This window comes from Carex rostrata, chromosome 19 (genome assembly GCF_964058835.1).
Source record: "Carex rostrata chromosome 19, lpCarRost1.2, whole genome shotgun sequence".
Classification (NCBI taxonomy): domain Eukaryota; kingdom Viridiplantae; phylum Streptophyta; class Magnoliopsida; order Poales; family Cyperaceae; genus Carex; species Carex rostrata.
In genome coordinates this window covers 7,459,958-7,530,943 of record NC_135936.1, presented here as the reverse complement: position 1 = coordinate 7,530,943, position 70,986 = coordinate 7,459,958, and the positions used below count along the sequence as shown (strand labels likewise).

The following is a 70,986-nucleotide window of genomic DNA, read 5'->3' as shown; positions in this document are numbered from 1 at the left end:
TGTTTGACTAATTTGTACTTTGTCAGTATAGATGAATGGAAATGTATAGTGCAAACCTTTTTTCATGCACTTGGTACTCACTGAAATTTGTAAATATTTTGGTTAATAGTTAATTAGGTGTAAAATCAAAAGTCGAAATTTAAGGAATTATTGGTAATTCTTTGACATTGCAGTGAGATGACACAAATTTGTGTTGTGGTGATATTTTATTTTTTTGAACTGACATGCGCGGGTACATACAGAATTTTAAAACCCAGCAGCACTCAGCTTAAAAAAGTTGGAAATTTTTCCTTGCAGGGCTACCAGCAGACAAATTTGGGCCTTATACCTGTATTGTTCCAAGGTAGGTAGTTCTTATTTTAAAATCACAATTGACACTGAGTATTGCAATACCAGAATATCATAATTCAACAGAAATAACAAGGTCCAGACTGGTACGGGTTGGACAAGATCTCTGTCTGTTGAGCAAAAGTTGGCGCCAAATTTTATAATTTTCTTTTGGTTCTGTTCTTTTATCCAACTTATTCTGTTAACCTTCCTTTCTAATCATGAAAAGATAAAAAAAAAAACTCTATTTTTTATCAATTTTATTATAATAAAATATTTATTTTATACACAACCATTTTTATGTACTATTTTTGTTTTTCCATTTCTACTTTTTAAAACTTTAAATTAAGAATAAACCTATATCTCTAACTACTACACATTTTTATTAGCACAAAAATCAAGCAAATAATGGAGCGATTTTTTTATCTATGAATTTCAAATTCTATAACTAGGAATCTATAAAAAATAATTATATGATTAATTATTTTAAAAATTGGAGGAATATATTTAATTTGCATGTGATTCAATTCTTGTGCCACGTATATATTAGAATATGGCAGAAAAAAAAAATGCACACCAATTGCCATGCAATTTTTGTTGCTTTCCAATAGACACACAATTTCTTTTTCACTTAAAATGGTAAAAGAGTCGGGTAACAGGCGAAAAATTATATTTGTTTTTTTTTTCCCCTCTTTTTGTTACTTCTATGAAATAAAGAAATAAAACTGAAGCAAGAAAGCTTGAAGGAAGGTCCTATCATGAGTTGAAAGCTTGAAGTAAAACGATGTTATTGATAACATTTCACTCCTAGAGAAACGGTGTCAATGATATATAACAATATTTGCTTTCTTAGAAATTGTTTCTCTCACACATGTATCGATGATAAAGCGTTTGTGCTAGTATGCTATAATACGAGATTTCATCCAAACTGTGACAGTTTTTAATTTTCCTTTTTAAATGCTAACAATAAAAAAACTCGGCTGCTTATTTGCCAGTTGTGGTAGCCATATGGGATAAAATGTGAACAGTTTTGAGGCTCATTTAAATTCAAAGGTTCAAGAGAAGCACCATGCTTGCCTTTATCCAACTGTTATTCTGGTATAGTCTTGTTACATTAGAGCAGTCAAGTAAGTGGTTTCTTTTAGAGTGTTCTAATTGGATGGCTAACGAACAAAATCAAATTGCTACATACAGAATTCGATTACTCAGCAGCTCTCTACTTGGTGAACTGTAGCGATAATTTACTTACGTTAAAAAAAATGTTGCAAAATTTTTTTGTAATGCGACAAGCTGACCACATATGGGCAATAGTACATGTATAGAAATGTTCCAAGGTAGGTGATTCTTATTCTAAAATCAGAATACACATTCAGTAATGAAATACCAGAATACCAGAATTCAATAACACTAAGGTTCAGACTTGTACAGTTGTACTGGTTGGACAAGATCTATATCCGTTAAATAAAATTTGTTGGTCCCAAATTTTTATAACTTGCTTTTGGTTCTCTGTTTTTTTTTTTAAGTTTCAACACATTTTGTTGGTTCCAGAACTTTATGGTTTTCCTGTTATGTATATTGTAGATCAAAATTACGTGCTACATTTGTAGGACTGATGAAGAACATATATTATTGGAATATCTCGGACTTGACAAGTTTGGCGAGCTCGTTTGTTATGTTTCTCATGAATTTTGTTAACTTTAGAGAATTGTCCTTTCTATTATTCTCCATCTCCATCATGTACTTTCAGAAGTTTGATATTGCAAGAATAAAGAAAGTGAGCAGAATTTTAAGCTGCACTTGTATGATCCCTACATACTTTTATTTTTTTCGCACATCAGCAGCAAATTTGTATGACTTTAGAAGACATTTTGATCAAAATTTTGGCAGAACAGATCACCATTGTAAAATGCAACAGAATGGGGGTTATGATCTCACATTCTGTCGTCTTCAGCTGATCAGGATGCTTGATTTTTAAAATGAATGGCACCCCACTTCATAGCAGTCGACTTTAAAAGTCGAAATAGATATGGCTAATGTAAGCTAATGTAATCAGTTTCATTCCCCTAGTAAGTATGCATCTCAAGCTTTCCTCTTATATTTTTACCATGTTACATTTTAGTGCCTATATACAAACTCTACACTTCTAGCAATGGTACTGGAGGAAGTAACAAAAAGACGCTCAGTACCAACATGCATCAGAAAACAGACTTTGTACGTCTAAGACGTAACAAAGAAACAGAGATCGTGAACTGAACACAAACAAAAAAGAGATCAGACAATTTTATTGAAATTCAAGAAATGGGATACAACATCACTAACGACAATTCTAGCTAGAACACAGAAATTGATTGATAATAGTCCAAATGAATTCCACTGCACTATTCTATATTTATAGATGAAACTAACGCAACAGAAATCACTCGAAATGGTTAACTATATATATCTCTCTAATTACTCGCAGTGTGCAACTCAGCTAACAGATAAGCGTCTATCTTAAACAACTATCTAAACGCACACTTCCGATCATCTCCACATCACTCCTGCAAGTGTCTCTCTGGTTCTGAATCAACCCGTTCAACCCGTTCGTGCCAGGAACTTGACAACCTTTCAGCGCCAATAAGAACACAGTGAAAACTACATAAAAAATAGTGTTTGTTTTTCTAAATCGTTAAGATAGACACCTGGAACTCAGAGGCTAACTGTGCACATAATATCAGGATATCAGTAATGAGGATAATGAATCAAATGAGATGCTGACCTAAATCCTACAAATGTATCCCAAGACATTTAGAAAAACACAAACAATGTAAAAACTACAGAAGATAAAATCTCCTTTTAAGATACAGACAGTACTTAATGATGTCGAAACAAAATGCAAACAATACATATACTACGAACACAGAAAGATAAACAACACAACATGAAAATAAAAGAAATAATCCCATACAATGACAACATAAAAAGATAAAAACAGAAAAACGAAATAAACACCGTTGAGCGATCACTGGTCTCAGTTCTCACCATCACTTCGATACAACATCAGCACCTGGAACATGAAGCTGGTCTTGAACCGCCTTGCTAGTTATGGATTCTCAATCAAAATATTCTTCATCTTGATTTTCACCATCATTTGAAAAAATATCATCGTCGTCGTCATTGTAAGCATCACCATCCTGTTCTGGTGCATCTATTTCCTTCTCCATTGGTCGTTCCTCCTATATTAAAATTTACATGATTTCAGGTAGGACAAGCGTAAATTAATTTATTTGTTGTTACCTTTTTTTTCAGAAATCTTGTTTCCTTTTGTTGACTCACACAAGAGGGGGAAAGGGTGGCTAACAAACCTACTATTATAATTTTCAAAATTAGATTTCATGCATTAATTTCAATAGATATCTTCAATTTAGTATGCATTTGTATTCCAGTCAATCTTTCTTGATATGTTAGTTATAATTATTGCCAAGCTAAATGATATGTTAGTTTTAATATTTTTTAGGGTTAGTGACCATATGTTAGTTATAATTATTGCAGCTAGATCTTAATTAGTCAAATAATAAAGATTTTTCTATAGGAAAATTTTTCATAATGATTTCAAGGATTATGTTTAGCCTTCATCATATAATTCAAATCATATTTCCGCCCATGGTCATCACCCAAATATCAGTCAATTATTATTCATGCATTTGAACCAACTATTGTCAAAACTAATATAGAATTAGAATTGGACTATCAAATATTAGAAAAACATTATAAGAACCTCGATGTCTCTGAAACAGGACTTGTCCAAGTTTGGCGAGCACCGACGGAAGCAACCCATGATATCAAAGTTTCGGAACTTGAGACATTCATCAAGTACTAGCTCCCTCAAGTTCTTGAATGTGGAGCAATTGGCCAACTCTTCTTTCAATATGGTCTAAACAAGTCACAAAACAAACATTGGAAACGAAATATGAGTGCATTTGAAATAAATTTGAATACAATATTGTGAATTTGTGATCAGGACTTTTGTAACCCTTGTATTGAAAATCCAATGACATGAATTAATGAAAGTTCATACCTGAAATTGCTTGCCAAATAGCTTGATTATTGTAGCATTTGAGAGGCTACTTAGAATCTCATAACAATCCATACCACTGACAGGGAAATGAATAAAAGCATTCTCAAGTGAGGTTAAGTTTGCGAAACAAATCTCAGTTGAGTACAACTCTAAGTCCAGATTTAGCAGGCCAGGGCATGATATAAACATAGAAAAACCATCACAGTCTACAATAGTTAAACGCTTGAGCATGGGAGAATAAATTCCCATTTCAAACAGAAAGCAACACTCCAGTTTTAGATCTTCAAGCAATGGACACCCATGTAGAAGCTTCTGCATGAATTCAGGTCTTATTCTCATATTGGAACCAAGAGTTAGCTTTCTAAGAAATGGGAGATCTATGGTTCTTGGTATTATAGCTTTGGAAATCATATCATCGTGTATAACGAGTTGTAATTCCTCTAGTGTTGTACAATAGAATATCGAGTGTGGCAAATCTATCTGATCATACGAAGAGCAACAGATAGATAGCACACGAGGCTTCTTGCACTTAATAAAATGGAGGATCCATGATGTAATAGGTTTACTCTCTCCATTGCGCCATTTTAGTTTAAAGGTGTCTAACCCTGAGTTTTTTCTATTGAGTAGCAGAGCATTCACGAATCGCTCAAAAGCCACATCATCAGTTCCGAACTCTTCAGCATCGAGGTTCAGAAACGGTGAATAGGCCCATAAATCGGTCCACCTCTTGGATAGTTGGCCAGTCCAAACCGCTTCTCTTGCCCTCAAGAAGGATAAGATGTGGATTATAATTAAATCCGGCATGCTGCTGATAATGTCTTTTTTGCCGGAGAGAACGCATTTTTTAGCCTCCATCGATCCTTCAATTTTACAGTTATGTCCTGTCACAATATGCCAATAAAGCAATGTAGGAAATATGAGATGCAATTATAATTTCTAAGGTATGTCTAGAAAGAAAAAATTAGATATATGATAATTAAAGATTGTAATCCAGTATGCATGCAAGTAGAAAATCAGATACCTCATTAAGTAGCAACAATTGTATTTCATATTTGGACTTTGGAAGTTATTGTGTTTATATATATACATATTCCTAGGTGCAGTAATTAAGGTAGTTTTAACTTTTAACAGCTTTTTTATTTTCTTTAGTAATATACTAATATGAACACAGAAAGAAAGTGGAACAGAACCTAAAACTCTTCTTTTAAACTAACAAGGCCGCAAATATTGTGTGCGATCCTGTATTTAGTTATCAGACAATGCATGTGATCGAAAAATGCACCATACCAGTGTTCATAAATCATCACAAACATCTTTTAAGAAGGTTGGCAAGCAATTACCTGCCAAAAATATATTGACAGGATCGAAAACATCTTTTGCGATCTTCTTAGTTTTTAAATTTTATACTTTCCCGCGTCAATGTTCATTTTTAACAATTGCTTCCTGTTTCCATCTTACTAAAAAAATGGCTTAGAAATAAGTCACTATTCTTTCTGCAAATTACACCAGGGTTTCGTTAATATTGTATTATTGTTCTATATTTCTCCAGTTAAATCAAGAACGAACTAATTAATTATTGAGGATTCATGTTCTACAGTATAAATCATATTTTAAAAGTTCAGACTTGATAGTTGATACTGTTGGACAATTGTGCCTCTGTTTAAGCAAATCAACACAGATCTCTCAGTTACACAAATCCAAACTGTTCTGTAAATATTTCCTACTCAATATTACAGTAAAAATTGGTCTATCTTGCTTTTGGCAAGTTCAGATAGAATCAGCACTGATCTGACCAAAATTGTATCATACTGTATTTGTAACCATGATAATCTAAACAAAACCAAAAACCAAAAAAAATGCATGTTAGGTGCAATCAGATTTTTACCGTTACACCATCCACATTAAGTCCAGGTCATGTTAGGTCCAATCAGTAATTAAAATTGTTGGAGCTCTTGAGAAAACGGAATTTCTAACAATAGTATAAGTAGCAAAAGAACCAATCGAGGAAATACCTATTTATATGATTATATCTACGATAGCTAAATATGAAAAAAGAAATCGTACTTATTTGAGAAAAGTGAGCAGGATAGAGAGGTATCAGCATAATCTCACTGCATGCATATATGGAATGGAGAGATGGAGAGGTAGAGAGGACCAACCTAGGTATCGGTGTATATATAGGCCTGATATGTCATTAAGAAAAAAAATAAGAGAAATAGACTGGGCCTGTTTAGGAGCCCGTTAATACAAAGAGGTGTTTATATTGAGCTGGCTAGTCAGTGTCATTTCAGCTTATATAATATTAACTTTAAAACCAATCGAATTGATTTTAAATGATGAATTCAAACCGTTCAAACTCATCTATTTTACTAGTTGTGCATTTGCATGCAAAATTTATAACTTTTCGAATTTATTTAGTATCAAGTCAAGCGGTCAAATGTGTGAGTTTTTAAGTTAATTTTAATATATTTATTTTTTAGCATTTTTTATCGTCTAATTTGATACTGAAATAACTAGATAATATAAAAAAAAATTACATGTAAATGCATCACTCATAAAGTAAATCGGTTTGAACGATTTGGATTAATTATTTGAAGTCTTATCCAATCAATTTTATAGTTGGTGTCATATGACACCGATATCATACTAGCCGAACTCGTTTATATTATATTACAACTTGACTTTATCTAATCTAGTGTCGGAGTTTCTTTCTATTTTGCAGAAAGGCATAATTTTATCCTTCGAAATTTTCGAAATTACGTATTTCTCTCTCTAAAATTTATAATATCATATTCACCCTTCTAAATTTTAAAAACACATAAGTTTATTCAATTAATTGTCTTTCTATTAAAATTTATTTTAAATTTATAAAGTGCCCAATTTACTCTTTTAGAAAAAAAAAACAAAACATATATCATGTTTAAGAGAAATATTTGATCTTTTAAATGAACGGATGTGAGGTAAATGGTTCTAAGTCATCTGCCCTCGAAAACCGACAAATTAAAAGATTTGATATTTTTTTTTGCATACAGACTATGTACTTTTTAATTTAAATAAAGAGTAAAATGGTAATGTTATAAATTTAAAATGAGTTTTAATAAAAAAAAGCACTAAATTGAGTAAATTTGTGGCTTCAGTAATTTTTTTTCACCTAGATTATTAAGAGAAATAAGAAGGATAAGATTTGGAATAGAGATTTGTATTTTAGTTTATAGTAGAATAAAGAGGGTTAAGAAACTTAATTTTTAGAATATTTTTTTTATTTAAGTGTTGTAAATATTTTTTCGATTATCAATACAATCAACAGTAGAGGAAGCTGAATATTTATTGAAAAATAGCTCATTGGATTCAATTGTATCAAGTAATCTTTTAAATTAATAAAAGACCTAATTACTTGAATAGAAAAAAAAAATACTATTCAAGTAATTTTGATGTTTTATGACGATTCACTAGATTTATGGAATTACTATAAAATATGTGACAATCATGATACAATAAGAATTGAAATAGTTTACGATTTTGAATTAACCTAAAAAAAAATGAAGAACTTACCCCTTCTGTTAAATAAAAATTTAGGCTTATTTAGAGCATCTCCAACGGTGATTGCTTATGCTGATGTGTCAATTGTTTTTGTAATTGCTAGGTTGTATGGCTATTGCTTATTTAGCAATTGTTGGAAATAATTGCTTAATAAGAAATCATTTTTTAAAGATGAGTTGGCCAAATGTTTAATTCTTATTGGCCAAGTATTTAATTCTCAATTGTTTTGTTGATTGTACCAATGTAGGAGTATATTGCTTAATTTCTAAATTTTTTATAATTGTTATTTAGTAATTAATTTCAATTGCTGGATTGGAGATGCTTAGGTCAGAGACTCAGAGTCGGATCGGTAACACAAAAATCAATTAGCCACCGTCAGATCCTCCGAGTCAACTCAAATTTTCAGTTTAGATATTGACCGTCAGATCAAAATTCAGATCAATCCGACGCACGCATGTACGCACGGGCCCTTTAGTAGTACGTGCGAAATTTAAATTAGATGGTCCGGATATAAACTCAAAATTTGGGTTAACTCATAGGATACGAATTCCAGATGCGGCTCCACCTGAATCTGTATAGAGAAGTATTGCAGAGGATCACCCTCACTTTACGGTTTGAGATTAAATCTAACCTGTTTGGAATTCGAATCACCAGTATTTTAGCTTTGAGATTCGTGCCAACTTAAAAAGAACGGTCTAGATCTAATAATCGTAAAAGATTCCCTTATCCGGTATTGGAGAGGATGTGAATCGTTCCGCCTCCCCTTCCGCATTCACATCCCCTCAGGTTACAGTACAATTAAATCGAACGGTCCAAGAATGGAATTTTTATCTTAGCACGAATCTTAAAGATCAAATAATACTGCCCCTCCATCATTCGGAACAGGCACCGGCTGATATTAAATCTCGGCCGTCCATTTCAATTTTGTTGAGTCAGGTACCTGGGAGGATACGGATCCTCCCCTTCCTACCTGAACCGAGCTCAAAGCGCCATTGTTTTCGAACTATCCCACCCCCTACCCCCCACGCCACAACCCAAAAATAAAATAAAAAGATCCCGTAAGTAATCTCTCTTGCGGTAAATACAACCTCCTCCCCACGTGTCTAGCTGTCTCCACGTGTCGTTCTGAATTGAAGTCGCTTCCTCTTTCCACTTTGCGCACAAACTGTTTGATGAAATTCCAAAGCCAACCTCCCCTGTTAACTGTTCAAATTTTGCATTAACAGGCAACTTAAGAGGTCTCTACTGGTAGATTTGATGACATTGGTGATTGGATTGGAGAGTTCAGCATCCATGTGTCTCTTTCTACAATGCCGGGATCTGGTGAATACACAATGATCCTACACTATGGAATTAGAGGTGATGTCAGTAACAAGGCAATGTTACCTATGATATACTCATACAAAAAAAATGGAAGTTAAGAATATTGTACTTCTCATTAAGAAAAAAAAAATGATATGTGAACTTATTGAAGTTACAGACTATAATTTATTGGGGTAGGAAATCTGTTGTTCTTAGGTTTATATGATAACAAAATATTAAGGTGATGCTTGAGAGAAATTAAGTGGCCTGCCTATATGCCAGTTGTGGTACTTCAGTATGGGATAAAGATGTGAACAGTTTTGAGGTTTTCCTAAATTTAAATGTTCAAGAGAAGCAAATGCTTCCCTTTCTCCATCTAGTATAAAAGAAGTCAGGGTGTTGCACCTCGGAATCAATTTTCAGAATCTAACACTTGTGACTTCTCTAGTGTCAGATTTAGAAGCTTGTGCTATTGCAATTGATTCCATATCCTAAGTTGCATCAATAATCCGTATATGAAATGGCATCAAAAAGTTTGGCAACCCAAGGCCAAATTTCAAACCAAGCTATTGGTCAGTTGGCCCATAGTCTGAAGATCTAGAACCACATTGGTACCAGTTATTGGAATATCTGTATATAGGTTCCAGTTGCAATGGCTGTGCAACCAATGTTGCAAAACTCAATAACAAGGTACAGAATGCAGGTAAATATTTACATTAATTGGGCTTTTATGTTATTATGTTTCATTAATTACAGGTTACATGGAGCCAATAAATTTGCTTTTGTATTTTATTGCTTTATTTTAACTTTTCAGTTAAAGGAAGCAAAGGGAGGTTACGAAGTATGGACATCCTTATCATGTTAATTGTTTCAGATAAGAGCAAGGTTGGTAGGGAAAGAAGCAATCTTCGATACATCCAAACCATTATGAAATTAAGTCAAGGTATTAACAAAAGAAAAACTTGCAAAACCTAACTCTTTAATCCAGTCACAGAGAGAGATAGAGAGAGAGAGACAGAGAGAGCAAGCAAGAGAGATTCCTAATGACATTTTATTTTGCATTTTGTGTTGTGTAGTATTAGTGGTTAAACAGAAAGAAGGGAGGTTAGCAAACTTTTACATACTATCTTGTTAGATTAATATTTTCAAATAAGAGCAATGTTGGTAAAAGGAAAGAAGTGGTCTCTGATATTTCCAAAACAATTATGACTCCCTACCTGAAGCATGAAGTAAAAAAGCAATTAGCAAAGAGAAGAGAATTCATGGGGGGTGAATAACCAAAATTTTGAAAAGCCCAAAAAATCTTTTAATGCAGGCAGAAAGAGAGAGAGGAAAATTGTTGTTAATTGCTCTTAATCCTTGTTTTGTTAATTCATCCTCATCCTCAGCAATTTCAATCTAAATGGCTTAGGGAGATATTACCTTTTTACACTAACATTAGGCAAGTTGAATGATGTCTGCATTTATTTTAGAATGATTTATATTGTTTATATTTAATTCGTTGGATTTATTTCATTGGTGCCGGTGGTGCTTCTGTTTCCAAAAATCTCGTAGGACATCTTCATTTCTTTGTTTTCCTTTCATTTGATCTTGCTGATGTTGTCCTTATGATTTGTGTATGTATATTAGAGCCCAGACCTTTTTATGTTGATTCAATATTTTTGACCTGAAGTTGTTTGTATTGGTTGCAACAAAAAAGGTCAAAAGATAACCACCGGCACAAAATCAGGCGCATCCAATGTTTGCGGCAAATGTAGATATGTTTATAGATAGTTGAAATATATTAGATTCCATAAAGCACCTTCCTTTTCTACAGAACTGGAATGCGGCTCAAACTGAAATCCAAATGTTTTTTTTTTTCCAGTTCTTTGACATAAACCCTAATGTACCTTCTCTATATATATAGACAGGTGTAACAGCCTTCGGCCTTTACAAACCCTATTACGGCGGGCAAACACATTTTATCCCCAAAATTGTGGCAATTCTAAAAATCATATCAAAGTTTCTGTGGATGGTAAGACCCTCATCTTTGCATCAGATGCCTTTGATTTTTTAAGCTCAGTTTCAGCTTTTCCCCAAAAACCTTCTAATACAGGTGGAGAAAAGAGGCAGGGAGGAAAAATTGTTATTATAATTGCTCTTAACTACCGTTTTGTAAATCCAACCTTGCTCATCCTCATCAATTCAATCTAAATGACTGACAGATATATTACTGGAGGAAAGGAATCTCTTGAGTGTACTTGAGACAAAGAGGATCTCATGGAGAATGTACAAAGAGATGAGCTATTGGGATTAAAATTTTGTAAGTAACCTTTTGATCAGCTAAATTGCTTCTGCATTAATCCTTTGCATATTTTAAGAAAAATCATATGTTATCACCTAATTTCTTTGTCGGCCACTTTTAGTCTCGGCAATGTTTTATTTGCATGAAAAACCAAGTACAATATATGAATCTGACTACAATTGCTTAATATCAAGTAATCAGGGATTCAATTTTTGAATTCTTGTTTCAGATATCTTCACTTTTCAGTCACTGTACTATAGTAATCTGATAAGTACTGAGTAGATGATGTGTACTTATCACCAGCCCTTTCAATAATGAGGAAGAAAGGCTTGATTCAACCCTGGTGTGCATTGGAAATGAGTTCCTGTAGAACACATTTTATTTTCCTTACAATTTTTGAGGGATTATTTCTTTAGCATTAAGATTTATATTTATCAGATTTGGATGAAAACTGGTGGGTGGTATATCTCCCAGAAGCAGCACCGTCATTAAGTAGTTCAAGGAATCAAGCCGAGCACCATCCAACAAACTCTTCGATAACTATGACATCACAACATCACCTTCAGCCCACTCTGAGACAAACACAAGAGGTGCATTATATGTGGAGATCACCGGTTGAGCCAGAGCAACCTGGCCAATCTGCCATGCACTTCCTGCACAACGCGCCACCAGAACAGCCAATAGAGGTGCATGCTCCGTCGATGCCACAAGGTACCATACTTCCTTCTTGGACTTGTTAACAGGAACATCGAGCAAATTGAGACATGTTTAAATTTCTTTTAGAATAATTTATCTGGCTTAGATCTAATTCCTTGGATTATATTTTTGTTATAACCCCTCTGTTTCCAAAGAAATTTCTAGGACATCTTCACTTATTTATTTTCCTTCTTTAATGTGATGGAGGTAATTTTGTCGTAATGACTTTGTATGTACATTTTAGAGACCAAAACTTCTTTACGTTGGCCTAAATTTTTCATCTCAAGTGGTTTGTAAAGGGTTGAAAGATAACCAACTGCATGAAATCGGATGCATCTAATGTTTGCGTCAACTGTGCAGATGTAGATATGTTTTGAGATATTTGGAATATATAACAATCCAAAAAAACACCTCCTTTTTAGGGAACTGGAATGCAGTTGAAACTGAAATCCAGTTGCTCGTTTTTTATTACTCATAAACTTTAATTTTCCTTCTCTCTACATATAGACAGGTATACCAGAATGCAGCCTTAAAAAAACACCTATTACGGCGGCCAGACCCATTTAACTCCGAAATTGTGACCCATTTAACCTCAAAATAACATCAAAGTTTCTGCAGATAGTAATATCTGCTTTCTGGTAGATGCCTTTGATGCTTCAAGTTCAGTTTTCCCCTTTCATACATCTTCTTCCTTTCCTGATACCAGCCTTTGCATGTGTTTTCTCAACTGGCTTGTAGATCCTTAGATTGATTTGGAATTTCTTGATTTTGTGTCTCTGATTTTTTTTTCAATTTGTGTTTTGTAATTGCTCGATTTTCTATCTTCTGATTTTGCTTCTGTTCGAGTTAGTGTGAGGTATATCTTACCACTTACCAGTTATTAATGATGCTGTTGCAAACCAATTTTGTTCATTCCCATAAGAACCATGTAAACCTTTGTATCAGTATGGTCTCAGATGTTTATTCCCAGTGAAAAATGCTAAAGAAGATTGACAAACCATGAAACCAATGTAAATAATTAATTATAGCCATTGATATGCTCAAGATTCAATCGCAAAACAACTTTAATATGACTTGATGTTAGAGGTTAATTCTTGGTTCATCTTCGTGATAAAAGACAATCTTGTTGGTTAAATTAGTAAGGGCCTCAATTTTATATCTAAACAGCCAAATATTCCAAAAGCTTCTCAATGCAAATTTGATGAAACGAGATAAAAAAATTTAATGATCTGTCTTGATTGTATGACCTAAACCAGTAAATATTGATCATGTAAGAGTTGTTCATGAGCAACCTAATTGCATATTTGCATGGTCTAACCAAATGTATGTACATCGTTGTCTGAATTCTCACTTGGAACTCTCAATTTGTATGCTGTAGGTTCTGATCAGGTGACTTTCCGGCCAAGAGATATAAGTTGGAAATATGCTCAGCGTGTTCCAGATGGGAAGTTGTGTCGTGTGCAGTGCAACTTGTGTGGCAAGGTTGTTTGTAATATTTCGAGGATGAAGGAGCACCTGGCATGTACTGGGAAAACTCTTTCATGCCCTAGAGCCACTGATCAGATCAGACAGGAGATTGCAAGTTACATCACAGCAAAGAAAAATTCAAGGGTTTATCGCGCTTCCTTGTTGGCTGGTCGTGGTGCTGCTTAGCATCAGAGTGCCTGTTTGACTTGAATTTTGTGGAACTGAAGAGTTCCAGGTTTTCACTGGCTTGTTGTAATTCAAACGTCGAAGTTGACTAGATGATGATTAAGTTGTGTGGTATTTTTTTAGTTATATACTAGTGGTTTAATTTCTTTTTGTTAGAATTTTAAGTTGCCAAAATTGTTGCTTTGAATTGGTGAGAGTGTGGACCAGTTCAGTGAGAAAATGAGAAAGCTGAATTAGCTCGTGGTCCATTAATTACTATTCTTCTTTATATGTTTTTCTATCTTTAAAATCTAGTCATTCTTTTTTTTTAGATTACAAGTAGAAAAGTCAAATTAATATCTTTTAATTTAATATCCAACCAAACAAAAATTATTAGCAAAAAATTTCTCCGTTCCCTTCCCACATTGTTTATCCTCCATACAAGGTGGAGGCTAGCTTGTACCAACTGTAATCTATCATGTCACGAACTACTTTGTATTATATATGATAAATGAACTCCAAAGTTAGTTTAGTTCAGTGTTCATGTCGTATTGTTTCGATCTCTTTCATGAGACATGTTGATTTGTGAATATTTAACAAGGCTTCAGCTAATTAAAATCCAGTACAGAAAGTTGTTTTTGAAATATCATATTCATATCTTTCAAGAAATTTATCTAACAGTTCTGAAATTATTTTTATATGACATCTAACGGAAATGAAATTGACGTGAAATGCTAACCTCTGGAAACATGATGAAAATCTCACAAACTTCCACGTTACTAAAAGAATCATCAGTTCAACATAGGATGAAAATCATACGATTTATTTAATCAAGTCGTTCTAAAATTACCTTTTCACCATAGAAGATGCTATATCTCTACTATGGAAATCTCTCAAAAAGAAGTTCCGCAATCATAAAAGTTAAAATGCTACAGATTATACACTATGTTCCAGTTACATGTCAACAATTCTAAATGAAAATCTTGCAGCTTCATATTTGCAAAGGTATCAACATAACACAAGAAACCAAGATCAAGCAATTAGGAATGACACAAATACACAATAAAGACACTAGTGGCAGCAAAAAAACCACAATAGCCTAACCTTGAAGCACAAAAGAACTCGTTGAAAATGCAAAGTGCACTCTGAAAAACCTATAAGCCACAATTTACACCTGGAAGGTAAAACAATAAACGAAGAAAAATTATGCTACTTCGGGAGCACATGCTTCTCATAAAGATCAAGTAAATCCTCTTTATTGGGATTCTTCAGCTCTAACAACTGAGTACCAAACCCGTGGTTTGTGAGCTCCTGCCTCAGCCTCAAATTAGTAAATTTCCTATAATCATTCGAGTCAGCCTCCTCAATTTCAATGTTTCTACCTCCTCCATAAACTGAGCCTCCATCCTCTGTATGTGAAAATTTCATGCCAGCATTAGCCAACTTGGATTTTCTCCTGCCCTTCACTCCGTCCCCTGCTATATCTTGCACTGATTCAGTACCAATATCAGCATCCCCTCTAGATCTCTTGCCATGTGTAGTAGTACAAAATTTGCTATCTAGAGCAGTCTCAGCTACACGAATTGTAGTCATTTCCTGGTGAAGTGCGTCCATTTTTCCCTGAGTAATTTGTAGCTGTAATGACAGTGCCTCAGCCCGTCTGTTGGCTTCTGCTCGAGCAGCCCGTTCTGAAGCCAAGAGATTATTAAAAACCTGAACGCTACTTGATCTCTGTTCATTGCTTCCATTCATCAATTCCTCGATCTCCTTTTCTCTCTCATCGAACTTTCTCTCAAGTAACTGTACCCTAGACAGTGCATGCTCTTCAGATTGCCTCAAGTTTTGCAACTCCTCATATAGCTTTAATTTCTCTTGCTCCAAGCTATCAACTTGTCTCTGCACTTGTTCGAGCATTGTCAACCTCTCAAGTGACAAGTGCTGCACCTCACTCTTCTCCTTTTGGGCAGTGATTACATCATCACGTACTAAATTGGCCAATTCAATGGCTCTTTTGGCATCTCTCTCAGCAGCCTTGTACTTCTCCTCTGCCTCTTCAGCTTTCTTGCATTCATGTAGGTACTTCTCTTCAAGGTACTTCTTTTCTTGCTCGAGTAATCTAGCCTCCTTTTCATATGACAGAGAACTAGACTTTATACTGTCTAGTTTTTGTATCAAGTCCTTGATTTCTTTCTTCAATGTATTTGTTTCATCATCATGACTCCGCAATTGAGACTCAGCATCCTACAACCAGTCATATTAGCCGGTAAGAATATTGAGAAATGATAGGAAAATGTATATAATTTTAACTAATTTTATAAATTTTACCTGCATTTGGGACAGTAATGCACTGGCATGGCTTTCAGCTTGCTCCAATTTAATGGTCAAGTTCTTAATTTCTTCTTCCTGATATATAAATATGGCGCCATCAGAGATTTGTACATGCAATTAGGTAAGATAAAACATAATTCATACAAATCGTAAACATGCAGAAAACTACATTACCCAAATACTTTGTGCAGGCAATCATTTTTTTTTTTTTAAGGCTGACGCCCGTTTCATTTCACTGAAACAAGTTGCAATTTTCAGTTCATTCATATTGTGTAGGCAATTATATCCGTATAAGATACATATTAATACTCGTACATGTACAATACTCATACATATCAGATGAGTATCTCACTTCTGTAAATAGTTCAACTTACAGAGACCATCAGCAATGGACGGATCATTGTGTATCAATGCACAAAACACTTTGGAACTTTGTTAAATTACATATACATTTAATAGACTCCTTTACTTTTGAATTTCTATACTAATATTTTACAAGATAAAATTCAGATATGAATATATATTTTTGAACTTTTTCTTATCTGTTAATAGGAGAAAAACACATTTCGTTAGATTTATCAACATATATATTTTATGCATAAAATAATAAATAATAAAATAAGCATATACAACAGAAGTGTTATTTCGTAGATTTTTTGAAAATTATGTATCACTGTATCAATGTCGTCACAGATACTATACTCGTTTCCATATCCATGCAACATATCCAAAAATTAAAAGCACAAACTAAGCATTAATATTCCAAAAAGACCAACCTTTTGTGCTAGGAAATCGGCAAACTCTGCTCTGACGGTATCCACTCTTTCTTGAGCCATATTATTAACCTTGTCTTGAATCAAAGCAACTCTCTCTAGTGCACTTTTGGCCTGAGCAGCCGCCACTTCATATTTGCGTCTCCATTCCAGTGCCTCCTCTTGGGCAGAGGTAGCTTGTTCATGGGCTGCCTCATATTTTCCTTCAGCACCACTATATCTTGATTCAAGAGAAGTAATGTGACTAAGAAGCTTGTCATCCTTAGTTCTTTGGTTCTGCACTGATTTTTCATACTTGACTCTCCAGTCAGCTGACTCCCGCCGTGCCAGGTCAAGGTCTTTTGAAATTGCAGTGCATCTTTCTTCAAGTGTTGCGTACTTGCTTCTGAGGTTTGATAGGCGGATGGCGAGGTCGTCAGAAATCTTTTGTTTATCATTTATTGCATCTTCGTACCGTTTCAGATACTCAGTTTTATGCTTCTCTTGTGCCTCCAGTTGGTTGCTCAGAAGCTTTAGTTTACCTTCTTCTGATCGGCACTTCAGTGCAAGAGCAGTTCTTTCTGATTGGGCTTGGTTTATTTGCTTTGCACAAAGGTCAAAGATAGGCCCTTCCAAACTTAAAAAAGGAAAGATGAACTGTTACAGAAGTTAAAGAATGTAGAGAATGAAGCCGAAGTTTTCTCTAATTATAAACCTAAAGATAAAGATCTAAGAACAAACCACTGTCGTAAAAATATCGCCAACATTCGCCATTTTCCTGGACCATGACAAAATGACTCGTACTCGAAAAGCAAACTCTCAAGCACCTATATTAAATTTTATAGACCAGATACTCAAGTTAAAGCCCAAAAAAATTAATTAAGAAGCCTCCATTCTAATTACGCAAGTTCTTAATGACAAAAATTACCTCAATGACACTAGCAGCTCTGACACCAGGAGCAAGACAAGCTGCTCTGAGTTTCTTTTCCATGCTCTGGATCTTATCTGAGCACTGTTTGTCAGCCTCTAGGAAAACGCTTCTTTTATAGTCCTGCACAAGTAATTAATGTCTTAATACAAATCAATGGTGATAAAGTTAGAATTAAAGATCAACATACTCAAACTAATTTGAGTAAAAGAAACACAAATATAAACAATTAAAAGTAACCTCAAATGCTTTTCTGCAAAAGTTTTGTAGTTGTTTTTCATAATTAATACGTGCAGAACCAGCACCAACAGCAGTGGCATTAAATGAGGCAAGAGATTTCTGCAAAGCATCTTGATGTGCTTCTCTTAGAGCATCCTGAGAATAATATACATGCATGATATCAATTAGAATCAGGTGTTTGAGAATAATCAAGAGGTACCAGTACGAAAAACAGTGTTAACCTCTTCAGCCGGTTTATTGCGGTCAAAAGATGACATGTAGAGCTCAGTAGCTGTATCGTAAGCTCTCCTACATTCGGATTCTTCAACACTCTGAAACAATGCAGATTAAAATAAAAAATACTAGCAGAGACTAGAGTACCCATCCATCAAAATGGGCTTCGATTTTGAAAAAAGGAGGAAAACAGTAGTACTTCCAAAAAAGACAATTAGTTAATAAAAAATGTATAGAAGAAAACAAACCTGCCAGGATGAAGATATTGTAGGTACAGCTCCATTGTTGATGGCATCCACAAATGATTGTGTAAGGCCGGCAAGCACAGGCCCAGTCATGATGGTGGATCCCACTTGCTTAGGCCTCGTACGCTCAAATACAAACTTTGTTAGTTCATCCAACCCCGAGCGAAACTCTGGCCTCAATCTTTCAAGCTGTCCATGAGGTTAACATAGAAATCAATTATATAGTGAGAATTTCCAATCTAGAATTATTATCTGAAATATTAACTCACAGGAATTTGATCAAGGCGCTGCAGATCATTTTCATCGTGTAGTGGCCGAACTAGTGTAAAGCACTCTCTATCAGGAAACAAAGCACGGATTGACTCACGAATCTGATTAGTTATTCAAGCAAATAGATATTAGGGAACATATCATGTCCCTTTCAGATAACATTGTTGATAAGAACAGAAAACTAATTACCTCATTCTTAGAAGATAAATCTCTGCTTTCACCTTGAATTGGTCTCAAGGCCAACTCCAAATAATCACGTGGGGTGATTTTCCGGTTTTCTTCAGCTAAATCGAGATAGAAGTCCTGATAACCAAATCATAAGACATTAGAATAAAGAATTCATCTCAGAAGCATGGACTGGCAATTTTATAATTCCTGGGGCATACTCTTAATAACCAAATGAAAAGAGGAGCAAATTGTCCAAGCTCAGATGCAAAAGTTTTTCCACCAGTTGCTCTAACACGAATATGTTTTGTCATTTCAGTGACAAGTGATAATCGATCCAAAGCAGCTTCATCTATGCCACCCATCTGGAAAAATAAATAAAAAACCAAAAAAAAATAGTGAAATTTCATGAATATGGTCACAAGGTTAAGGGAACAGAGGTGTATGTCTGTACCTGGTTGTAGATAAACAAGCTTGATAGCAAGACTGCCAATGAAAATAGCTGGATGCTATATGTTCCCTATCAAAAAATATGTAAAAATATGAATATCAAGAAAGGACATAAACAAGATTAGAAATAGACGAAAGAGGAAAGTCTACTTATGGCCTTGAACTATTGGACTTGATTCAATTGAGGCCCGGAACATTCCTTTTTTTTTTTCTTTTTTCTATTTTTTTTTTGCTCGATTGACCCCTACTATTCGGCATGTTTTAATGGCACCTCTACTTCCACTAGTAGTGCCGATGTACCACCTGCAGATGATGATGTGGCACATATATGAACTCAGGTGATAGTAAGCTGATGTGGCATTCTAAATAATTGACGTGGTGCCACTTCATCTCCTTCAATAAAAGGAGAGATTCTGAACCGAGTAACATTAGTTCACAGGCTTGATTGAATAAAGCCCCAATAGTTCGAGGGCCAAAAACAGACTTTCTTCTAAATATAAATCATAAGTGATGAGTAGGTTTACAGTCTGATCATATGCATCAATTCCTTCAGTGTCTAATAATAGAAGGCTATACTCTGTTCCATCAAGAGCTGTTCGCTTTATAGGTGCACTCCACATCCAAATTCCTTTTGTGCAAGGTTTGTGGGTAGATGCCACTTGGAACCCACTACTTCTTCCCAGAAGCTGACAAGTGTAACCAAATATTAAAAGTATTACCATCAAGAAAACTGTAGTAATGTATACACACGGAGAATTTAATAAAAAAAAAAAAGACTCAATTCAGAGATGTGTTGAAATTGAAAAGGGAAGGTAAGGTCAAGTTGAGCTAACAAACTCTGGATCTGATACAATCCAAGTTTTCTACATTTTTGAAAGATCCATTCTGTACATTACTAGACAACTCCAGTTCCACAGTGCACCTTCAACCGGTACTTCCCTGTTTTCTCGAAGTATTTTTCTTTTTTTCCTTGAGGCTTAGCACGTTTCCATTTTTTTTCTTGCTAAATAAAGCATTACTAGAATTAACTTCAGTACCCAAAAGGCCAAAACCCTTCCCAAAATTAAGCCTTTGTTTGGTTTTTAATTTATTTTTTCTAAAATCCAATCAAAATTGGAAAGGGGTGCCAAACTGCCAATAATATAGTGGGCCAATCACTGACTGTACCAACCCATCATATTGGTACTTTTCATTTATATACTAATACCAAACAAAGTTCACAACTTGGAAAGGAAAGAAAACTGACTCAAAAGAACAGGAAAATAACTTTGCTTTCACAACACAAATATTAAAAGATAATTACAAATTCTGTCCAAGGACGACAATTAATCAACAATTTCGGTTAATAACGGAGAAGCTTCAATTTGATTGCGTTATTAAAAGAAAGCTTGAGCATGCAAGCTGTAGAAAGCTTGAGCATACATGCTGGGTCAGAACTGAACAAAGTACATTATAGGGAAGAATTGAAAGAGAAACCTGGTTTAGGATAAAGCTCTTCCCTTGTCTAGCGCGGCCACAGACCGAGACCACTCCAACTGGGCCTTTAACCAGCTGGAGCGCCCCCACCGCCTCCGGGTCGAGGTGAAATTTCCCTCTCCCATCACAGTACACCAGCCGGAGAGGCCTCCCAAGCGCAGGTGAACCGCCGTTCGAACTTCGCCCAAATGAAGAAGGGGGAGTAGAAGAAGAGAACAGCAACGCTGAGCTAGCGCTGGGGCTTGATTGATCGGCTCTTGGAGAGGAATTTCTCTCCTTGGAGGCGGAGCCTCTAAACCTAAGCATGTGCATCGCCGCGAGACGCCCGTTGATTCGCTGGAGGTGCTTTTGATTCCAATTCGTCGGTCCAAAGAGACAAAAGGTAAAGTAGGAAAGGTGGGAAAGAGAAGAAAGAGAGTGAGACCTTAATGGCGAAAATCAGATTATTTCGGAAAGAGTCGCGCCAATTGGGTTATTAACACTTTACAATTTTTGTCTGGATCTGGAGTACGGAAATAGTTCCATTTGCTTCACTGAAATCATGGCCCACAGGAGAAATATGTCGGATTATTGTCTCAAATCGGGAACACTACGCAGTCTATGGTACCCGTGGGGGCCAGCTGGAAGGGTCTATATGGATTCCCCCAATCGGTGAAGTTTTTTATCCAAAGGGCTTTGGACAAAATCTCATCCAAAGTCAGTTTTAAACCGTCCGATCTATGTTAAAATTTATACGTACGGTTGAGATTTACAGATCCATTAAAGTTAAAGTTTTAAATATGTTTGATACGAATCTTAAAGCAAATTAAACGGTAAATTTCGGCTTTGGATGAGCTTCTGTCCAAATCCCTTTGAACAAAATCCAATGACTCGTGTAATAGCTGCTAGGAAGGATAAACTGCGCTGTTGCTGTCGCCTAAGCTGGATTTCATGATTGCGCGGCACATTCTCCTAATTTGTAAATGAACTTCTTAATTGGATTTCTTCCGATTTTATATTCGATTATTCAAATGGATCCAGCTTAGAACGCCAAATGGATTTGATTTGAATATTTGATATATGGTAGATGGATTATTTCTAAAGAACTGACAAACAGGTTTCAATATAAGTAGGAGAAATCAAAACTGAGATATTATACTGATTTTTATACGTTTTATTAGAATATTGATGACATTTAAGAAATTAATTGTGATTTTTAAGTCCGCATTATAATATAAATGTACAGTCAGTGTCTTATATTTATAAATTATAACTGTTAGTTGGTATAAGTTAATCATAAAAGACCCGAAAATGTTAGCAATACTATTCCAAGAAATTCCAAAATATACAACTAAAATATGAAAATCTATTAATCAAACTTTAGATATTCTTCCTTAGTCCAGAGCAGGAGCGGACCTACATTGTTCCTCGGGACAAACATCTCTTTTTGAATTTTGAGTTTTAGTGATGATCTATTGGTTTCGATCGACTTTGTCCCTTCTTGAAAAGTTTTTTACCCCTCTCTCGATATTTGATTTGTAATTCGGGTTAAATTTAATGTTAAAATCAAAATAAATTTCTTGAATTATGATTAGTAATTAAAATTATAAATTAGAGCATCAGAAATTATAAATCAAAGTATTGAAAAGTATAAGTCAAATTATTGTTTTTTTTTTATTATGAAGTATTCAATTAGTTATTGGTTTTAAATCTGATTCGATATTTTTTTGTCCCCTTGATGAAAATTTTGAATCCGCCCCCTCCAAAAAAAACCCAGATCTATTAATCTATTCATAGCTAAATCAAAGAATAAGTCGAACTCAAATTTACCTCAAAACTCTACCAAAATCAAATAATATATAGATTAGAGTTTGGTGTGAGTCTAACCGAATTGATTCCGAACTGAGTTGAGACTAACTTGGATTCGACTCATAAATCAACCGAGTCAGGTTTGACTCAAGTCAATTTCAATTCGAGTTATTAGCGAGTTGAATCGAATTGAGTTTCGAGTCGTGAGCTTTTTGTGCACCCCTAGAATCGGAAAGATATCGGGACCGACCGCTTTAACCGGCTTGATCATGTACTCCTGGTCATTGGTCTCTATGCTATTTCTCTGTCGAATTGGTGAGCTAGAGCTAGCCGGTGGTTGCCTTGCGATTGGCTTCGCTAACATAACCGGCTCCTTTGTCCTCTCGGGCTTAGCTCTCTGTATGGAGCCTATATGTGGCCAGGCTTATGGTGCCCGGCACCGTTGCCTTCTTGGCCTGGCCCTACAACGCACCGTACTCCTGTTGCTCTGTGTTGTGGGACCCATCTCTCTCCTCTGATTTAACATGGGGCACTTGCTCCTCTGGCTTGGTCTAGCCAGATAATAAAGAATGAATGTGCTCGTTGCAGCTGAGATGGACTTGTCCTAGCCAAGCCAGAGGAGAGAGATGGGTCCCACAACACAGAGCAACAGGAGTACGGTGCGTTGTAGGGCCAGGCCAAGAAGGCAACGGTGCCAGGCACCATAAGCCTGGCCACATATAGGCTCCATACAGAGAGCTAGGCCCAAGAGGACAGAGGAGCCGGTTATGTTAGCGAAGCCAATCGCAAGGCAACCACCGGCTAGCTCTAGCTCACCGATTCGACCGAGAAATAGCATAGAGACCAATGACCGGGAGTACATGACCAGGCCGGTTAAAGCGGTCGGTCCCGATATCTTTCCGATTGGCAATTGCCGCCATTTCCTCCACCACCTGAAATCAAATTAATTTTATATATAATTAGTGAGTGGAAGAGTGGACGTGTCAAAATTACATTTGTACAATAAAACAATAGAGCTGACTTTAAATTAAAAAGAAAGTTATCAACAGCCGAAAAGTAATTAAGCCATTGGAAAATAAATGGACTCATATAGTGAGGTCAAAGGTGATAGCTAGAGAAGATCCAAAATAATAATATATTAAACAGAACAGAAAAGTAATATGGTAACAACAGAATGTTTGTATATGCTGGTATACCTCTGAGAGAGAAGGCCATCTATGGAGGTCATGGAGAGGATTGAGAGACGGGTCAGGCGGGTCGATGGGTTTTTCAGGGTCAATTAATTGGGACTTGTGTTGAAAATAAATAGAATAAGTGTTGAAAATAATAAATAGGATTAGATAGGATTAGGGACTCGATTAGCCTCAGCGGACCCTTTTTTAGGGTATAATCATCATAGGCTAAATTAAGGCAATAAAGGGAGCAACTAATTATAAAGTTACTCAACCTTTTTTCCTTTACAAAAAAGTTACCGTTACTTTTCTTTCCAACAGTCATTTTTTACTTTTTGACCATATAAATACCCATTGTAACAACTCAACCAAATATAATAATACACATAATTTTTCTCTCAATTCTACTATCTCAGAATTCCTGAAAATCAACATGGTATCAGAGCCAGGTTTAAAATCCCGACTCAAGAATCAGCAACAGCACAAGCAGCTGTAAATCAAAATTTCCGAAATCAAAATTCTCGCAACAGCACAAGCAGCTGTAAAACAATACCAGTAACAGCACCAGTAGCTGTAAACCAAAAATCACAATGTCACAAAGTCACGAGAAACTTACAGGGGTAATGCTAGATGGCAGAAATTACCATGTGTGGGCAAGGCAAGTAATTTTCTCCTTAAGTGGTCGAGAAAAGAGTGAGCATATAGATCCTGAGAACAAGGCTCCTAAACAATCAAATCCCCCAACTGAACCCAAAAAGAGAGCACTAGCAAGATGGAAAGTGAGCGATCATACTGTCATCACTTGGTTACTGGCAACAATGGAACCGAAGGTATCTGAGTTGCTCTCATTTAAAGATACAGCATTAGAGATATGGCAAAGAGCCGAACAGTTGTATGGCCATAGGAAAAATTACTCACACATTTATCAAATCCAACGTGATTACCAACAAGCAAAACAGCAACAAGGACAACCAACAATGGAATTATACGGTTACCTTCAAAAGAAGAAAGATGAACTTAGGGTATATCGACCCCCCCACAACTGATCTCGCTGAAATTCAAAGGCGAGAAGAGCAAGATGACATTTTTCAGTTTTTAGCAAGCCTCGATTCCACATATGAGGCCGTCAGATCTCAGATACTGTTACTAGCCGAGTTACCAACCCCAGATGAGGTGGCAGCCATGGTTGACAGGGAAGAAACGAGGAGGGCTGTCATGGTGGTACAATCTCCCGAAAAAACTGAAACCAAGGCATTCTCAGTAACGGCGAGGCCTAACCCTAGCTTCAGGCCGGAGGTGAGAAGAGACCAAGCTGGTGTAAAGTGCGATCACTGTAGGAGAGAGGGGCATCGCAAGGACCAGTGCTGGTTCCTCCATCCTCACCTCCGACCCAAATGGCACAAGAGAGGCGGAGCCGGTGATCGAAAGGGAGAGAAAGGCGGCTGGGAGCGAGACAGAGGCGAAATTGAAAAGAGGGGTTTTTTTGCGGAAGGAGAAGGGAGCGCTAGATCTGAGCCGTCCGCTGCTATAAACGCTGGGGCCTCCTCATCAACAATTTCGCTGGATCCCATGAGGCAGCTTCTCCAACAGCTTACTGTGTTGCTAGACCAAAAACAGGAAAATCAGAAGACATCTGGTATGATTTGTATTGCAAATTTATCTTGTTTTTTAAATAATTCTAGATGGATATTGGATTCGGGTGCCACTGATCATATGACCGGAAATAGAAATTTATTAACCTCTTTTAGGAAATACGAAACCAACAAATTTGTCACTGTGGCAAACGGTGATAAAATGGAAATTATTGGGGAAGGTTCAATAATTATTTTCTCAAAAATAATTCCAAATGTCTTGTATTTAAAAAATTGCTCATCCAATTTATTATCCATTAGTAAAATCACAAATGAGTTGAATTGTGAACTCATATTTTTGACAAAAAATGTGATTTTTCAGGATCGGATAACCAAGATTATGATTGGTGAAGGATTTCTAGAAAATGGGCTTTATTATTTGAATGAAGAAAAATTCAATCTCAATACTACCAAAAAGGAAGAATTAAGCGTACTTTGGCATAGAAGAATTGGGCATCCTTCCGACAAGATTTTAAAGAATATTTTTAATTTTTCAAAAATGGATAATAGCAATTGTGAAACTTGTAAGCTAGGAAAGCATACTAGATTGCCTTTTAAATTATCAAGTTGTAAAAGCGGGAAACCATTTGATTTAGTTCACTCGGATGTATGGGGACCCGCTCCGATTAACTCTTATAATGGATACAAATATTTTGTCATATTTATTGATGATTTCTCTAAAATAACTTGGTTATATTTATTAAAAGATAAAAGTGAAGTGTTCTCACAATTCTTAGATTTTTATAAATTCATAGAAAATCAATATGAAGCAAAACTTAAGATTTTTAGATCCGATAATGGAACGGAATTTGTAAATCAAAATTTTTCAAAATTCTTTAAAGAAAAAGGAATTTCACATCAAACAACATGCGTTTACACACCTCAACAAAATGGTGTTTCCGAGAGAAAAAATAGACATTTACTTGAAATGACTAGAGTACTCTTATTTCAAAATAATGTTCCAAGAACTTATTGGTCGGATGTCATTCTTACCGCTACATATTTAATAAATAGATTGCCAAGTGTTAACTTAGAATACAAAAGCCCATTAGAAATTCTTTACCAAAGAAAACTTAATATTGAGCATTTAAAAATTTTTGGTTGTACATGCTATGTACATAAAAATAATAAACAAGACAAGTTGGATCACACTTCAATCAAGACTATTTTTTTGGGTTATTCATCACAAAAAAAGGGATACAAATGCTATGACCCTAAGAACAAAAAATTATACATTTCAAGAGATGTAACCTTCATAGAAAATGAGTCATATTACAAAGAAAAAATACATGAGGAGCCTATTATAGAGTCTTTGGAAAAGAATATTTTACCCCAATCCAATCCATTGATAGAAGAGGTAAGACCAATTGAAATTGGAACCACAACCACAAATGAAAATGAAAATGAAAATGAAAATGAGAATGAAAATGAAAGTGAAAGTGAAAATGAGGAGGAATTAGAAGAAATTTCATCAAGTGAAGAAGGTCAAAATATAGAAGAAACACCTTTGAGAAGGTCCGTCCGAACAAAGAATCCTCCAACAAGGCTAAGAGATTTTGTAACATACAAGGTACAATACCCTATACAAAATTTTATTTCGTATGGTAATGTCTCCTCCAACCATAAAGCCTTCTTGACCTCAATTGAAAAAGAACAAGAACCAAATGATTATCTTGAAGCCATTAATAACCCGATTTGGATCAAAGCTATGAAAGAAGAGCTAAAAGCTCTTGAAAAAAATGAAACATGGGTAATCGTACAATTACCACAAAATAAAAAACTCGTAGGGTGTAAATGGGTATATAAAATTAAATATAATAGTAATGGTACCATAGAACGGTACAAGGCTCACTTGGTGGCCAAAGGATACACACAAACGTACGGTATAGATTACTATGAGACGTTTGCACCCGTTGCCAAAATGAATACCGTACGAATTTTATTCTCAATTGCGGTAAATCAAAATTGGAAACTATACCAAATGGATGTCAAGAATGCCTTTCTTCAAGGAACTCTTGAAGAAGAGGTATACATGAATTTACCACCCGGTCATGGAAAAGGAGATGATAAGAGCTTGGTTTGCAAGTTAAACAAGTCAATTTATGGATTAAAACAATCTCCAAGGGCATGGTATGGAAAACTAAGCTCCTATTTAATTTCTTGTAATTTTAAGATGAGTAATGCCGATCATTCCTTATTTGTTAAAATTATAGGTACTAACACTACTATTGTACTAGTATATGTTGACGACCTTATAATCACCGGAAATAATCAAGAATAAATTAAAAGAATAAAATTGCAATTAAAAGAAAAATTTGACATCAAAGATTTAGGTTATTTAAAATATTTTTTGGGAATAGAAATAGCATATTCAATTCAAGGGCTATTTATCTCACAAAGGAAATACACCTTAGATTTGTTAGAAGAAACCGGTAAATTGGATAGTAAACCGGCCTCCATACCAATAGATGGCAAATACAAACTAAATACCGAGGATGGTGAACTATTAGAAGACATAAACCAATTCCAACGACTTGTAGGAAAATTAATTTACCTTACGGTAACTCGTCCGGATATTTCATATTCCGTAAGTCAAATTAGCAAATTCATGCATAATCCAAGAACACCACACTTAGAGGCCATTGATAGAATATTAAAATATTTAAAAGGAACCCCCGGCAAGGGAATTTTTATGAAATGCAATAATTCTAATGAAGTGTGTGGCTATTCCGATGCAGATTGGGCCGGAAGCTTCGATAGAAAATCGACAACCGGTTTTTGCACCTTTGTATTCGGAAATTTAGTCACATGGAAAAGCAAGAAGCAAAATGTGGTGGCAAGATCAAGTGCCGAAGCGGAATATCGTGCCATGGCATCTACCGCAAGTGAATTAACATGGATCAAACAATTACTTTCGGATATTGGGATTCAAGCTCAATTGCCAATGCAAATGTTTTGTGACAATCAATCGGCTCGGCATATTGCATCCAACCCGGTGTTTCATGAGAGAACTAAACACATTGAAGTTGATTGCCATTTTATTAGAGAGAAGATTCAATCAAAAGAAATTGAGACTCCATTTGTAAGAAGTGGAGACCAATTAGCGGATGTCTTTACGAAGGGTTTAGATCCTAAACCATTTCAACAAAATATAGACAAGTTAGGGTTAATTGATATTTACACGCCTAACTTGAGGGGGGTGTTGAAAATAAATAGAATAAGTGTTGAAAATAATAAATAGGATTAGATAGGATTAGGGACTCGATTAGCCTCAGCGGACCCTTTTTTAGGGTATAATCATCATAGGCTAAATTAAGGCAATAAAGGGAGCAACTAATTATAAAGTTACTCAACCTTTTTTCCTTTACAAAAAAGTTACCGTTACTTTTCTTTCCAACAGTCATTTTTTACTTTTTGACCATATAAATACCCATTGTAACAACTCAGCCAAATATAATAATACACATAATTTTTCTCTCAATTCTACTATCTCAGAATTCCTGAAAATCAACAACTTGTTAGAGGAGAAAGAAGAGTATGATATATGGAGATGAAGGGGTGGTGTTGCTGTTGCACATAATTAATTGTTGCCAGAAATAGTAGCTTTTTTTTGTTAATTGATTTGATTCTCTCTCCTCCGAGCTCCTTTATTATTGGGTAAAAGGCTTTCTGGTTTTTTTTTTTTTAGGTGAAGTTCTGGTTTCTGTTGGGGGAGCTAGCTACCAGTACACTTATATAGAGAGCACAGAAACAAGAAATAATATTATATAAAACAGAGCTTCTAAAAGCAGAGTGTTAGTTAGACTTTTGCTTTTACCCTAACGGGTATGACCCGTTGTACCCGACCCGTACCCGTTACCCGAGGTATCCGTACCCGTGCCCGGGTATAGGCGGGTACACGGGTACACGGGTACGGGTTTGAGACGGACCGGACTCGTTGATTCGGGAAAAAACCCGCCCAACCCGTACCCGTTTTACCCGCACCCGAAACCCGTCTACCCGCACCCGTTTTACCCGTACCCGCACCCGTTTACCCGACCAACTTTACCCTTTTACCCGTTTACCCTTTACCCGTTTACCCGTGACCCTTTACCCGTTTACCCGTGACCCTTTACCCGTTTACCCGTTTCATTTGAAATTTGAATTTTTTTGCCACCGGTTCAGACAAACCGGGCCCAGACCGGTCAAATCAAACCCGGCCGGACCCACCCAGGTCAAATCCCGGTTTTTTATTTTTTTTTTATTTTTTTATTTTATTTTTTTAATTTCGAATTTAATCCCCCCTCCAATTTTTTCTTTAAATACACCCCCTCTAACTCTCTTTCTCTCCACATTTTATCTCAAACTCTCATTCTCTCAATTTTCATTATTCTCAATTTTCATTATTCTCAATTTCTCAATTTATTTTTAAAAAAAATTATATAGTTGTAATTTAATTCATTCTACAAATACGCAAACGGAATTACGAAGGTATCGAAATTACAAAGTTCGGCACCTCCCGCAAGATTTTTCCGCGAGATTTAAAGGTTAGATTTATTTTATGTTAGATTAATTTATTTTTGTAGAGTAAATTTAGTTTAAGTTAGATTTATTGAAAGTTAAGTAATTAGATTTGTTAAATTTGTTAAGTAATTAGATTTGTTAGATTTATTTTATATTAGATTTGTTAAATTTGTTAAGTAATTAGATTTGTTAAATTTGTTAAATAAATACATTTCTTAGATTTATTTTATGTTAGGATTGATAGATTTATTTAGTTTATGTTAGATTTGTTAGATGTGAAGTAATATTTGTTTTGAATATGTTACTGGGCATTAGATCGATGATCAGTGGGTATTACAAAAGAGGATATTAAGTTTTCGAGTGTTAGATTCCCCGCACACCGCAAATGTAATTTTCAAATCTATTATTGAGGTTTTACAAGAGTATAACCTTAAGAGGGATATGGCTAACAAGGTTTTTTCTATATCTTTCGATAATGCTAGCAACAACATTGCTTCCATTGAAATTTTTAAACGGTCACTAAACCATATTATGAATGGTGAAATGTTTCACCAAAAGTGTGCTTGTCATATACTTAACCTCGTCGTGAAGGCGGGACTTAAAACTGAAGCTATAAAATTATTGATAGTTAAATTTAAGGATGCCCTCAACCACATTGTTTCAAACCATGAAAGAAGACAAGAGTTTGCAAAGTTGTGCGTAACCTATCGACTAAGCAAGTTGAAAGTATCTTGGGATATAGATACCCGTTGGAACTCAACCTATAGGATGTTGAACCGATGCCTTCCTTACAAAGCTGTCATAGGGGAGTTTTTGAGGGGATCCACCCCTGAGGGAATGCAATTGGAACCCACCGGCGGGGAATGGGACCAACTAGAAAGGCTTTCAACATTCCTAGGAACCTTTTTTGAAGCAACCGTCAAACTATCCTGCTCGTATTCACCGACGGCATTTGAGTTGTTGCGGCAAATCTACCAAATTTCCAAGGTGTATCGTAAGTTGGAACAAGCAGAAATACACGATAAATCTCTCACACCGATCGTAGAGGCCATGAAACTAAAATTTCTAAAATATTGGGAAGATGTACCCCTCATGGCAATTATCGCAAGCTGCCTCAACCGGAGTCGAGGCATACGTGGATGCGAAGTTCGCTGAGATGTTTAACATATACAACTCAAGAATTAGTGCCAACCAGAACCCCTCTTCGTCCCGGGCTGGTCCTAGGTATGAATAAATATACATTATGCTTTTAATCTTTATTATTTATAATATCTGCATTATTTGTCCACTAATTTTTTTTTATTTTTTAATAGTTCCACTTTCAAGAGCACTAGCAGTAGTGGATTGTTAGCAGATTTTCAGTCAGATAGCGAACCGCACGCATCCTCAAACGAGTTAGTGAGCTATTTAAATATGCGCAACGAAAATGAAAACGTTGACATCATGACGTGGTGGAAGAGGAATCAAAGGTCTTATCCAACACTGGCGATGATGGCCCGTGACGTCTTTGTCGTACCCGTGTCAACCGTCCCTTCAGAAAGTTGTTTTAGTTCGGCGAACAGGATCCTCTCCGACAGACGCAGTAAATTGGGTCCACATGTTTTTGAGAGACTTGTGTGCTTGAAAGATTGGATTAATGCTGACGAGCGCAACCAACATCGAGATCAAGAATCATCATCCGCAGCTGATACTGAAGAAAGTGTTACCGAGCCGCAGCCCCAAGCTAATTCAGATTCAGACGGTGCGGAAGAAAGCGAACAATGGTATATGAATCCAAACTACTAGATAGGTAGTGTCGGTATAATTTTCTAACCTCTTTTAATATTTATGGTTATTTTTAAAATTATAATTTCTAAACATTTTAATTAGTTTTTAAATTATTCATTTTAAAGAACAATTACTAATAAAAAAAAAGTTAGAACTCCGCCTATGTTATTTTACATAGCCGGTCCCAAGCCCGGAATAAAGGAGGAGGGTAACTTTTATTTTTTAATCTATTGTTTTTAAATTATTATAAAGTTGCGACTTGATAATTTCATGTTTATATATACTCTATTTGATATCGAACTATTCATATTATAAAAATCGAATTATAAACATGTAATAATATTTGTACGACACTGTAAAATAAAAAAATAAAAAAAAAACAAAAAAAACATTAAACAAAACAGAAAAAAAAAAAAACGGAAAAACAAAACAAAAACAAAAATTAAACAAAAACAGAAAAAAAAAACGGAAAAACAAAACAGAAAAAAAAAAAAAAAAACAGAAGAAAAAAAAAACCAAAAGAAAAACCGAAAGAAAAACAGAAAGGAGAAAGGAGAAAGGAGAAAAAAAAAAAAAAAAAAAAAAAAAAAAAAAAAAAAAAAAAAAACGTACCCTACCCGCCCTACCCGTACCCGAGGTACCCGTACCCGTTACCCGGGACGGGCACGGGTTTGAAACGGGTAGGGTACACTTTTTTAAAACCCTACCCGACCTACCCGTACCCGCCTACCCGACTACCCGCCCTACCCGTACCCGCCCTACCCGTCCTACCCGTACCCGAGGTACCCGTACCCTACCCGAATTCAATCCACTAGTGTTAGTGCGCTAGAAAATTGACACGTTGTATCCATGTGGCAGTGCAGGTGTATCCATGTGTGTTGCACGGTAATTCTCTCGAAAATTGACACGTCTAATAAACATTAAACAAGTTTGTTTGTACTTATTTAATGACGTAATCTAGAGTGTCCAACTTTTTAATTAGCAAAATTTACAACGCGTTACAATTTTATTATTTAATTAGGCCTTGGAGAAAATAAATTGAAAACTTCATAGCCGTTCTTCTGCAACACAATATTAAGTCTTCTGAAGAAGATAAGTTTTCTTTCACCTCTTTCATTTTCTTTAATTGCTTAAAAATGAACACTGACTTCTTAGCAAGAATTAATATTTCCTCCTCTAATTTTTCTTGTTCGAATCTTAATTATTTGTCTGAATCTTAAAACAGTTCTATCTCAGAATTAAGCCTCCTTTTACCTCTGATGTGATAAGGTATTATTGTAAGTAATAAAAAAAAAACAAAAAAAACAAAGAGGATTATCATTTTATATAAAGCTTCACGGTGGGTGTTTGGCAGAGGCAGATTAAGCCTTGTTAGAGCTCTTTAACACCCTAAGGAGTCTTAAGCAGTTAAGCTTGCTGAATAAATGCTCCTTTATAAAGCTTAAAATTACTTTCTTAATCCTCATTTTGCCCACTTTTATTAAGCTTGTCCAAGATTTTAAGCCTTGATTTTATATAACTTAAGCAAATTTTCAAGCTTAAGGTCTTCTTAAGAAAGTGATTCTTCAATTTTATTACCGAACGGACTCTCCTTAGTACAGCTTAAACTTTTTGTTAAACTTAAATTTTAAGCTTGTGACTCTTATTCTGACATACCAACGGTTCAGACACCTACCTAATAGTTGTGTACCGGAACGGAATCTTAATTTACAAAAAGGTCAAGGGGCTAAACTAAAAATCATGTTCTTTAATCATTGTTCTCTCTTCTTCTTTTTTGATTGGAAGCCCGTAGGCACATTTAGGGTTGCTTATGAGTCGAGTTGAGTCTAAGTTGTTAATCCAGTTCTGAGTTAGAAACTCCAATTTGAGATCAACTCGCAAGCAACTCGAGTCGAAGCGAGTCGACTCGTGACTCATAATGTAGTACATAATGAGACAATCTAATTTAATTCTAAAGAAATATTATACAATATAATACACAATTAAAGACAGTACATAATGAGACAATAGCCAATACATAATTAAAAGTTATCAAATAGATAAGGTTTGGTAGTTTGAGAAGCGATGATTTTTTTTTTTAGTTTCAAGAGACAATACAGTAGATTGTGAGAAACAAAAATAAGATTTTGGGACGCAAAAATTAGGAATATATGGATTAGAGTTTGGTGTGAGTCCTACTGAGTTGATTTCGAACTGAATTGGGGGTAACTTGGATTTGACTCATAAATCAACCGAGTCAGTAAACTCGAGTCAATTTTAACTCGAGTTATTAGCGAGTCGAATCCGAATTGATTCCAAACTGAGTTTCGAGTCGTGAGCTTTTTGTGCACCCCTAGGCACATTGTTGTATCTTCTGCCTAGCATTGTGCGCACACAATTTGTCTTTCCACCTTTATAGTTTATTGTTCTGCGCTTCACTTCACCATGCTTCATACAAACCACCTCCTACTCCACCTCTCCCTTCTGCTTCCGCTTCCGTGAATTTATTTTGCGGTTTTGAGAGGCCTAAAATCTGATAATAATACCGCAAAAAGTCGTCTAAAATCGTTAATTAATTCTACAGTTTGGACAATTTTTAAAATTTTGTTAAATAGGATGTAGAATTCAATTTTATTTTTATTTTTTGCATATAATAAAAATTTCGACTATTATTCTATAATTTCCGTCTTTAACATTTTTCTTATCTACATTGTTGATTTCAACGACTTATGTTGATTACTTTTTTGAAGTATCACTGCTGTTTATTTTTTTTTCGCGCCAAATTGACCGTAGGCTTAACACGAAATTAGGTGTAAATACGTAAGGTCTCTTCACCCTGAAATTTTTATTTATAGCAAAAAAAAAAAATCACCCTAGTTCCTAGGGAATTTGAGATTTACTCAGGCCGCTGGGCCATTATGCAGCCTCAAATACTGAGGTCCGCACAAGTGTGCTGCGCTCCTAGCTTGAGGTTCGCACAATGGTTATGTAACCTCAATTTTTTTTAGAGAAGATTTATTTACTAAAAAATTTAAAAAAATGATTTATGTGCGTACATCAAAGAACTGCTGCGAAGTCCAAATTGTCGACCCCAACTTCTTTGTCTGCATAGAAACCATTTTTTCATTATTAAATTTTCTTAAAAAAACTAAAAAAGTTGGGGCCACAAAACCATTCTGCGGACCTCAGGCTGGGGCTGCATAATACCTGTGCATACTCTAATATTTAGGACCGCAAAATGGTCCAACGGCATGAGTATTTATTGAATTCTGACCAAACTAAATATTGTGGTTTATTTTATTTTTATTATTGTACAAATAAAAATTTCGGCTCTTCACCTCTTGGATTTATTGTGGCGACCGTATTGTCTTTTTAGCGGCTATTTTTATTAATATCCCTAAAACAAATCAAAATTTTAAAAATACCCCTGCTCCCAATTTTTTTTTAAAAATGCCCTGACCGCCTGGGCTTCGGGCGGCCCAAAAAAGCCCATGAAGCGCCGGCCCAAATGGCGGCCCATAAGCCAAGTGAGGCGCCCCCCCCCATCTGGCGCCCCACTGCCCAGCTAATAACCCCACCCGTGAGCCGCCCCTCCTCTCTCTCCCCCATTGCTTCTGCCGAAAAAAAGAGGGAAAAAAGAGAAAAAAAGAGAAGAAAGAAGAAGAAAGAAGCCGTTCCGAGCCGACCCCTCTCTGCCTCGCGCCTCGATTCGCTTCTCTCTCGATCGAACAAGTGAGTTTTCTTTTTTTCGATTCGATTAGGGTTTAGGGTTTAGGGTTTAGGTTTCGGTTAAATGTGATTAAATGATGTAATGTGATTCGGTTTTGTTTGATTCGATGTTTAGGGTGAAATGTTAGTAATTAGTTGAATTGATTGAATTGGTCGAATTGGTTCGATTGGATGCTTGAATTAGATGATTGAATTGCTTGATTGCTTGAATTAGATGGTTGAATTGCTTGATTGCTTGAATTAGATGGTTGAATTGCTTGATTGCTTGAATTGGATGCTTGAATTGCTTGAATTGGTGCAATTGCTCGAATTTAGGATTATGATTTATGGTAAAATTGCTTGAATGACATATGGTTGAATTTAGGGTTTGTAGTTGTGAATTGTGATTTTTTTTTTAAATTTAGGGTTTATAGTTAAATTTAGGGTTTATGGTTGTCAATTGTGAATTACTTACAAATTTAGGGTTTACACTTCAATTTAGGGTTGGAATTTATGGTTCAAATGGTTGAACGGCTTAAGAACTTATTTTTTGGGTTTATGATTTAAAAATATGCATATTTATTTTTTGAAAATTATTTTTGTGATAGTTTATCAAAAACATGTATATATGAATATAAAAGATTTGATATTTGAACTGGTTGTTGCTGTATGAATTTTATGTTACCTTATTCTATGGACTCGACGGTACTGTATTATTTAGTAATGTATTTGAATTTTAAATTCCTGGATTTATTATGAATTTTAATCCGTTTTTCTTCACAAAATTCTTCAAATCAAAATTAATCTATATAAAAACAAAAAAACAAAAAAACCATGGGGCGCCCTTAGGGCTGGCGCCTCACTTGCCTTATGGGGCGCCCCAGGGGGTGGCGCCTCACAGGGTATTTTGGGCCGCCCTGGGCCCAGGCGGTCAGGGCATTTTTAAAAAAAAATTGGAAGCAGGGGCATTTTTAAAATTTTGATTTGTTTTAGGGATATTAATAAAAATCGCCGTCTTTTTAGTCCAGCTCCTTTTTCCTCAGTTTTAGTTCATTTATCTCACGGAGCTAATTTTCTTTTTCGCGTATTGTCTTTTTAGTATTTTTTTTTTCTTTGACGTGTTCTTTGGCAACTTCTATGCTCCGATAACTTGAAAGATTTCAAATGTTATTATGGAATTATATTTAAAATTCATATTCCGAATTTATTGTTATGCAAATCAACCCAACTTACGAACAGGTACCGACAAATACAAGCTCGGACTTTCCAACTTTTCAGTTATTATTCCAGGGCAAGCATTGGTCACATAAAGTCATTAGTTACCGATGTATGATAACCCACCAGTAGCAAAATGCAGTGCGAACAATATAGCATCCACAGGTCATAAAAATGAGCGATTTCCCCCTTCCAAGTTACTGCATATCTTGCAAGAACAGGGAGAAGAGAGATGAAATTATACAGGATACACGCATCCTTTATTCTCAGAAGTGGAAGGGAATGAATCTAGTAATAACCTACTGCTTGATTAATACAAAGAAAAAAAAAATTAATGAAGAAGACAATTAATTAGGCAAATTTGTTTGTTTTGAAAATTTAGAAGAATAAATATAATATTATGAATTTTAGATGGAAAGAATTACGTAATTGCAAGATTTTTTATACTTTATATACAAAATTCCTCTAAGACTGTGCTTCAGAACTAGCATCCGTAGAGGAAGGCGAAGGGACGGGGAGGAAGAGAAACGAGGGTTCGCTATCTCCGAACAGTAAATCCTATATCTTGAATCGGGGGTGATAAGATCTGCCAAAAATCAACACTAAGTCTCTTCTTTCTCTCCTTCGAACAGTAACTCCTCTTCTTCGCTCCCTCTCTGTTTCCCCTCTTCTGGAACAGGTAAGTGACGAGGGCAACCCGTCATTTTTAAGATTTCTCCTTCCTTCTCTTTAATAAAGATTTTCTACCCCTCTTTGAAGCACAACCTAAAAAGAAGCACAACCTAAAAAGAAGCGCTCAGCAAGAGAGTGCGGCCCAATAACTGATGGGCCTGAACCGTCGCCTGTTGGGCTGGCACTCGTTGCGGGGCTCATATGCCTGATGCCTCCCCAATAAGTTATCCTATTACATTTTTCCATTCTGTTTCAAATATTAAGAATATTTTTTGAAACTATAGTATAGTAGCCAACCGTCTATAAAATATTAATCATGCCTTTTTCCCTTGTTAGTTTTTGTTCACATTTTAGTCCTTCAAAGTTTCTGGAAAATATATTCCTTCCTAAACAATTGAAGACGAAATTACAACGGAGAACTCGCAAGCTGAAAGTAAATTATTTCTGAAGATATATTTAAGAAGGGCAAATTTGTCCACAAAATTAAGATATTTGAAAATGTTGTGTTAATAGAAAAAAAATATATAGCATGGTCCAATTTGTAAGGTAAAATAAGGTATTCCAAAGTTAGACATGCTCAAGATGGAATAAGCAGGATACATTACAGAGTTGTCGGTGCAACAAGGTTTTAATTAGAACTCTTAAACGAGCTCTTTTGCCCTAATTTCTCCTCTCCTTTTGAAATAACATAATATTTGGTAGCTAGCGCGGCTTTGTCAAGTTTCTCTCTCGCCAATCCTGCATGCTCCTCTTGTGCGTGTCAAACTATTCTACAAAAATCTCATGGTACTACTTCCATTTCATTTTGTTCAAGTTAGTTTAATCCTTTTCTAACCATATTCCACCACTTTAATAAAGCATTAAATTAGAATATTTTCTACGAGATTTCAAAAGTAAACAAAACCAAGTTATTAGTAAGCCAGAGCAAACTATTGGTTTTTGTATTCGATAAAATAAGTACCACAAAAAATAAAAAATAAAACTTAGAACAATTGGCTTGGACTGTGGGTCATATAAGCAACCTATTTAATTTAGAAGCTACTTATGTTCATTTTTTTGCTCATAATTATTTAGACCGGACTGTAGAATAGAGGATAGAGTTTAGCAGTTTAGGTTTCTGGTAAGCGAGGGTTCGTCATTAAAGGGTAATAATTGATTTGGGGGTCAGAAAATAAGGATTATATATGGTCTATCAGTCAAAAGTTAAGGCTTAATTTGTTGGTTTAAGTTAAACGGGTTTGTATTCTTTTGTTTTTCTGAATTATCTTTTAAAATAGTTTAGAACATTTTCATATAAATTGAATTGATTAGGAAGGAAATGGGATTTGTAGAAAGATCTGAAGAACCTTTTAGCTAATGTCTTATTTGCCACATCTGTTACAAGAAAACCAGAAAACCAGAAAACCAGAAAAACAGAAAAACAGAAAAACTAGTACAATCAATTTCCTATTTTGCCCTTGTTGATTAGCTGATCAAAATTTGCTATTAAGATTTTCTTACAAAGTTGGCATATTAGAGAATTGTTCTTTAATTAACTAAAACTTGCAGGTTTCTTCGCAAACATGTGTTGATGAGAATAATTTCATAAGCACTATTGAGACAGTTTACCGATTCAAAGTCAATTATATTAAAACAAAGGATTTGACCCATGGTGAATGTATCACCAGTCCTACGTTTAAATCAGAAGGGTACAAATGGATTATCTGTTGCTATCCTAACGGTTCCGGAAAGCACAAAGACAAGGACAATATTGGTGTTTTCCTTGAGCTTCGAAGCGATTACATAGATCTCCATGCGAGTTTCACCTTATCAATCATGGACAAAAGCGGAACCGAGGCGTTTCAAAGGAAGTTCAATGGAAAGTTCAGTGTTGAGTCCAACAGGGGTTCGCATTGCTTCATAAGAAGAACCATACTAGAGCAAGGGTACCTTTCTGAAGATGGTTACTTTCAAATCCTTTGTTCCATTAATGTTATGCCACAAATCCGCATAGGTGGGGTAAAAGAGGATATTAGCGCACTATGGGAGAATGGAGAGATGACTGACGTGAATTTTGAGGTTGATGGAGAGATTATCTCTGCTCACAGGGTAATTCTCGCTGCCCGGTCACCTGTCTTTAGAGCAGAGTTATTCGGCCACATGGTTGAAGCAAAAAAAATTGAGTGCATAAAGATAGAGGACATGAAACCTGAAGTTTTCAGGGCTTTGCTTCGCTTTATATACGACAATTCACTTGACAATGCGAGAGACACTGATCAGGCCACATCTGTCATGACTCAGCACATACTAGCAGCTGCTGATCGATATGCAGTAGAAGGGTTAATAGCAAGGTGCAAAAAATATTTAATGAATAATCTTTCTTTTGATACAGTTATGGATGTGTTAACTCTTTCAGAGCAGCACAACTTTATTAAACTTAAAGAAGCTTGTCTTGAATTTGCTTCAAGACAGGAGAACTTCACAAAAGTAGCATTTACAAATGGATATATTCAGATGGCCCAAGTTTATCCATCTCTTTGGGAGGAGCTGAGAAAGAAGGCCACTCATGTATCCACAGATTAACACAAAGAGGATATCTTGAAGAATGTACAAGTAATTCCATGGTACTATGGTAGAGATTTTTGTTGGTATTAATAGATCTCTATGAACTGTGTACTTTTTTTATTGGAACATTTTTTTTTTCCCAAACTGACCGTAGGCTTGTTGGAACATGTTCAACTGTAACAACATAGTTAATTTTGCATAAGGTGCTTTCAGATTAATACTAGATATGACATGCTTGTTTTTTTTTTATTATTTTGGAATAAATGTCTGATGTTGAGTTGACAACTAATGTTTTCAGATCAGTACTAGAAATTACATTATTTGCTGGGCGACCAACATGCTTCATCTTATTTTTATTTTCTTTTTCTGGTTTGGAAAAAACATTCATCTCTATTATTATATTATGCACGTAGTTGTCCTGATCCTCCAACGGCTGAGATTGAAAGATGAATTTTCGAATTGAATATCAACCCTCCAATCATATAATCTGTCTCTTTTGATTAAATACATCTATTTTATATGCAGAAGTCTAAATTTAGTTAAAAATATACTCGTCACACAGACTGCTACATGTTTGTCACAATAAAATTGAATAAATCCCTAACGATATGTTTATTTATTTCTCTTTGCAGCTCTTTATAATTCTTGCAATTAAATTATTTCATTATTTCTCCCTTTCCTCTATTTTATTTCTCGTCTTTCTCTATAGTTTCGACAATGAAAATAGAAACAATCATATCTTTTCGGATTTTTTATGGTTGATGTATCTTTGTAAATAGATGAATAACATATTTTGTACTGATAGAAACAATAATATATTTCCGATCTGGAGAGAAAATGAAGAATATCTAGATCTTTTGCGTAGAGAAATTTTCATTGTTAAAATAACTTTCATCAAGAATATTATGTAGAGAAAATTCTTAATTATTTGAATCATTTAATTATATATTTTCCAATTTTACTTCTTTACACATTATTTTTCCTCTAAATTGTTGAATATATATTTTATGTATCATACAATTAAACATTTATTGACATGTTTTTCAATTTTACATATTTCACCTCACTGTTTCATGCTATCTTGTAAAAGTATCTAATATTACTAAATTACCCATGTGACCCCTTCCCTGTTTGCGTGTAGAGTCATATTTATTTTTCCTTATTGTAAATAAAAGCACACATCTCTTTAATAAATGTTCTTATATAGTTTAATTCTTTTAATTGACCTTTTCTTGTTAACGGAACTATATCAAAATTTCAACAATAATTATCACAATAATTATCACATATGCAGCTCAGAACCAAGGAAAATCATGATGCAATCTCCTTGTGTTTCTTCAAAAGTACGCAATCTAATCCTTCTATTTTTTGCTATTAGAAAATCTGAGAATAAAGAGGGAAACTCTGGTTGTCTTTGAGTGACTAATTATGAATAGTATAAATGTTACTTGCATGAATTTTTCATTGCATTTATTATGTTTTGTTTTCATGGGATTTATTTTTAAATCAAGAATTTGTTTCATGTTATATTTGATTTTTTTTTAATGGTTAATCTGAAAAAACTTTCAAAAAATGTAAAATTTGGTCTCCAAGCATATTCTAATATGGAGAACATGTTGAGTGTTTTAAATTGACCATTTGGATATTAAAAATGCAAAAATGACTTATAAGCATACACACTCATATACTTATGTAAGTAGAGTAGCCAACTAATTAGTTTTCTAATTTTCAAAGTCCAAACGGTCAATCCAAACCGTTAGATGTGATATATATATATTAAAATGTGTTTGGCGACCAAATTTTATATTTTTTTAGAATTTTTTATTATTTATTAAGTCAGTTTTAAAATCGCTGATTTTAATAAATAGTGAAAAAATTCAGGATCATTGAATGGTACAGGAACAAACATTTTGATATTAGCCAACCCCTCTCTCTATATATTTTTACTTAATTCTGTGTGAATGTCAAATAAAAACTCCAAACAATATCCTAAGTAGATATGTTAAAGGACAGTCAAATTTCTATCTAAATCCTAATTTCTTAAATAGGTGACTATACAAAAGTAAGTCAATTAATGAAATTACTGAGTAAAATTGCATTTGACATTTGCTTCATAATTTAATCAAGAACCTTAATTGCAGCAACTCATGCGTTTAACATAAAAAAAAAATGACAACAAGTCTTTTTGGGGTAAAAAATATATATTAACTGAACCTGTGATGATATATTTGACATGCTGTTGACATTTGTGAATTAATTGGAATCGGGGAAAGTCACCTGAAGTTTACCCCATCGCAAAATTGGTTTTTGAATTCTTATATGTATTGGAGTTATTGAATTTTGGATTTATTCCAATCAGAATAATAGAAACTAATTGAGTATCAATACCATGTTCAAATTAGCAAAATAATAAAATAAAAAATAGGTTACATTTATATAAAAAAAAATGTATGTCTTAGTTAAACAAGTTAATATCCACAAAAAAGTCTTCTTATATTTTATTTAATCTTATAATATGTCTCCGTTGCAACGCACGGGCACGATACTAGTATCTACAAAAGAGCTTTATCCAAATGAAGAGGACACTGTCGATTGAGCTACTACAAGAATAGAACAGTATCTGTGAGGGTATACGCTTAGAAATAACACTTTTTTGTTGGTGTACCCTCACGATAGTCACTTTTTATCCTCGCGAATATTATTACTTTTTTGTAGTATATACCTCAAGCAGGCTGTCTTTGTAAAGCTCGCTACTAATTTACTGGTGCATTGTCATACCATTTCAGTGGAAAAGAAAATTGACATATCTTGCTAGAAATATTGTTAGATTGTACAATTTGTTCAGATATAATAAGTCAAACAAATTATTTCCTTTCTAATATATCAAAGGAGTTGTTCTTTTCTAGTCAAATTATGTATGTTTGGATGTAGCGAGAATAACGAGAATAGCTAGAACAACGAGAATAGTGCTGTTCTGATCCATCCAAACATACTCAGGAACAGGGAGAATAGTGTTGTTCTCGCTGTTCTCGCTATTCCTACAAAAAGTTGGAATAGCAAACGTACTCTCTCAAATGTTCAATCGCTATTCTAAATGTTCAATCCAAACAACATTCCGAATAGCTTTGAGTTAGCGCTATTCTTAAATAGTAGCTATTCTAGCTATTCTTAACTTACTATTCTCAACAGTAGTTATTCTAGCTATTCTCAGTGCATCCAAACGTAGAATAAAATTATGATGGTTCAATACCTCATGTCTTTCATACCTCATCATACCTCATATTTTGTATTTTTCATTTTTAAATTCCAATATGTTGATCCGAACCACGTAGTATGATATTCATACTAAAATATGCTTAGTGATGAAATTTTATAATTTTTGGAATTTTCTTGCTACTTTTTTAGATAGACATAAAATCACTATTTATGAACGGTTCAGATATAGTGATTTTGTATCTATCTTAATAAATAGTAAAAAAATTATAAAATTTTATTCCTAAGTATATTTTAGTATGGAAATCATGTTGAATGGTTCGGATCGACAGTTTGAACTTTGAAAACAGAAATATACAATGTGAGGAAGTATGAAAGACATGAGGTATTGGAACCCCTCTTAAAATTATATGCATGAGAAATTATAACAAAGTGATTTTACCGTTTTCTGCAAATTGAGTGGTGTTCTGAAAAAAATAAAATTACGTTGATTTAAGTTAACAATGTTTTTTTATTTTTTTATTTTGGAATATAAGCCCGCAGGCATATATAAATATAGCAATGCTTTTGATGAGGAACGGTGAATTCACATCCCCTTGGGTTACCTGACTGTGGACAAATGAAACGTACGGTTCAGGATTGTTCTTTTAACTTGGCACGAATCTCAAAGCACAGGCTAGGCCACAGCTCCTTTCCCGAATAGGCACCAGCTGAGAGTAAATTCGAGCCGTCCTGTTCAATTTGCTTGAGTCAGGAGGTACCTGCGAGGATACGGATCCAGGAACAGTTGGCCATTTTTAGCAATCAGCTTTATATAGTGTATTTATACTCGGGCGGGTACGGGTACCCCGGGTATACCCGTCTTGGGTACGGGTACGTCTCGAGTACGGGTATACTCGGGTACAAGGGTATTCGGGTACGGGTATGGCGGGTATAATTTTCAAAACCCATACCCTACCCGTCCTATACCCTTACCCGTGTACCCTTGACGGGTAAGGCGGGTACGGGTATTTTTTTTGTTGGTTTTTTTGGTTTTTTTCTGATTTTTTTGGTTTTTTTCTGGTTTTTTTCTATTTTTTTTCTGGTTTTTTTTGTTGGTTTGGGGGGAAAAAAAATCAGATTTTTTGAATTTTGAAATGGGATGAACAGTGGTCGGGTATACGGGTACTCGGGTAGTCGGGTACGGATAAACTCGGGTAGGGTATGGTCGGGTATTGGTCCAAAATAACGGGTCCGGTCCGGTTTTTGCCCGTACCCGAGTACCCGGGCTCGGGCACGGGTACCCCGGGCGGCGGGTACGGGCGGGTACGGGCGGGTATACCCGACCCGGGTTTTTGCCAAACTCTAGCTTTATATAGCAATAGTGTATTGAAAAGACCTGTCCGGTCCAAATCCGAACCATGGACTGGACTCGGACTGTGTTGAACTAACTCAAGGGACGGGTCTAGTAAGGATTTTAGCTGAATTTTTCTATTAGACCCGTCCAAACCCATCCCGTACTAATCCGAGACCCGCTTAGATCTGGACCGGACCGGACTAAACCCCCCTAAACCGGAACCAAACCAGTTTATTTCTATTTCTGGCCGAAACAAGGCTATTACTGGCCAAAACATATTTGTTCTCGGCTGAAACAGGACTGAACCAAAATATAGTAGTTCTGCAAAAGCCTGAAACAGACTGTTTCGGCCAGGAACAGATGCCGAAATTGGTAGTTTAGGCTGTTTTGGTAAAAAATAAAAAAATAAAAAAACCCGGACCAAAACAGCTTGTGTGAATTTGGACCATGAGTCTAGCATGGATTTGAGCCAACTCCTCCAAATTTAACTCGCCGGATCCAGATTGTGCTAACCCGTTGGACCCCCGACCATGAGAACCGTAGACCGACCGGGGTCCGAACCGACACGACCCGACCTGTTTGCAATTCACAATATAGCAATGCTATTAATTGTGTAGACAAATTTGCCCTCCTTTTCTCTCGTGGAATGACAATCTTTTATTTCGATATTTCCATAATTGTTAGATCTTATTATATTTTCGAAATCAAAAAAAGGAGAGAAAAAAAATCTTATAGTAGATCGTCCGATTAAAAGTGGGTTGCTGAATTTTGTTTTTTTTTAATAAATTCAACAAGTAGCATCTTGAAGAAGAGGAGGGTTAAAATGCACTCTCTCTTTTGTGCTTCTAACATGCACTCTCTCCTCATATCTTCATTTTCAAAATTCAAATAGTCGATTCGAACCTTCCAATGTGTTCTTCATATTAAAATGTGCTTGGAGACCAAATTTTATATTTTTTGGAAATTTGTTTCTATTTTTTCAGAATTTTTGAAAATCATTACTTTGCTGGATTTTTTATTATTGTTTAGTTTAATCAAAAATTCTGAAAAAATAGTAAAAAATTTTCAAAAAATGTAAAATTTGGTCTCCAAGCACATTTTAATATGAAAAAGACGTTAGAAGGTTCGAACCGACTATTTGGACAACAATATACATTTCTTTATTCTCCCTAAAAAAGATACATTTCTTTATTTTTTTTAAATGGAAAACAATGCAATTTATACTTATAAATTCTATATATTAATTTTTCCTACAGTTATATTATTTATAACCAATATATGTATTTAGTTTTTCAAGTCACTTAATGTACGGTGAAATATACATCAAATTTTATATATGGATAAAATAGATTATGTTTATAATTTAACCATTGTCAAGTGTTCCCTCGTCTTAAATAAAAGAAACAAAAATGCCTTATATATTTGCTAATATCTATGGAAAATTAATGATTTGCCTATTACAAAAATTTAAGAATGGTAAGATCTTAATTGTTTCCATTAGATGAGATGCTTCTTTTCTTTATGAGTTCATTCCTTATCTTTACAAAGAAAGGATCTAAAATAATTAGCTGCATTTTTCTCAAAGAATTTACATTGATATAGAAATTTTATTCTAATTGATAAAATTTAAACGGTAAGTTATTCATGCCAAAAATAGAAAGAAAAATGAAAAAAAAAAAAAAAAATTAGATGCATTCCTCTCTAACAAAAGTTTTCATTTATCAAATTGTTTATTCTCTTTTAATGAGAAATAAAGGATCAGTGGTGTCTCACCTTGATATCTAATATCTGTCTTGGTTAGGAGACAACTTTTGAAGGTCATAATATTTTTCTTGCTAATTTAAATATTAAAATTTAATACAACTTCAACTCAAGTACACTCCCTTTATTATTTCTATAGATCTATCGTTTATTTAAACAATATTTTTATTTTAATATGTTTTATTCTTTCAGAATATTTTTATTTACACTTTCCAATTTTCAATAAACTTGTGTCATATACAAATTTTCTTGATATCTAATATTATGTCTTGTTTATGAGACAACTTTTGGAGGTCATAATATTATTTTATTTTTTTTGATAATTTACATATTAAAATTTAATACAACTTCGACAGCTCAAGTACACTCTTATTATTATATTTATAAATCGTTTTATTAAATTCATTTACTAAAAAAAACCTAATATTTGTGTCACATGTAAGTTTCCTTAATATTTGTAGATTTGGCAATTTTTTATATCTAAAAGTTTTATGTTTTGACGAAAAACTTAATTAAATTCAGACCATTGAATTTTGTATCATCTTAATAAATAGTAAAAAAAATCAAAAAATATAAAATTTGATCTGGAAGCACATTTTATTGTGGAGATCATGTTGAACGGTTTGGATCGACGATTTAGACTTTAAAAATATAAAAAATGGTTGTGGTAACTTAAAATTGTGGTAATCGGATCCCTCCCCATATAATAAGTATTCACTTATTTTGCTGTTGTTATATGTTGTGTGATGCCTTTACATAATTTTTTTTTTGTCTTATAATCATATCCAACAAGTTCACATTAAAAAGAATTTGATATCTGACAAGTATTGTAATGAATTATCAATGTAGAAAATAATTTTTGTACAAAATATAATAAATTATTTACATATAAGAATATATTGTTTGATCCCATGGTGGATGTTGTAAAAATTACATTCCTAAACTGAGATTTCTATAAAAAGTAAACAAGATTATTCATTAATGTAAAACATATATATATATATAGAGAGTACGGCTAACGCGCTTCCTCTAACATATGGGCCGAAATGCTTCCGGTGAAAATTTGAAATTTCAAAATCCAAAAAGTTGATCTGAACCGTTCATCTCCTTCTCCATATTAATATCTGCTTGGAGACCAAATTTTACATTTTTCTGAAATTTTTTACTATTTATTAAGCCACTTTGAAAATCGCTGATCCAACGGTGGCTTAACAAAACAGTAAAACCATTGGATCAGCGATTTTCAAAGTGGCTTAATAAATAGTAAAAAATTTCAGAAAAATGTAAAATTTGGTCTCCAAGCAGATATTAATATGGAGAAGAAGATGAACGGTTCAGATCGACTTTTTGGATTTTGAAATTTCAAATTTTCACCGGAAGCATTTCGGCTCATATGCTAGAGGAAGCGCGTTAGCCGTACTCTATATATATATATATATATATATGAGTTAGGCTGGGGTGCTATGGATAGCATAGTGGCCTCTATGCTATGGCTCAATATTTGAGTTTTCAAAATCCAAACGGTCGATCCGAACCGTTCATCTTATTCTCCATATTAATATCTGCTTGGAGACCAAATTTTATATTTTTCTGAATTTTTTTACTATTTATTAAGTATTTTACAAAATTGTTGATCCAACGGTGGCTGCACAAAACAGTAAAACCGTTGGATTAGCGATTTTCAAAGTGGCTTAATAAATAGTAAAAAAATTCAGAAAATTATAAAATTTGGTCTCCAAGCAGATATTAATATGGAGAATAAGATGAACGGTTCGGATCGACCGTTTGGATTTTGAAAACTCGAATATTGAGCCGTAACATAGAGGCCACTATGCTATCCATAGCACCCCAGCCTAACTCTATATATATATATATTCCCTGAAGTGCAATTGACAGACATAATTAAGTTTAAAGAAGAGGGCAGTAAATAAGGGTATAACTGGTATAAAGAGAGAATGTTTCTTTTAGCTTTTAATTTTGTGGACAACTTTAACTTTCAATAATCTTTTTTTTATTTAAAGCTAAATCTCTCTCTTTATTAATATCGATCATTAATTTTTCTTTATATGTCGTTCTTGTTTTAGAAAATCGAAGCTTAATAAGTTACCATACACGCCTTATATATTATATGTCTTAGGTGTAATAATGGACACGAATCATATTTTTAACTTTCTAGGACCGATAACAAAAATACAATGTTCCATCATTTGAATGGTTATCCATCCAAATACAGTTGAAACTATTTTTTACTCAACCCCACTAAGGACTAAGGATTATGTATTCTTATTTATTTTCTAAAGCAAATTAAAAGTTGATTACGGTAAGAATATATATATATATATATAGAGAGAGAGAGAGAGAGAGTTGGGCACTTAAGCTACAGTACTTCGCGAAGTAAAGCGAGTGTTTTATTTCATGTCTATATCTTCAATTTTAAATTTCAAAATATCGATCCGAATTGTTCATGTTGATTTAATGATTTTAAATTTTTTTAAAGAAATAATAAAATATTTCCAAAAATTGTAAAATTTGGTCTCCAAGCACAATTTTAATATGGAGATAAACTAGAACGGTTCGGATTGATATTTTGAACTTCAAAATCGCAAAATATGAGTGTGAAGTAAAACACTCGTTTTACTTTGCGAAGCACCGTAGCCCAACACTACACACACACCGTAAAATCACAAAATGGCCCGATAAGAGTTATGAGTGTTCACAATATGACATGAAAAAATTGCCAACGACAACAAATTAATAATTCGTACGATTTTTAGACTTTGAATAAAGATGTAGATTGGTTTCATTCTATTGATTCAACACTTGATGGTTAGTAGATTGATTTTTCATCTGCTCAATTAACAAATATTATATATATAACATAATTACATTTTGTTTATTTTATTTAAGACGAGGGATCACTTGACAATGGTTAAATTATAAGCATAATCTGTTTTATCCACATATAAAATTTGATTAATATTACCGTTCATTTAATGATTACTTGAAAAATTAATACATATATTGTTTATATATAATATAACTGAAAGAAAATTAACATAAACAATTTATAAGAGTTGCATTGTTCTCCATTTAAAAAATAAAGAAATGTATCATGTTGCCCAAATTCTTCTAGATTCTACTTATTTGAATTTGTGTAAAAAAAATTCAGCCACCTGTCCAATTTTAATCGGACGATATCCTGCAATATTTTTTTTCTCATCTTTTGGGAAAATAAGATCTAAAAATTATGGAAATGTTGAAGTAAAAGATTGTCATTCCTGAAGATATATTTAAGAAGGGCAAATTTGTCTACAAAATTAAGATATTTGAAAATGTTGTGTTAATAGAAAAAAATATATAGCATGGTCCAATTTGTAAGGTAAAATAATTAAGGTATTCCAAAGTTAGACATGCTCAAGATGGAATGAGAAGGATTTAATTACAGAGTTGTCGGTGCAACAAGGTTTTAATTAGAACTCTTAAACGAGCTCTTTTGCCCTAATTTTTCCTCTCCTTTTGAAATAACAAAATATTTGGTAGCTAGCGCGGCTGTGTCAAGTTTCTCTCTCGCCAATCGGCCAATCCTGCATGCTCCTCTTGTGCGTGTGAAACTATTCTACAAATATCTCATGGTACTACTTCCATTTCATTTTGTTCAAGTTAATTAGTTTAATCTTTTTCTAACCATATTCCACCACTTTAGTGAACGACACCTGACAGAAAATGTAATAGGCCACGCCATCCATGCGAACTACAGTACGGTTAAATGAGAACTTTGATTAACCCTCAAATTCATGTAAAAAAGAAAAGATAAGGACTCAACAATTTAGTGTAAATCATAGAATTGGTTTGAGAAAGCTTATTAACCGCAGTGGCACACATAAAAAAAAAAAATTGCTCTTGTAAATCATATATACATTAATCCCAAATCAAATTAACATGTTAATTAATTACTTACAGCTGGTTGGCCTGAAAATTGTGTGATTTCATGCAAAGAAATGGCTTCAGCATGTGTTGATGAGACGAACTTCATAAGCACCGATGGAACAACTCACCAATTCCAAGTGAACTACTTGAAAAGTAAGAATCTGAGTCACAGTCAATGTATTGATAGTTCAATCTTTAAATCAGCAGGGTACAAATGGAATATTTGTTGCTACCCTAAAGGATACCTATACAATAATTATATCTCAATCTATCTTGAGATTCAGAGTGATTGGGCAGACCTTATGGTTAATTTCAATTTGGATATCTTGGGCAAAAGTGGATCAGAGCCATTCCGTAGAACATTTACTGCAAGATATAAAAGTGATACTAACAACAGTTGGGGTATGCATAGCTTCCTAAAAATAACCAACCTAGAGGAAAGTTATGTGACTGATGATGGCTATTTTCAAATCCTTTGTTCGATTAACTGGACGGATAAAGGTTGCAATGGGATATCGAGAGTTCCCATCGGTGATGTAAAGGAGGATATTGGCAAGCTATGGCAGAATGGAGAGATGACTGATGTGAATTTTGAGGTTGATGGAGAGATTATCTCTGCCCATATGGTTATTCTCGCTGCCCGGTCAAGCGTCTTCAAGGCAGAGCTCTTCGGCAATACTGCTGAAGGCAAGATCGGGTGCATAAGGATTGAGGACATGAAACCTGCTGTTTTTAGGGCTTTGCTTCACTTGACAATGAGAGAGACACTTATCAGGCCCCATCTGTCATGACTCAGCAATTACTTGCAGCTGCCAGTAGATATGCAATAAAGGGGTTGATAGTGAGATGTGAAGACTATCTAATGGAAAATCTCTCTTTAGATACAGTTTTGGATGTGCTAATTCTTGCAGAAGGGCACCACCTCAGTAACCTAAAAGAAGCTTGTCTTGAATTTGCTGCAAGACAGGAAAACATCACAAAATTAGTACTTACTGAAGGATACAATCAGATGGCCCAAGCCTACCCCTCCCTTTGGACTAAATTAGGAAAGAAGGCTACCAACTGAACTACGTACAAAAATATCTCCTATTTGGGTTTTCTAATTCTCCTCTTTGCTTGTACAAGTATATTGCATTTCAGTAGAAATTCTTAATATTTAAGATTTGTCAAAGCACATTTCTCTACAAAAACCTGAGTGCTTCTTTAAACAAATTTTACTTATAAAATCAATATGATAAGAGCTCTGTGCACTTGCTAATTTACTTTTTATTTTTTTAGTTTATAATAATTTACTTTCGGCTTCTGAGTTCCCCGTGGTAATTTCATCTTCAATTTTTTAGGAAGGAATATATTATTCCAGAAACTTTGAAGGACTAAAATGTGAACAAAAACTAACAAGGGAAAAAGGCATGATTAATATTTTATAGACGGCTGGTTGCAATACTATAGTTTCAAAAAATATTCTTAATATTTGAAACAGAATGGAAAATTGTAATATGGCAACTTCGGGAGGCATCAGGCATATCAGGCCCCCAACGAGTGCGAGCCCAACGGGCCACGGTTCAGGCCCATCAGTTATTGGGCTGCACTCTCTCACGGTCCTTTGCATATCAGCCTTGTCTTTGTGTTTTCCGGAACCGCTAGGATAGCAACGGATAATCCATTTGTACCCTTCTGATTTAAACGTAGGACTGGTGATACATTCACCATGGCTCAAATCCTTCGTTTTAATATAATTGACTTTGAATCGGTAAACTGTGTCAATAGTGCTTATAAAATTATTCTCATCAACACATGTTTGCGAAGAAACCTGCAAGTTTTAGTTAATTACAGAACAATTCTCTAATATGCCAACTTTGTAAGAAAATCTTAATAGCAAATTTTGATCATCTAATCAACAAGGGCAAAATAGGAAATTGATTGTACTAGTTTTTCTGTTTTTCTGGTAACAGATGTGGCAAATAAGACATTGATAGCTAAAAGGTTCTTCAGATCTTTCTACAAATCCCATTTCCTTCCTAATCAATTCAATTTAGATGAAAATGTTCTAAACTATTTTAAAAGATAACTCAGAAAAACAAAAGAATACAAACCTGTTTAACTTAAACCAACAAATTAAGCCTTAACTTTTGACTGATAGACCATATATAATCCTTATTTTCTGACCCCCAAATCAATTATTACCCTTTAATGACGAACCCTCCCTTACCAGAAACCTGAACTGCTAAACTCTATCCTCTATTCTACAGTCCAGTCTAAATAATTATGAGCAAAAAAATGAGCATAAGTAGCTTCTAAATTAAATAGGTTGCTTATATGACCCACAGTCCAAGCCAATTGTTGTAAGTTTTATTTTTTTATTTTTTGTGATACTTATTTTATCGAATACAAAACCAATAGTTTGCTCTGGCTTACTAATCACTTGGTTTTGTTTGCCTTTGAAATCTCGTATAAAATATTCTATTTTAATGCTTTATTAACATTATTAATAGCATATGAAACTTGAAAAGGAAAAAAAAAAAGTAGGGTGAATCTATATTAGATCATCTTTTAGCTCTTCCAATTAGAGAAATTTATTTATTCAGGAATTCAAATAAAATGACAATGTAATGATAGCTGGGTTTGGATCAGAGAAAGGAAAGGTTTTTTGACGGTATGCTGAAGGAAATGTTTCTTTTTCTTGTTCAGTTGATGATATCTCCTTTGTAAAATTAATGCTAGGAAAATGCCTAATAGAGACTTTAACTTGAGGGCTACCTCGAAATTCATGCTACAAAGTATAAATTGTAAAATAATAAACCGTCTGCTTGATTAGAGCTTACCGTGTATTTATGTCGGAGATCATTATCCATTATTGCTACCAAATTTCCAACAAGTTGTGAACGCCCTGCACTGAAACAAAAGCAACTCAAATTATATATATATATAGAGGTAGGCTAATATACAATCGATTGTTCCTGAGGTCCCGTACAATCAAGTCATTTTCTGATTTTTAAAGTCCAAATGATCGATCCAAACTGTTCATCTTGTTCTCCATATTAATATGTGTTTGGAGACCAAATTTTACATTTTTCTGAATTTTTTTACTATTTATTAAGCCACTTTGAAAACCGCTGATCCAACGGTGGCTTAACAAAACAGTAAAACCAGAAGCTACCGTTGGATCAGCGATTTTCAAAGTGGCTTAATAAATAGTAAAAAAATTCAAAAAAATGTAAAATTTGGTCTCCAAGCACATATTAATATGGAGAACAAGATGAACGGTTTGGATCGATCATTTGGACTTTAAAAATTAGAAAATGACTTGGTTGTACGGGACCTCAGGAACAATCGATTGTATATTAGCCTACCTCTATATATATATATATATTTCAAAGTTGTCAAGAATTTCTCGAAATTTTGTCTATGATTACCACTAAATATTGAAGTGTTTGAATGGAGGTAAAAGAGCAAACACCATTGCCCAATGGAGGTAGAGCCTGCGAGGAGAGGAAATTAAAGCAGATGGCTCTTTTAAGGAATTCTACATATTTAGTTTCCAATAAAAACCCAGTACTTCGGATATATCTAGAAGATGACTCAATATATATTAGTAATAAATTCGTAATTCCAAAATAAGTACATCATGATTTTGTGCTCCAATATGCTTCACATTTTTTATCTCTATTTTCAAACTTCAAACAATAGTTCCAAACCACTCACATGATCGTCATAATAAAATATACTTACAGACCAAATTTTATATTTTTTAGAATTTTTTTTAGATAGGTACAAAATAACTGTTTTAAGAATATTCTAGATCATCCGAAAAAGTGACATTGTATATATAAAAAAAATAGTAAACAATTTGTAAAAAAATATAAAATTTGGTCTCAAGAATATTTTATTATGAAGATTATGTTGGAAGGTTTGAATTGACTGTTCGGACTTTGAAAACTGAGATAAAATATGTAGAGCATATTGGAGCACAAAATAATAATGCATTTGAACCCCTCCTTAACACTAGTATAAATCTGAAATATCTGATTTCGTTAAAATATCATATTAAAATAATAATACAACACTAATAAATTTATAAGATTTTGTAAATAATATACAGATCTGACAGTTTAAATTAATTATGAAGGTACAAAAATCAAATAATACAAGTCTTACTCAGAAACAAATAATTATTTGACAGTTTAAATTTGGCACTAGATTCGAGTATTTGGTGAGTCTTAATTAATCTATTTATGGAGGTGACAGATTTCGTCAAAATCTTCTTGTCTCTGCCCTCCGAACAGTGCGCCCTTTCTTTCGTTCCCCTTCGCTCCCTCTCTGATTCTCCTCTTCTAGAGCAGATAAGTTGGTCTGAACTGACCAGATTTCAAGAGTTTTCACCTCTTCTTTCGTCCCCCGTCTGGAGCTGACTCTAATGGCATTATCACATCTGGTGTTAAATTTAGATTTGCTTCAGGAGCAAAATTAATTTTACTACTGTTTATTACTAAATTAATTTTACTAAAATTAACTTTTTATTGAATCTTATTCTTGTTTGAGCCGTTTTTTTTTTATGTACCACCCTAATAAATAAGAATTAAATCAATACCATCCGTTAATTCCGAATTAAGATTCCGCCACGCTCGCACAGTAGATCTGCGAACGGGTCGCTACCCGTTCGCGTAATAGATAAGCGGACTGACCCGTTCCCGACGACCCGTGCGCGCAACAGATCTGCGGACGGATGACCCGTGCGCGTGATAGATCGGCGGACTGACCCGTTCGCATTATTGATCTGCGCACGTGGCAGATTCTCCCTATATAGAAGATCAGTTCTGCAGAGCATTCTACACCCTCATTTTCACCGAAGCTGCTGCATAGGTAGGTTTTTTTTCCTTTTCATCCTTTTTTTTTTAAATTTATTTTTGTAGTTGTTTTAATTTAGTTATTTTTTATTATTAGGTTTATTCAACAAATTATGATTGGAATTGCTTGTTATTTTGATGGTGAAGTATTACAAGGACCAAATGGCGCTTATTATAGCCACCAAGTGCCGAAAATGTTTAATATTCGGCCTGATTTGGATTTTAGAGGTTTAAATAGGGAAGTGTACCAACAACTCGGTATTGACCACCGTAATTATGAACTGATAATTACCGCAAGAATTAATATTGGCCAAGGCAATCAAACCTGGTTCCAACAGCTACCGGTACAAGACGATAGCAGTTGGCAGTTATATGTCCAAATGACAATGAATATGACTTTCAAGTTCCTGGAGTTATATGTTGTAGCCAACCCCAGACAAAACTCTAGACATAACTCCAGACAGAATACTAGGCAATTGTTGCAGTTGACTCAGGGTTTGGGGCTCGAGCAATCTGTAACGGGTCCTAGCCGGGCCCCATCTGTAGCGGGTCCTAGTCGGGCCCCATGTGTAGCGGGCCCTAGTAGGGTCCAATCTGACAGGGGTCGATCTCAGATTCCATCCTCGTCCTCTAGCCGAGTCCAATCTGAAAGGGAGCGATCTGAAACCCCTGAACGGCTTTATTATGCTGACAATACGGACGATGATCCTGAAGAAATGGAGGCAGAGGCTAATTGGGATGATAATGGGGACGGTGGGGTATCAGATCATAGTGATGAGGATACTGGTATTCCTGTGCTTGGTAGACGGAAGTGGCCTATAGTGGATCGTGGGGAAAGACATCCGTTTGAGCAATTTCATGACACATCAGGGTTTGGAGAGGCCGATAGCTCTTTTTTTGCGACTTGTGAGGTATATTTGTTAAATTATATTTAATTTTAATTTAATTATTAAAATGTTGTTATTAAATTGATGTTGTTTATTTTTTGTTGTTTCTTTTGTACAATAAAAGGGAGAAAGACATGAATTGTCAGAGGGGATGACATATGACAACAAGGATAAGATGAAAGATACAATTAACCACTGGCACATCAAACAAAATAGGGAGATTAAAAATACACACAGCGATACCACTAGGTTGAGGTACAAGTGTGTTAGCGCCCGGTGCAGGTGGGCGTTGGTTACGAGGGCTACAGGCTTTGGTAATACTTGGGCCATCACGAAGAATATGGCTAAGCACACATGTCACGCATCGGCATCCAGGTTAGATCATGCACAGTTGACGTCCGCTATGGTCGCCAACTGTATAAAATTGTCATTGGAAAAAAATGCTGATATTTCTATCCGGGCAGTCGCTGCTGGTCCCACTCCTCGAAAGCATAAATCTGGTACATATCAGGAACCATGTCATCCGGACTCATAGCCTCCAGTCGCTGTACATGCAAGGCGTGCTCCGTCCGCCAATCCTTCATGACCGTAGTGCATAACGGTTGGTGAAGATCATACCAGTCGTCCTTTGTGATAGGATCCGGGACTGGAAAATACTGGGCCATACCAAACTGTCTCATTACCCGTCCAGGGTAATAATGCTCAACAACCTGGTAGTAGATAAGCGGCACCTGCAAATATTTTATGTGTCTAAGTTTCAATTTTAAACTACAATATGTTTATTAATTGTAAACTAGAAAATAAAAAAAATCTAGTCGCACCTGAGCAAACCAGTATTCTCGCTCGCGACTGCAGATCGAAGGAAGTTTTGTGAGGAAAGAGTAAGGTTCTTCATCTTCTTCATACACTGTGACGCGAAAATCATACGGTCGCCACTCGACATATAGATCTGGAGTCATCTGCTCGAATTGAGTTCTGAAAAAGAAAACTCCCGAAGGCTTGCCGTGAGGGGTCGCGACAAAGGTCTTTTTAGCGCAGAATCTCTGAGCATACGCAGGACAGGTCTCCCCGTCCGGACGACCCCAGTCTGGAACCCAACCCTCGTCTAGTGGTTGTGGACGACCAAATGGAAATCTCGTCCACGACCAATGCTGAAGGAGACCAATCGGTCCGTACAGACCTTGTTTGTCGACCTATTTTTATACAATTTGCATTTATTTTTAAATTCGATAAGAGAAAATAAATTATTTACAATAAGAAGAGAGAATAATTTATACCCGGCACGCAATGCATAAGCCTCGGTACAGACATGCCAAGACCGCCGCACCCCAATTCATTTGTGGAGGGTCATCCAAGTCCCTCAGCCACTGCAGCATACAAGCAGGGACGGTGTTCCCAGAGGAATCTGGGAACAACCAGCAAGAGAACAGCTCCATTATGTAAGCCCGTGTCCACCGATTCATCTTCTCCTCAGGCGCATCTTCTTCCAATTTTCCACTACATGTACGAACTAATTTAGTACAGAGTATGAAGCATCACAATCAAATACTTACTATTACAAAAAAAATACTTACCTGAATGCCGCCCGCAAAAGAGGGATACTGATGTCATTCTTCGATGCAACCTTCGACCTCTTGAGGGACCTTTCCTTCATCAGGTTGGGTCCCAACAGTTCTTCGACGTCCTTTGTGAAGTCCCCGTACTCCACACCCGTCACCGCCCGTCCAGTAATAGGCAGTCCCCAGAGACAACTGACATCCTGGAGAGACACCGTAATCTCTCCGACAGGCATGTGAAATGTGTGTGTCTCCGGCCGCCACCTCTCGACCAACGCAGATAGAAGAGCGACATCTGCGACAATGGGGGTCAGCTGTGAGACATGCCACAGACCCAAACTCTTCAACACGGGAGCGTATCGGTCGTCGTAGAGGATACTCATCTGATTGTTCCGCGTATTCGTCAAGGTATGAGTCTGCATTCAATTTCAAAACAAACAAACATATAACTTACCTATTTTTATCTAAATAAAAATTAAAATTATTTGCATTTCTCAAAACAAAAACTTACATATGCGTTTTTCATCTTGTGCTCCTCGAATTTATACCAGCAAAGAGGACTGATACTCTCTTCCGTCATATTTGGAAATACGTGACGGGCCAGTGATAAATCTAACTGTAAATCATCTTGCGTCCGATTTTGATTGGTACCGCTGGTTGACGTCATACTAACAACAAATTTAACAATTTTATCAATTTTGACCTCTATTGATAATTTCAAATAGTACAAATCTAACAATAATACAAATATCTATGGTAATTCAATAATATATCACCATTCTTGAATGAATCGGTAAAAAATCTTACAATCTACGCTAATTCAGAAAAAAAAAAATTCTGAATTGATGCATTTATACTCTATTTTGGTCTAAATACAACATTTCTAAATTTGTCGATTTGTAAATTGGTACATTTCTAAATAGGTACATTTCTAAATTATAAATATAATTTCTAAATTCTACATACAATCACAATTCTAAATTGGTTTAAATACACAAATATTTTGGTACCCAACTAAACTACTATTTTAGTGTAATTTATAATATACTACTATTTAATAAAAAATATACACAAATAATAGTATATCGTAAATTACACAAATATTTACAAATAGATCACAATATACTATTTTGATCTAATTAACACAAATATTTACAAAACTACAAAAAAAAATAAACAACTATTTTGGTACCTAATTTACAATATACAATATACAACTATTTTGATCTAATTTACAATATACAACTATTTTGGTACCTAATTTTGATATAATTTACAATATACAAATATTTTGGTACCTATTTTTGATATAATTTACAATATACAACTATTTTGGTACCTAATTTTGATCTAATTTACAATATACAACTATTTTGGTACCTAATTTTGATCTAATTTACAATATACAATTATTCTGGTACCTAACTAAAAATAAACTACCTAAAACTAGAAAAAATTTTAATCTAATTTATATACAACTATTTTGGTACCTAACTAAAATAAACTATCTAATAAAACTAAACTACTTAATAACTAAATTAAATTAAATTATTTAACAAAATTAAATTAATAAAAAAAAAAATTACCTTTTTACTGTGCTGGACGCGGCTGCGGAGACAGGGACAGCGTAAAAAAACCACTGCGGAGGGGTTTTTATTCGGATTCGCCACGTACGCATATCTATAGTGCGAACGGGTCGTCGGGAACGGGTCAGATCGCTAACGGGTCGTCGGGAACGGGTCAGATCGCGCACGGGTCATCCGTCCGTAGATCAGTTACGCGCACGGGTCGTCGGGAACGGGTCAGTCCGCTTATCCATTACGCGAACGGGTAGCGACCCGTTCGCAGATCTACTGTGCGAACGTGGCGGAATCTGAATTCGGAATTAACGGGTGGTATTGATTTAATTCTGATTTATCACGGTGGTAGAAAAAAAAAAACGGTTGTTTGAGCCGCTGGAGATACATGGCGCATGATCATCTGGAGCGGGAATTGATTTGAGCCGCTGATCTTTGACTTCGTTAATCTGTCAGATCATTACGCAAATCTCAAAAGTGTACCAACGGTTCAGATACCTACGGAAAGAAAAAGCATTATCTTCTCTTCCGCCTAGCATCTAAAAGCGCGCAGAATTTGCCTTTCCAGTTTCGACCTTTGTTCTCCTCCACTTCACTTCACTTCACCATGCTCCAGTCAAACCACCTCCTACCCCACCTCTCCCTTCCGCTTCCGCATCCCAGCCTCCATCTTCTCCACCTCCACTCCTCCTCCCTCCATTTCCTACGCCGCCTGCAACCCTCCAGTTCTTTCAAAGCGACCGCCGCCTCACCTCAATCTCGCCTCGCTGAGGTCCCACCTGAACTCCCGTCTTCCCCTCAGCCGGAGGGAGAAGGTCCTATTGAAATTTCCCCCTTGACTCCCTCTCCTCTTTTCGCCATAACCGACAACCCCACACCTCTTCAGGTTTCCACCAGCGTGCTTCTTACCGGCGCCATTTCGGTCTTTCTCTTTAGGTCACTGCGCCGCCGGGCCCGGCGAGCAAAAGATTTGGTACATCACTTTAACCAGTATTTGTTTATCTTTCATTTCCAAGTACTTGTGTTGTATATGTTTTTCTCACTTGGGTAGAGAAGGCTTACGGGGAGAGAGGAATTTTATCGAAATGCTATCCTCTGCGGAGGTTTTACCTGCGGTGCTGTGCGGTGATTTTGATCTGGTCCGTTCGTTTCGGATCAGACGGGCTGGATTAAGGGTTCACCAAATTTTGAGTTTTTTTAAAATTCGGGCAAGATCTGATCTGGTCCGTCCGATTCGAAACGAACGGACCAGATCAAAACCACCGCAGGTAAAACCTCCGCAGAGGATACTTTCCCAATTTTATCTTGCTCTCAAGTTAATATTATAGGAGGTGAAAGTGAAACTGTAAAAGGAGAAAAATGGAGATCCCTCTATTATTTTTTAATATTTATTCCTTCCCAATTTAAAAGGAAAGACCCTTTTCTTCCTTACTCGGAGCACATCCTGAAATTCTCTTATGTTTGCGTTTTGGTCCATGAAGTATAAAATCCCCTTTATGGTCCTTAGAAAAATGTAATTTGTACAAAGTTGGTACCAATTTTTTTTTTTTTTTTAATTTCAAAGCCCGTAGGCCAGGTACCAACTTATTACGTATATAAACTGAGACATGTTTCCTCAACAAATAGGCATGACTTCTTGTATTTTTCAAACCTTGTCTCAGTTTTTACAGTCTTTGGTAGGACAAAACATATGCAAATCACAATGCTTGAAGACCAAAATTGAAACTCAGCACCTATAAATATCAAATGGAAATGTCTTGGACATAAGACCATTTCTAAAGTTTACTTTTTATTTGTTTATTTTAAAACAAGTGAGATGATAGAAGAGAGAGCATTAGGAAAACATTGACAAGAAATTAAAGAGGTAGATACTAGAAGACAAGGTGTTGCATTTTCCAGGAAAAAGAAATGAAGCCCGTAATTTACATCTTTAAGATACCCTCTTACTAATATCTATTCATATGAAATTCTTCTGTTTTTTACTTTCTCATAGTATGTCTTCTTATACCGGTGCAGAGACTAAGGTCGAGCGGGTTAAACAAAGCAAATGACCCAAAACAAATGGCTTTGGAGAATTTGAAGTTAATGGGGGCAACACCTATTGACCCAGGGAAGCCGCCATCCCCTGTCCAGGCTTTTCTGGGCAGCATTGCTGCTGGAGCTATTTGCCTCATTCTCTACAAATTCACAAGCACTATAGAGACATCGTTGAGTCGCCAAGCTATCTCGGATAACTTCTCGGTTAGCTTTTGTTCCCCATGCCTCCTTTATGTTTTGAAAAATAAAGCTTCCTGTTGGTTTAATAGTTGATTGTTGGATCTGGTAAGACTAAGAAAATAAGTTTTTTTAGTCGTCCAATTGTGACCGATGTAATTTGTATATGGTCGCCAGTTTGCGCTTTCTAATTTAGAGGGAGAGTAACCCAATTCTAACAATTCAGAAACAATAGGTAGGAGCTTAATTGCCAAATTATTCAAATAACATCTCTGTTTTACTTTATTTCTATTGTCTCACTTTTGGCACGATTGAGCTTATGTATATTTGACAAATTATTGGGTAACTTCAGATATACGCTCCCCAACAAATCAAAATATGAATATTCCTTCAGAACAAAGAATGTCATGACTATTTTTTAGGGAATGCAGGAAGCTGGAAGCATTAAGTATTACCCTATAAGGCACATAATAAGACATAATAATTGTCCTCTAAACTTCTTAATTCTCAATTTATATTATAAATGACCAATTGTCCTCCATACCTGTTGTGCACAAGGATCTCTCAGGAAATTATTAGTTCTTTATAAAACATCTTAGGGTATATCTGATGTTTTGAAGGGACATAACATATTCCTCTTTTGTCAGGGTAGGGATGATATTTTTGTGTTTTGTAGGGCATTTCTGCAAATACTCCCATAATATATGATCTCAAAGTCAATGTTTTCTTGCAGAAATAAAATAAAAGGTGTTGTAACATTGAGCTTTAAGTTTTTTAAAAATATTAAATATAGCTGGCAGGATCCTTCTTTGACCATGTTGGCAAATAATTAACAAAAGTGCATTTTTAGAACAATAATAAATTTTGATGTTCTGTCTATTGGTGTGACTTTAAGGGTGACTGTACCAACTGAGCACAGGTACAGGCTTCTGTACCTGTTCCTGAATTGGCTGTTTAGCTCCATGTTAATAGATTCATTTACTACCATTTATTTTATTTTTTTCCCTTTTTTTTTTTTTGTATATGTCAGGTTGTTTATCTTTACTTAACCTGGTCTTAGCATTCCTTTCCAACAAAATAAAATATAATACTTTTGTTTCACTCTTTTTGCAGGTGCGTCAGATAACTATTACAATAAGGTAGAGTGTGATTTATATGTCATTGGTCTTTTACCCTGTGCCATCTATCACTGGGAACATCAATGCCTGTGGTACCAAGCAGTGTTGGTATGAGGAGTGGGCCTGACAAACTTCAATGGTTGGCCTATTTGGTATGCTGGGAAGAACTTAAAAAGTATTTAAGGATTGGGTTTGACTATATTAGGCCTAAATAGAAATTAGATCACAAAAAACACAATTGGTACTCAATTCATACAGTTCCTCATTTCTGATGGTTCAAAAGACTTACTGGTAGTCTGGTATTAAATAAGAATTACGGATCAACTTGAGAACAACATTACGTTTATTGTTTCCTCTGCAGGACAATTATAACTGGCATCTGCTATTTGGCGACGTTTGTTTTTGGAATAAATTCAGCAGGGTTAATGCTCTATGCTCTTCAACTTGCCGTAGGCTCTATTTTTGACAGTGATACCAATTCCAATAAACCCACTTCAAAGACAGATGATGATCAATTGAACACAGTGTCTCCCTCAGAAGGCTCAGCAAATAATGTAGTGTCCACTAACAGTGACTTGAATCAGAATTCAGATAACAGTACGAACTCTTCACAATAGTTGAATCTCATTGTTCATTCGAGTATTGTTTATGCTCTTTTGTATAGATGCCAGTGGCAGTGAGCACCAAAATTTATCAACAAACCTTTTGTCAGAAATTTTGCAGTGTCTTCTGTAGAGAAGCTCCTGGTTAATTTTTTCCTACATGGGTTAAAAAAATGTAAAGCAGGTTAGAGCTTAGTATAAGAGAATTATTGCAACTTTAGTGGTTCAAGGTTATAATAAAAGTTACTTTATGAGCTGCATCTGCCTCTAGGCTTTCTCTAAAAAGAATGATAAAAAAAAAAAGCTACTTAATGAGTTATATTAGGCTAGCGAGACTAAAAGGCCTAACCTAAGCCCTTGTAATTGAACTAATATAGGTAAGAAACTAAAGAATATGCATCCTAGAGTGAGCTTTTCGTTTGAAGCTAGCCCAAATTATAATCCCTAAATAGGTGAGCCCAAACCCCTAATGGTTTCCAAATTAAGCATCAAACACAAACAAAATCATTTTGTTGAAACTTTTACAGTGGCAATTTAATAATGCACATTTCTTTGGATTGCTTCCTGGCATCATAGTGCAATCAGACAAAAGGGCAACCCCATGACATGAGCACCGTAGCAACCGAACAATGAAAGCAATCTTTCCTGGAATTAAGTACATGAAGGGGAATGTACATATGACGCAATCTAAGGCTGGACCAATAATATGGATAGTCATGATCATCTTGTACTAAATCCATTAATTTATTAGGTGACCGATCAAATTGTTAGACCCATCATTTGTAGTTGTGATCAACTTTGAGATCATGTTTGGTTGGAATTCGTATCCTCTGCATTAACTCAAAAGGGAATCTTTTGAGTTAATCAATTCTGACCATCCGATCTGTTTTAAGATTCGTGCAGACTAGATCTGCACTAATATTAAAGAGTCCCCTATATCATAAGCAGAGGCCTGATTGGCTCCGTTTAAAATCATACGATTGAAATTAATTCAAGCTATAACTTCAACTACCAAATAAGATGTAAAATATTTAGAGTAACATGGAGTAAGCAATTTAATGCTTATTAATTTTACTCCACAACCAAACATGTACTGAGTCCAACCAGCTTAGTGTCTTGTAATATGTATCTAGTTATCACCTTTGGTATTAGTTCAGTGAACTAGACAAATTAAGCTAATATTTTAGTCCTTATATTTCTCATTTTAGCTTCAAAGTATGTCAGTTTCATCAAAATGACAAGTGTACGTAAGACAAGTGCGTAGTTGGTAAATTCTATACGTAAATCTACTCGACCAGGGATAAAGGACTAAAAGGAATACAACACTTAAAAAGAAAATTTGGTATTCCTGCTTCTTGAAATTGAAAGAATTTAAACAAATGAGTTTTGAAGATCATGCATTATTTATTTGAAGAAATGCAGTCTATGCATTGATTCCAAACAGAAAACGGAAGTACAATCCAAATGTAATCATGATTCATCAATTTGGACATCTGAGAGCGCAAGTTTACTTGTATCTTCATTCAAAATAGTTTGAAATTTCTCATGAGTCATTTTTTTTTGTCAAATTTTGAGAATGATTCTTGAATAAATTGAACCCAGGGTACTTCTGACTATAACAAAAGGTTAGAGACAAATGATGGTGGAGCTGGCACTTATAGCCTTACAAGCGTGCAAACCTGGCACCGAGCTTGTGGTTCGTAGTTCGTACCACATTCAAAAGGGGGAAATGCATAGAAAAATGAACCTTTTCCTCTCTTTTTTCCGCTAATTAGTCATTGGCTATGGATAAGTCAGTCAAATCCAAACAAAAAGAAGCAACTTAGGGAGTGATAATATTAAAATTAAAACATAACGGCTAGCCGCTAGCCTGATGTACTAATAATCAAACCAAATTTTTTTTCGGTTATCAAAAATAGAAACCATTAAACTTATAAACTGATTAAGAATCGAACTGAACAAACCGAAGTAAATGTTAATTTGTTCGGTTCAAACCGAAGTAAACTTATTGGTAACATTATTAACAAAAATTACACATGTTCACACACAAGTTCTTCAATTTCATATAAAATATATAGATGTTTTAAAATATTTAAACTAAAATGAAAGAAAAAAAAACAATGATTGAATCAAATAAAATATAAACTATACTTGAACCAATATAATTTGGTTGATTCGGTTTAATCAGTTTTAAAAAAATCTAAACCGAACCGATCTATTTAAATCAAAATAATTCAAAAAATCAACCGAACCGATCCATTTAAACCGCAAAACCGAACCATTTACCGAAACAGACGACCAGCTGCAGGCTTAATAAAAAAAACGGTTGGCAAAATCTGTTTACACCTCAATATATTGGTAAAATAACGACAACAGTCAGATTTTTTTGTGCATAGTTATTGGATTAAACAAGATTACAAACTACAGTTTCTGATCCTAATTTTTTTGATCAATTTGTTTTAAATTCCAACGGCCAGTATTGAAAACAGATTACTAGTAGGTCCAAGATTCGGCACAAAGACATTGCGGATGCCCACATTATCAGAAGGAACACCCAAATGAGAACACACATGAAAACAAAATAGATCTAAACATATTACATCTATCCCTACTACTCTCTGTACTTCACTATAATTTTGACAAACCAAAGTACGATTATTATCTCCAAATTAAGAACAGCAGCAAGCAAGCCCAGAGAAAGAAAACAAGCCCAAGCTCAAGCAGCAAGTACTATTACACATTACACCCTGCAAGCAAGGCATTTCACACAATCAAGCTTACTACATCAATCAAAATTACAGAACAACCCTTTAGTTCAAAACCCAACACCAGTCGCGCCGATTGGTCGATGCCTATCCTTCCAAAAGCATGCATCAGCCACTAGCCGAGCTGAAGATCTCATCGGCTCTGATTTACATCTCTTAAGCACAAATGGCGCATAAAGCACCTCAGCCGGTACTGGCAACTCAACTTTCACACTTTGTTCAGTAGTCTTTACAACAGGTTGCGGCACCACAGTAGGTACAGAAGGCTGCAGAGTGGCCACAGGTGGCAGCAGAGGATCCTGATTCGCCCTTTCCACCACCTGCGTATCCTTTTGTGCATCATCTTTCTGACCCCTGTTGTCTGTACTCTCGGTACCGGGTTTCTCTTTTGTATCACTGATGATATTTATCTTCGGCTGATTGTGGCGGCAGTGCGATTTCCAGTTGATAAAATCGGTGGGGCGGACCCATGTCTCCCTAGATACCTCCATAGACAGCTTCGGTTCATACATCATGAGCAGGAGGCAATCAGGCAATTCGCCGCTTTTCTTCTTTCTCTCACTTACCTTCACCTCCAATTCCTTCTCACATTTCTTCCTGGTTTCCTTGCTTTTTGAGTTCACTACTGTTTCGCCTTCCCTCTCCTTGGTTGCGCTAATTTTCTCTTGATTGCTATCAGCCTCTACATTCTCCTTCTCTAGCTCTGTATCAGGAGAGCAACCCTTTCTCTTATCTGAACCCTTTGACACCTTACCATGTGCTGCTATTATGATGTCTTCTTGTTCAACCGAGAAACTCCATCGGCGACCTTCAATGGAGAAGCTGGACCGCCGTGACTCCTTTGTACTCGAAAAGCTAGACCGCCTTGGCTCTCCCTCACTAGAAAAGCTGTGACGCCTTCCCTCCTTTTCCCTCGAAGAAGAACCACCTTTGGCACTACACTGCCTTCGCATTTTGCAATACCTTCCTTTCTTCTCTTCTTTCGTCCGTGAAGGTGAGCAGCTAGTGGACCTCTTTCCCTTTATCTCCTCCTCTGTTTGCTCCTTTGCTGCCATTTGTTCAATATCGATTTCATTTGTTTTGTTTCCTGCTTCTAGTGGATCTACATTACATTGTGACAGCTCTTCTGAAATAGCCTTAGTTTCCTCCCTCTGTACTTCACCATGGCTGAATTCTTTCCTTTTCTCTGATTCATCCATACATGGCTCGTCTCCAATTTTCTTCAAAGATAGCTCTGATTCAGCTGGATCTTCCCTATCTCCCACTTCAGAACAGAAATTATTTACCTCTAATTGCATTTCCTTCAGGTCAGTTGCAACAGCTTCACACAAAGCTTCTTCCCTCACAGGAACCTCACATTCTCCTTCTTTCTCCTCTCCTCCAACAGTGGCAGTGTTACCCTGTACATTGCCACCTAAATCCTTGTCTTCTTCTTCCTCCTCTTCCTCTTCTTCTTCTGCTCTCTCTTCTTCCTCTTGCGCATGAACCTTTCTGACAGGTGAACCCCACAACCGGTTCGCCAGTGCTGCCATGCGAACAGGATCAGATCTGCACCGCATTAACAAAAGAGCATTCTTTGGAGGTATGCACACGCTAATCCTGCCTTCTTCTTGTTCTCCAACAACTAAGATCTCTTCTTTCTTTGCCACCTCGACCTCAAACTCCTCAATTCTATTATCTTCCCATTCTTTGACCACCAATCCAAGCTCTTCCTTCCTTTTCTCCATCTCCATATCAATGTCCATCTCGACCTCCTCTTCCACCTCCAGTTCATGAGCTCTTTTTGCTTCCTCACTCTCTTGCAGCATCAACCACCGAGCAAACACAGCTCCACAGGAGCCACGCCTCTTTGCTTTCGTTTCCTCTCCAGTCGCTTTCCCACTGGAGGAGGAACAGAACGATCGCCCACTACAAGGTAGCAAACAATTGAACTCTGATCCGACAGCCTTCAATGCTTCACAGATACTCACCGGGATCTGATAAACCCAGCCCTGATTCCTACCTCCAGGCAAACACTCTCTTTCCCTCCCCATTTCATCTCCTCTCCTAAAGCTCGCCTCAGTACCTACTACCCGTTTAGATCTCGACCGCAAGATCGCACCTTTGGCCTTATTTCGCCTCTTGTGACCTTTTACGCGTACTTGACCAATGCACGTGACTTTAGGGGAAGAAGGCTCAGCCGTTTCAAAGCCATTGCCTTTGTTACGACGGCCACCTACAACAGCGGTAAACATGGGGGATTGAGCGCCTTTTACACTGCCACTGGTTTTGAGGCGGCGGCTTAAAGAGGTGGACAATGACGGCGCCGCCGCCGCAGCGGAGTTGGAGGAAGCGGAGGGACGCGATGTGAAGCAAATGAAGAGTTCACTACCTCCGCCTCCACTGGTGGAGCGGTGCGAGTGGGACTGGCGCTCTCCAGTGTCCATTGAAGAGGAGGATGAGGAGCTTTTTTTTCGTCTCATTTGGGGATTTCTCTGGAGTTCTTTAAGAGGTGGAACAAACAAAAAGAGGGAGAGCAGACAGTAGAGCAAGCGAGCAAGATGAGGCCTTGGAAAGAGGATAGAAAGACAAAAGTGTTTAATATTTTGTGAACTTTTGTCGTTTATACCAGTGTTAACTTCCAAAATTATATAAACAACCTCCAAATGTACAATTTCATACGTACCCATAGTGTTTAGAATATAATTTATATTTATATTATGCCCTGTTGACGCTACCATGGTGAAACTACGATGTTAATATCGTCAATGTCAGAAATTTGTCAGAGTCAGGATATGAAAATTAAAATCGACAGTTAATTTTAATAAGAAAATTTTCTCTCCATAAAATAATTTTATAGTGTTGATTCAATAATTTTTTTGAAGTTGTTCTTTATTGTTTCTTCAAAGTTGAGTCTGACTAGTATAACATCAGTGTCATTTTAGTCTATATAACACTAATTTCAAAACTTATCGAATCAATTTTAAACGGTGAATCCAAACCGATCTACCTTATTAGTTGTGCGTTTACATCAAATTTATTTAGTATCAAATCAAGCGGTCAAATGTGTGAGTTTTTAAGTTTATTTTAATGCATTCATTTTTTTAATATTTTTACTACTTGATTTGATAATAAAATAACTCGAAAATATAAAAAAAAAATTGTATGTAAACACATCACTCATAAAGTAAATCGGTTTGAACGGTTTGAATTAGTTATTTGAAGTCTATTCAATTGATTTTGAAATTAGTGTCATATGACACCGATGTTATATTAGCCGGACTCGTTAATAACCTAATATGTATATGTTGTAATTCAAAGACTCATTGAGTTATTTCAAAAACAACATATCGAAAAATAACAACAAAACTAAAAAATGTTAAAAATCCTAACAAAATATTGTTTCTTTATAATTACAAAATTGTAATGTCTCTTTATTATAAATTCAGGATATCTAATTTAGCTATTATTAATTTTTACCAGTCGAAATTTATGCATATTATATTTTTCTAAAAATTTTTGTTATGTGATTCATCAGTAAACATTTTTTCTCATTTTTTTTTTTGTTTTTTTGCAAAAGATATAGAAATATTTAAATTAGTAAACAACAAGAAATTCTAACTTAGGAATGGATCATAATGCAAAATATGGAGCAACAAAAGGTTAAAAAAAAGGCTACATATTTATAAGGGTGTAGAGTGTAAAATTGAAATAGATTATCCGATTAGGGTCTCTTATTAGTAGGGGGTGGCTTAAAGTGTGGGCTTATGGAGACAGAGTTAAGTGGCTCGAGCCCACAATTTGTCCTGGAGCGGATCCGATGGGTTCGGGTTCATGCGTGGTCAGGTCAGGTCCACCTCTCGTCAAAGCACTCCGGGTCCGGGTCATGTTGCTGCTCTGGCTCGATTGAGTGGAGATGATTAGGAACCCAGTCGCAATTCCAATTAATTGATTCAAGGAATCAGGGTTCATTTCTGGCTGTAAGTGGGACCCTGTATGATAATCACTTGCTCAATAATTACATATTGTTTAGCGCTAATTGTTATTAGACCTATTAGAACTTTTAAATTTCTAATTTCTTCATCAAAACTTAACCGCATTTATTTTATTTCCTTTCTTCATTTAAAAAAGTCTAAATTTTATCTAAAAATACACTTTTATACATATATCATGTTAAGCAGTTAAAATTGACTATTTAAATTTTATAATAAAAATATTGATTCACATGGTGGTTTCAAATAATTAGTTTGATCGAAAAATATAATATTTTCAGGATTTGATGAAAAAATTAACTATTTCAACAAATTTAATGGGTACATTTTTTTTTGATAAAAGTAGCTTAACACCACCGATTTTATTATTCGAACGAAATTTACAAAGTTAGAAAATTTGGTACCAAGCTGATACCAATCAAAGCCAACAGTATACAAGTATATGAACAACCATCTCATTTTCCTATGAATATCTATCAAAAAAACTACCTAACAACAAACAACCTTCAAAAGAAACAACTAAACATCACTAACAACCAGCCTATTAGCAGCTGCTGGACTTCATGGCTCTAACCCACTTATTTCTACTATGTTCTCCTCCTGAAAACTATCGTGATCAAGCTGACGCTCTAAACCACTTGTTCCAGCTACTCTCTCCTCCTGTAATAGAAAATTATCAAAGACAACAAGCAATTGCAACACATCAGTGGGTAGAACTAAAGATAATGTAAGAAGAGTATCCCTTCTTTTGGATTTCACCCAAAATTGTGCTAAAAAAATAATTTGATATCCTATAGATCTAAGAGAAGTAGAATCCCCTCAAAACAAAGCTTATTCCTTATTAACCACATGACTCAAAGTATTGCCCCTCTCACAAGTTCAATCAAATACCTATCTTTAAAAAGAATTAAAGCAAACGTAAAGTTATTATAGTCAGCTATCCAATTTCAAATTGTTCTAAAAAAAATACATTGCAAAAATAAGTGATCTATTGTTTCAGAATCCCCACAAAAATAAGTGATTTAATGGGTACATAAGGGTTTAACTCCTTTAGTATTATATCTGCTTGCTATATGCAGTATGATATATCATTTTATAAAAGTTTTTAAAATACAATATATCTGACACTATAAATACTGAAGCGCAAGAGTATGTGATAAAATCAAAATATTTTTATGGTTAGTTAGGAGGGATAAAATTCTAACTAAAATTAATTTAGCGGCCAAAGGTTGGCAAAGTGATATTTCTTGTGTTTTTTGTGATCAATCTGAAGATACTGAATATCTTTTTATATATTGTTCTTACATTAGATTAATATGGAATTGGATTGC

General features: G+C 35.2%; 8 protein-coding genes across 13 annotated transcripts in view; 5 read left to right on the top strand and 3 right to left on the bottom strand.

Annotated features, from left to right (window-relative positions):
* LOC144571727 (uncharacterized) overlaps nucleotides 1-131 on the top strand; it is a 3,607-nt gene extending 3,476 nt beyond the window's left edge. Inside the window, exon 2 of the mRNA XM_078321095.1 lies at nucleotides 1-131. This exon is cut by the window's left edge and continues 436 nt beyond it. Coding sequence (XP_078177221.1) covers nucleotides 1-7 — 7 coding nt within the window. The 3' untranslated portion in view covers nucleotides 8-131.
* A 3,234-nt stretch (nucleotides 132-3,365) lies between these two features.
* Nucleotides 3,366-5,367, bottom strand: LOC144571835 (F-box/LRR-repeat protein At3g26922-like). The gene is made up of 3 exons (XM_078321214.1): nucleotides 4,385-5,367; nucleotides 4,085-4,240; nucleotides 3,366-3,542 (listed from the first exon to the last, which is right to left on the bottom strand). Exons 1-3 carry the CDS (start codon nucleotides 5,237-5,239, stop codon nucleotides 3,420-3,422), a joined length of 1,134 nt encoding a protein of 377 aa, XP_078177340.1. The 5' UTR covers nucleotides 5,240-5,367; the 3' UTR covers nucleotides 3,366-3,419.
* A 3,805-nt stretch (nucleotides 5,368-9,172) lies between these two features.
* Nucleotides 9,173-14,111, top strand: LOC144571840 (uncharacterized). Of its 5 annotated transcripts, XM_078321223.1 has the most exons (6): nucleotides 9,173-9,916; nucleotides 10,101-10,169; nucleotides 11,133-11,240; nucleotides 11,431-11,528; nucleotides 11,949-12,221; nucleotides 13,585-14,111. In XM_078321223.1, the coding sequence occupies exons 4-6, from the start codon at nucleotides 11,486-11,488 to the stop codon at nucleotides 13,857-13,859; spliced, it is 591 nt and encodes a 196-aa protein (XP_078177349.1). In that variant the 5' UTR covers nucleotides 9,173-9,916; nucleotides 10,101-10,169; nucleotides 11,133-11,240; nucleotides 11,431-11,485; the 3' UTR covers nucleotides 13,860-14,111. The 5 variants fall into 5 exon arrangements, with proteins under 5 accessions (XP_078177349.1, XP_078177348.1, XP_078177347.1 ...); XM_078321222.1 differs by lacking the exon at nucleotides 11,133-11,240; XM_078321221.1 differs by lacking the exon at nucleotides 11,133-11,240 and having other exon boundaries at nucleotides 10,041-10,169.
* A 635-nt stretch (nucleotides 14,112-14,746) lies between these two features.
* On the bottom strand, nucleotides 14,747-21,336 carry LOC144571371 (uncharacterized). 2 transcript variants are annotated; one of them, XM_078320641.1, is made up of 14 exons: nucleotides 20,906-21,336; nucleotides 19,954-20,115; nucleotides 19,434-19,499; nucleotides 19,201-19,344; nucleotides 19,004-19,117; nucleotides 18,814-18,915; nucleotides 18,548-18,733; nucleotides 18,308-18,397; nucleotides 18,087-18,221; nucleotides 17,847-17,969; nucleotides 17,660-17,745; nucleotides 16,943-17,555; nucleotides 16,164-16,241; nucleotides 14,747-16,079 (listed from the first exon to the last, which is right to left on the bottom strand). In XM_078320641.1, exons 1-14 carry the CDS (start codon nucleotides 21,215-21,217, stop codon nucleotides 15,048-15,050), a joined length of 3,243 nt encoding a protein of 1,080 aa, XP_078176767.1. In that variant the 5' UTR covers nucleotides 21,218-21,336; the 3' UTR covers nucleotides 14,747-15,047. The 2 variants fall into 2 exon arrangements, with proteins under 2 accessions (XP_078176767.1, XP_078176768.1); XM_078320642.1 differs by lacking the exons at nucleotides 19,954-20,115; nucleotides 20,906-21,336 and adding an exon at nucleotides 19,580-19,597.
* A 16,694-nt stretch (nucleotides 21,337-38,030) lies between these two features.
* Nucleotides 38,031-40,221, top strand: LOC144571758 (BTB/POZ and MATH domain-containing protein 2-like). Its single transcript, XM_078321126.1, has 2 exons — nucleotides 38,031-38,126; nucleotides 38,889-40,221. The coding sequence occupies exons 1-2, from the start codon at nucleotides 38,124-38,126 to the stop codon at nucleotides 39,900-39,902; spliced, it is 1,017 nt and encodes a 338-aa protein (XP_078177252.1). The 5' UTR covers nucleotides 38,031-38,123; the 3' UTR covers nucleotides 39,903-40,221.
* Nucleotides 40,222-50,192: 9,971 nt separating this feature from the next.
* LOC144571990 (BTB/POZ and MATH domain-containing protein 2-like) lies at nucleotides 50,193-50,912 on the top strand. Its single transcript, XM_078321382.1, has one exon. The coding sequence runs from the start codon at nucleotides 50,193-50,195 to the stop codon at nucleotides 50,910-50,912; it is 720 nt and encodes a 239-aa protein (XP_078177508.1).
* Nucleotides 50,913-59,521: 8,609 nt separating this feature from the next.
* Nucleotides 59,522-63,176, top strand: LOC144571703 (uncharacterized). Its single transcript, XM_078321064.1, has 4 exons — nucleotides 59,522-59,958; nucleotides 61,002-61,226; nucleotides 62,313-62,338; nucleotides 62,679-63,176. The coding sequence occupies exons 1-4, from the start codon at nucleotides 59,593-59,595 to the stop codon at nucleotides 62,932-62,934; spliced, it is 873 nt and encodes a 290-aa protein (XP_078177190.1). The 5' UTR covers nucleotides 59,522-59,592; the 3' UTR covers nucleotides 62,935-63,176.
* Nucleotides 63,177-65,491: 2,315 nt separating this feature from the next.
* On the bottom strand, nucleotides 65,492-68,228 carry HCF243 (Serine/Threonine-kinase pakA-like protein). The gene has a single exon (XM_078320773.1). It carries the CDS (start codon nucleotides 68,144-68,146, stop codon nucleotides 65,735-65,737), a length of 2,412 nt encoding a protein of 803 aa, XP_078176899.1. The 5' UTR covers nucleotides 68,147-68,228; the 3' UTR covers nucleotides 65,492-65,734.
* Between the last annotated feature and the right edge of the window lie 2,758 nt (nucleotides 68,229-70,986).

Excerpts from the sequence above, each read along its gene's own strand:
- LOC144571835 (XM_078321214.1), bottom strand. The coding sequence starts at position 5,239 with ATGGAGGCTAAAAAATGCGTTCTCTCCGGCAAAAAAGACATTATCAGC. Across the intron at positions 4,241-4,384 it reads TATTTGGCAAGCAATTTCAG|ACCATATTGAAAGAAGAGTT; the intron begins GTATGAACTTTC and ends TGACTTGTTTAG. Across the intron at positions 3,543-4,084 it reads CCTGTTTCAGAGACATCGAG|GAGGAACGACCAATGGAGAA; the intron begins GTTCTTATAATG and ends ATTTTAATATAG.
- LOC144571840 (XM_078321222.1), top strand. The coding sequence starts at position 11,486 with ATGGAGAATGTACAAAGAGATGAGCTATTGGGATTAAAATTTT. Across the intron at positions 11,529-11,948 it reads GCTATTGGGATTAAAATTTT|ATTTGGATGAAAACTGGTGG; the intron begins GTAAGTAACCTT and ends TATATTTATCAG. Across the intron at positions 12,222-13,584 it reads TGCTCCGTCGATGCCACAAG|GTTCTGATCAGGTGACTTTC; the intron begins GTACCATACTTC and ends TGTATGCTGTAG.
- LOC144571371 (XM_078320641.1), bottom strand. The coding sequence starts at position 21,217 with ATGCACATGCTTAGGTTTAGAGGCTCCGCCTCCAAGGAGAGAAATTCC. Across the intron at positions 19,500-19,953 it reads TTGATGCATATGATCAGACT|GGAACATATAGCATCCAGCT; the intron begins GTAAACCTACTC and ends ATTTTTTGATAG. Across the intron at positions 18,916-19,003 it reads ATTTATCTTCTAAGAATGAG|ATTCGTGAGTCAATCCGTGC; the intron begins GTAATTAGTTTT and ends ATAACTAATCAG.
- LOC144571990 (XM_078321382.1), top strand. The coding sequence starts at position 50,193 with ATGGCTTCAGCATGTGTTGATGAGACGAACTTCATAAGCACCGATGGA.
- LOC144571703 (XM_078321064.1), top strand. The coding sequence starts at position 59,593 with ATGCTCCAGTCAAACCACCTCCTACCCCACCTCTCCCTTCCGCTTCCG. Across the intron at positions 59,959-61,001 it reads CCCGGCGAGCAAAAGATTTG|AGACTAAGGTCGAGCGGGTT; the intron begins GTACATCACTTT and ends ATACCGGTGCAG. Across the intron at positions 61,227-62,312 it reads CTATCTCGGATAACTTCTCG|GTGCGTCAGATAACTATTAC; the intron begins GTTAGCTTTTGT and ends CTCTTTTTGCAG.
- HCF243 (XM_078320773.1), bottom strand. The coding sequence starts at position 68,146 with ATGAGACGAAAAAAAAGCTCCTCATCCTCCTCTTCAATGGACACTGGA.